The sequence below is a fragment of the Martes martes genome (assembly GCF_963455335.1).
Source record: "Martes martes genome assembly, chromosome: 9".
In the NCBI taxonomy this organism is placed as follows: Eukaryota; Metazoa; Chordata; class Mammalia; order Carnivora; family Mustelidae; genus Martes; species Martes martes.
Genome location: NC_137896.1, coordinates 26,591,821 through 26,650,007, shown reverse-complemented (window position 1 = coordinate 26,650,007; position 58,187 = coordinate 26,591,821). Strand labels below are relative to the sequence as shown.

At 50.0% G+C, this 58,187-nt stretch overlaps 1 protein-coding gene across 1 annotated transcript; it reads left to right on the top strand.

The window, feature by feature from the left end:
* The first annotated feature begins 20,803 nt into the window (after positions 1-20,803).
* On the top strand, positions 20,804-32,506 carry SLC52A3 (solute carrier family 52 member 3). The gene is made up of 5 exons (XM_080814402.1): positions 20,804-20,834; positions 26,523-27,274; positions 28,371-28,876; positions 30,535-30,658; positions 31,147-32,506. Exons 2-5 carry the CDS (start codon positions 26,708-26,710, stop codon positions 31,357-31,359), a joined length of 1,410 nt encoding a protein of 469 aa, XP_080670528.1. The 5' UTR covers positions 20,804-20,834; positions 26,523-26,707; the 3' UTR covers positions 31,360-32,506.
* The last annotated feature ends 25,681 nt before the right edge of the window (positions 32,507-58,187 follow it).

The window sequence follows — 58,187 nt, the reverse complement described above, 5'->3', positions numbered from 1 at the left end:
TTGCAGGCTCGCTGTGTGAGCTCGGGCTAGCCCTTTTCCCTCTCTGTTCTCCTAACTGCACAGTTGGAAATTGAAAAATGTGCATATCCAGCAATCCTGAACTTTACTAAGGGAAAGACTGAAGGTATGAGCAAAGATTAATATTCACCCTAGAAAAATAATGGAAATTACTCCAATGCTCAGCAAAAGAAGATTGGTTAGATCAATCCATCCTGAGGAAGATCTTAGTTTATTGAGCTTTTTACATGCCAGGTAGCTTCGCATGACATAACTCTTGTCAGTGCTCATGGCATAACCCTTTGAGATAGGTACCTTTAATTATCCCCACTTCCTGATGAGGAATGTTATGCAGTCATTAAAAATGATGTAGTTAAAGATATTTAAAGTATAAGGAAAATGCAAAGAAAGCTTTTTAAAAGTATGTTTCATAGCATACTATGTATTAAATACGTAATTGTAACATCACATGTATTTCTGTAAAACTATAATAGCAGTTCATTTCTTTTTTTGTGCTTTTGTGGATTTTCCAATTTCCAACACTTAAATATGTCAAGAGAAAAAAAAAAAACACAGTTTTAAAAAGGATTGGAATAAGTAAGTACCCTTCGAGATGAGGACATTTCTTAGCTGTGAGTCACTGCTTGGGTCTAGGGCAATGTTGAATTTGGAGCCAACCTCTGTTTTCTCATCCAGATGGTGACTTTCATTCTTTGATTGGATTGTCAACGATGGAGCACTTACTATATACATACTTTGGGCTGCTGGGGGAGAGGGACTAATAACATACCAGTAACTAACAAGGACTGCACCTTTTGGCATGGGCACTAATCAGATCAGAGTAGATACCGTCATAAACAGGGAGTCTGACTATATCCGTGAGAGGCAGCTAAATATCAGATGTGGTGCTAACTGTACTCTCCACTAGACCGGGCTGCTCAAAGCTTTACACGTATTTTCTCACTTGACTTCATTACTATGTGAGGGCGGGGATTCTATTATTATTCTCATTTTATAAATGAAAACACTAAGTTTTGTCTGGATCCAACAGGAGTCCAAGCTGTTCTGTTAGGTTGCCATATACAACACCAGTTGGCAGCAGCAGTCACAAAAGGCAAGGAGGATCCCGTGATCATAAAAGACAGAGAAAACTGAGCAGGGGCAGATCCAGACTGGGTACTTCCTGAGGCTTACCCAATTTAGGGAGATTTGTTTAAGAAAAGAACTACAAAATCACAAATATAAAATTAGGTTAAAAGGTGATTATTTGGTTAGATGGGCGCCTGGGTGGCTCAGTGGGTTAAGCCGCTGCCTTCGGCTCAGGTCATGATCTCAGGGTCCTGGGATCGAGTCCCTCATTGGGCTCTCTGCGCAGCAGGGAGCCTGCTTCCCTCTCTCTCTCCCTGCTTGCCTCTCTGTCTACTGTGATCTCTCTCTGTCAAATAAATAAATAAAATCTTAAAAAAAAAATCTTCTAAAAGGTGATTATTTGGTTAGAAAGATAAAAGAAACCTCAACAAATGGCAAATGCCACAAATGTTGCAAAACCCAGAAAAATAACATTATTTCTGTGAGTCACGTAATTGGCATGTCTCCATAATATTTTTCACAAACAAGCTTCTGCTGGCTCGATGTATACATTTCATACCTCTCCTCAACTACATACCGGTCATATTGGGCACCGTAAAACCATTCATATTTATATATTAAGATATGACCTCTGACCCTGCACTTTCATGTCAACAGTGATATGTCAGTGGTGACAGATGTCACAACACACGTCAGTGTGCTAGGTAGGTGTATTCCTGGAAATTATCCCCAGCTTGTAATAACTTTTCACAAAAGTGACTGGAAACAACATAAATAAAACCACTAAACCCACACATTCAATGTCAAGTTCCCCTTAGCCAAATCCCCAAAATGCTCACACTCACTCCAACATTATCTGAGACAAGGGGAAGTCAGAATGGAAGGAGATGATGGTTTTAACAGAGTGAGGTTTAAATACTTCACTTTGGCAAGTTTTACTAAAGCACATGACCCTGCAAGCACATTGCTAGGGAGCCTGCCAGACCTTGGCTTCCCTGTCATTAAAATGGGAATGACGACAATGGGGTCATGGTTGGATTCTTCTCTGAGATATACAACTTTAATCAGGGGTTGGGAGATCTCTGAGATGCTTGGATAAATGTCCTGCTGACCCTTGCATCTTCAAAACTTGCCTCTGCCCTACATGCCCTGGAGCTTAAAACAAATAGGATAACACAAAAGTCCTGAGCCTTATTCCCTTAGGCAGGCAGAGGCCAGACAGAGGGCAGAAGGAACTTCCTCTGGGCTCCAGATTAGGCCACATGAAGAGACATTATTTGGGCACACTCAGATTCTAGAACTCTTCACATCTTCACATGCTACCAACCTATTGGCCATGCTCCCTGTTTCCAAGGATTTGTTAAGCCCCGGGTACCAGCTCACAGTGATTAAAATCATCCCAGTCTTTCTCCTCTCCTGCCATGTGGGAGTGGGGAGGGAGAGCCCTCAAGAGTAAGCAGATGGGCAAACTGTCATTAGTGTGCCCAGATAAAAGGGAGCTAGACGATCCTTACGGTCCCGTCCTGACCCGGCAGGTGAGCAGCAATAGCATTGCGCCCTATCCACAGGCCGGCGGCTGCTTCAGCACCTCCTTCAACACCCTGACCTTGGCAGTGTTTTCTCTCCTCAACTCGAAACTGAGATGAAATCAGCCTCAGATACCAGCTCCCTATCTTCTGTGCCCCCTACCCTGTGGCTGTTTTTTGTTTTGGCAGCTGGAACGTGGCCCTCTGGAGGCCTTGAGGTCGTGTGAGGGGCAGGCACTGGGGTGAACAGGAGACCAAGGATCTTTTCTGGGTCTGAACTTTCTGGTCCCAGGGGAGGCAGCCTGTCAAGACTTCAGGAGAGGACTTGTGAGCGGTTTTGAGACAGAACTGTCAAGCCAAGCCCCTCCTCGGTTCTCTTCCAATGAAACCCTAAGAGAAATGAGAGGAAAATGATTATTGCTGTCTGAAGCCTCCGAGTTTTGTGATGATTTGTTACCCAGCAGTAGAGAATACCTAGGGACTTTTGCAAATCCCCATGTCCAGGTTGCAACTACATCTGAACCCCTGGGAGAGGGGCTTGGGCATCGGGTTTCCACACCAAGGTTGAAACTCCGTGGGGGAGCTCCCATGGCCCTCCCGTTGGGGAGGCGGCTCTCCTCTGGGCTCCCCTGGGCCAAACTGGCCAGCAGCACGTCCCCTGACCTCACCGTCTGCAGACCTCTTATCAGATAATTAGACGTGGTGATGGCACCCAGCTGACCTCCCGGACAATCCCACGGTGCAGCACCTGGGAAGGGGCCTGCGGAGCATAAACACAGGGCTCTCGAGGTGCGGCTATTATCACAGAGCTGCTGCTTGGGCTTGGCATGCCTCTGCTTCTCATTTTCTGAGCCTCAGCTTTCTGTCTGGACAATTAGGAGACAGCAGCTGCCACTTTGGTGAGAGGACTGGGCAAGTTGCACTCACCCCTGCAGACCTCCTCCCTTCACCTCCTCTCGGTTGGTTTCAGGATGTATTTACTCATTCAACAAATATTTTCTGAGTCCCTGCTCTGTGCTGATTACTAGGAAGAGAGATGGCAGCCCGGGAGTCACATTATGGTGAGGGAGACAGAACAATAGAGGAGGAACTGAACCAACAAATGAGACATGTTATAAATAAAAATAAAGCAGAGTTAGGGGGTGGCCGTGATGGAAAAGGGGCAGTTTTATGATCAGGGAGGCCACTCTGATGTGAGACCTATAGTGTAAAAAAGAGGCAGGGAGGCCTGGGTGGCTCAGTTGGTTAAGCAGCCGACTCCTGATTTCATTTTAGGTCGTGATCACAGGATGGTGAGATGTGTTGGATTCCTGCTGGGCATGGAGCCTGCTTAAGATTCTCTCTCTCCCTCTCTCTCCACCCCCCTTGAAGAGTGAAGGGGAAAACAAACAGACAGCCTTGTCCAAATCTAGAGACACACTGAGAAGGGAAACATGTGCAAGGGTCCTGGGGCAAGAATGAGTTCGTTATATATGAACTAAAATGCCAATGACTGAAATGGAGGGACAGGGAAAGACGGATGTGAAATTGATCTAGACCACAGGGAGGCATTTAGAATGTAAAGGTAATAACAGAAAACGTTTTAAAAGGTAACATTAACACAAATAATGCCCATAAATGTCATGTTTATTAAGTGAAAGCTAATTAAGATTCCACTTGTAGAAAAATTGGTTTCATTTTCTATTAACAACAAATTCTAAAGGTGTGTACAAGATCACCTTCAAGTTGGATGTTAGGATACATAATGCAAAATGGGAACTAATTTCCTTTGCTTCCAAGGAAGATGCTTTATGTGCTTTGCAGTAAACTATAATTTATAGTGAATAGTCAAACATCAAAAAATGTCAGTGAGCATTATTGGGCAATATTCAAATAATGTAATGTTTGATTCTCCTAGCAAGGGAGAGCATTATACAGAATCACGTGCCAAAACTGCCAATTAAAGGACTTATTTGGGGGGTGCCTGGGTGGCTCAGTGGGTTAAGCCTCTGCCTTCAGCTCAAGTCATGATCTTAGGGTCCTGGGAGAAGGCCCCCCGCATCGGCTCTCTGCTCAGCAGGGAGCCTGCTTCCCCCTCTCCCCCTCTCTGCCTCCTTGTGATCTCTCTCTAAATAAATAAAAATAAAAATAAAAAATAAAGAACTTATTTTGCTTCTTAGACTTTTTATTTCTTGGGACATCACTCCTAAGATTTGTCTAAAGTGTCTTATGCATATAAACTTGTAAATATTCCTTGTACTTGCAAGAATGACTCACCCTTAGCAGCAGCCAGAAACATGATCACACACTTGTGTCTGGCTACAGTCACAAGCAAGACTATCCAGTCAGATGGTAATCACTTCTCTCCTCCACACTCCTGACCTGGTTTCTGAAGGTAGTAACTGTAACCTTCAACTCCACTTGTCAGTATTTCTGCCTTCAACTTGACATGAATGGATTCCTTCCATCCAGCAATGCCTCCTTGTTGATCGCTGAGCTTTAATTCCTGCAAGATAGTCATATTTTCCCATTTTTCCCAATTTCTCAACTGATTTTCTCAAGACTCGGATTTGGAAAAGTATATAAATTTCCCAAGAAACGTTAAGAAAGGGTTCCCACATAGAAACCATACACTATAGAACATGGATTCAGGAAATATTCACCATATTTCTGACTGTGATTATAGCTAAGAAGCAGCCGAGTGATGAGTATAGGAGAAACAAAAGGAGATTAAATTGTAAAAAATAAGAATAATTATCATTATCATTATTATTTATTATGATTATTTTTTAATATTTTATAATAATATTAATATATTTAAAATATGTTATTATTATTATTATTTAAAGGTACAAAGCACCAGTTCAAGACCAAGATCAGGAATTCTGGGGTCGCCAGTCAGGGTTCCAATCCCCGTTCTACCACCCACCTGCTGCCAGATTGGAAAGTTCCTTAAATGCTGGACTTCCAGCCACTTTGTCTTTAATGGACGTAACTGCACCTGCGTTGGAAGGAGTTACCTTGAGTCCCCAAGATGATCCCCACAAAACCCTCAACACAGGAATGGGTCAAAGCACAGCCCAATGACTGTTCACCGTGCCACTGCTGATGACAGTATCAGAGATACAGCACAACCATGGGGGCTGTTGGTAAATCCCAAACCCTGGCAGAGACCATACATGCTCGAACCCTGAAGCCAGCTGAATGCAGGGCAGACAGAACAAATCGGAGCTTCCAGAAATCTTCGGGCAGCTGCAGGAAGCCGGGGAAGGAGCAGATAGGCTCAAGGATCCCGCTGGATTTGGCCCTGACTGAGCCCCCATCGGCTCTCCACTTCCAAACCCTCACACCCCGGGGAACACAGACAAATTTCAAATCTGAATAGTCCAGAATTTTCTTAATCCTAAGCGCTTCAGGGGCGCCTCGGTGGCTCAGTGGGGGCCTCTGCCTTCGGCTCAGGTCATGATCTCAGGGTCCTGGGATCGAGCCCCTCATCGGGCTCTCTGCTCAGCAGGGAGCCTGCTTCCCTCCCCCCTCTCTCTCTGCTTGCCTCTCTGCCTCCTTGTGATCTGTCAAATAAATAAAATCTTTAAAAAAAAAATCCTAAGGTCTTCAAATCCTTAGAGTCCCCTCAGTCTAAAACGCTAGATGCCCACTGCACACCACACTTAAACCCTGTAAGGGAACTGGTCTTCAGGTCGTCATCCAACGTGGCAAGAGGTGATGGCTTTCACAGAGTGAGGTTGGATCAAACCAAGCATTTCCCAAAGTAGGAGACATAGGCACGACCGTTGTAAATGATACACATCCCGTAAATCCTCCAGGGCGGCACGGTCTACCAAGACTCTCCGTGAAGGGGAAATGTTCCGTGTTTGTCTAGTACGGAAGCCACTAGCTGCTTGCAATGTGACTCATACCCTGAATTTTAAATTTTGTTGAGGTTGAATTAACTTAAACAGCTTTTTGCCACACAAGGCCGGTGGCCATTGTTAGTACAGCTCCCGTGTGAAAGTTGTGTTCCTCAATTAGTCAGCCTGTCCCAGGACGCACTAATTTTCACCACAAGAGGGGCCCAGACTCAAAGCCAAACTGGAATTTTTATTTGTTTCTTTATTAAACACTTGTCTCGTTAAAGGAAATTTAAAAACGACAAAATTCGCCAACTTCAAGTGTCCACTTCCCTGATTTTTGACAAATGTATACACTTGCGCTCCCAATAGTGGAGACGTTCCCAGGGTCTGGGACACCTCCCGCCCCTCACTCCCACCCCTCCCACAGCCACTCCTCTGCCTTCTCTCCTGAAGCTTTTGTCTTTTCTGCAATATCATATAAATTTGTCTTTTCTGCAATATCATATAAATAGGTCGGGCTTCCTTCATCTGAAGCAAGACTAGAATTTAATAACAAGGTTCTAGTTCCATTCTATTACTTTTTCTCCCCAGAAATTTTTCTAATGATGGCAGATGATACTGAATTTCCACTTTCCAGAAACAGTATGAAATGTCTTTATAAATTAAATCCATTTAAGCGAAGGAACACACGTTCCCCTTAAAAACTTGAAGTTACTGGGGCACCTGGGTGGCTCAGTGGGTTAAAACCTCTGCCTTCAGCTCCAGTCATGATCCCAGGGTCCTAGGATGGAGCCCCGCAATGGGCTCTCGGCTCAGCTGGGAGCCTGCTCCCCCCCCCACCCCCGTGTACTTGTGATCTCTGTCTGTCAAATAAATAAATAAAATCTTAAAAAAAAAAAACACTTGAAGGTACTAATAGAACAGGTGGATTATGGATATAGACACAATTACAAGAGTGAGACACCAGTCACTCCTCTTTTGAAAAACAACCCAATCCCACCACATGGGGAAACCAAGGCCCAGAGGGGGAGGGGGAGTCAACTGGCCCGGAACACATCAAGCAGGTGGCAGAAGCAGGAGGAGCTAGCGTTGCCCAGAACAGATGGCAGAGCCTGAGGGGAGAGGCTTGGGTCCCCCTTAGGGTTAGGGGACTGTCCCCTCCCCCACCCTTGGGCCTGGGCTAACAGACCTGTCCCAGGTCAGAGGCTCGGCCTGACAGATGGGATTCTATAAGGGAAAAGGGCTCAGAGAATGAGGGTCTTTGTCCTCCTAGTGTCCCAACCCCAGATGGCAGGGCCAGGCCAGAGGCAGGTGGAGAAAAAGGGCCCCTCCTGAACTGGAAGGTCATGGCCTGGAGATAGAATCTTTGTCTGTCTTAACACCCAGGACCCACCACTCAAGGGACTGGGGCAGGCCTTTCCAGCTTTCAACTTGACCCCTCCACTCCACAAGCAAATCAAATGCAAATGAGCCCTCAGCCACTACCCAAACCCCGCCTCCCTTTCCCTCTTGCTGGGGCCCATCCTTCAGGTCCAGACACCCACAGAAAAGGGAAGCCCCAGGCCCATCCTCGGCACATGCTCAGGCCCCTCACACCAGGGCTGGGCATGAGATGGGCTCAGCTGACCCACCTCTGCCTGGAGGCTGCATCAGACCCAAGACCACTCCTGCCTTCTCTCCCCCTATCTGTCCTTCCTCAGCTCAGGCAGGTCTTTTACAACATAAATCAGCATTACAAAACTATAGTACAAAAACAAGACCCCAGAAATAAACCCGTGCAAATATGGCTAAATGATATTTGACAAAGAATACTCAATGGGGAAACCCCATTGTCTCTCCAACAAATGGTGTTGGGAAAACTGGATATTCACATGCAAAAGCATGAAATTGAGCCACTATGTTACATCACTCACAAAAATTAACTCGAAATTGATTAAAGGCTTAAACCTGGGACTTGAAACCGTAAGACCCCTAGAAGAAAACATAGGGGGAAATCTCCTTGACATTGGTCTTGGCAATGATTTCTTTAGATACGACAACAAAGGCAAAAATCAACAAGTGGGACAGCACTGAACTAAAAAGCTCCTACAAAGTAAAGAGAAAATTAACAAAATGAAAAGGCAGTAGCCCAAGAGTCCATCAAAAGATGAATGGATAAAGAAGAAGTGGTGTATATATATTTATATTCTTCCACCATAAAAAAGAATATTCTTGCCTTATTCTTGCCTTTTTGGCAACAACATGGCTGGAGCTAGAGAATATAAGAGTATTATGGTAAGTGGACTAAGTTAGAGAAGACAAGAGCCGTATGTTTTCACCTGTATGTGGAATTTAAGAAACAAAACAAATGAGCAAAGAAAAAAAAGAGAGAGAGAGGTAAACCAAGAAACAGACTCTTAACTACAGAGAACAAACTGATGGTCACCAGTGGGGAGGTGGATGGGAGGGTGGGGGCAATAGATGACACGGATTAAGGAGGGAACTTTTGAAGAGTACCGAGTGATGCATGTGTTGAACCACACTATTGCACACCTGAAACTAATATTATACTGTATGGTAACTATACTGGACTTTAAAATAATAATGTAATAAATAATATATTCTATATTGTATAAAAATATATAATAAATAATATATTCTATAATAATATATAATAAATAATATAATAAAATGGAAAAGCAACCTTGGAATGAGAGAAAATATTTACAAACATGTATCTCTTAAGGGGTAAATACCCAAAATATATAAAGAACCCATACAACTCAACAAGAAATAAAAACTCCAATTAAAAATTAGATAGAGCGGCACCTGGGTGGCTCAGGGGGTTAAAGCTTCTGCCTTCGGCTTGGGTCATGGTCCCGGGGTCCTGGGATCAAGCCCCGTGTCGGGCTCTCTGCTCAGCAGAGAACCTGTTTCCTCCTCTCTCTCTGCCTGTCTCTCTGCCTACTTGTGATCTCTGTCTGTCAAGTAAATAAATAAAATCTTAAAAAAAAATAAGTAGAGTATTTGAACAGATATTTTTTCCAAAGAAGACAGACAGGTGGTCGGCAAGTGCGTGGAAAGGTGTGCAATATCACTCAGCATCAGGGAACCGCAAACCCAAGCCACAACCAGATGGCACCTCACTCCAGCTGGAATGGCTATTATCAAAAAGACAAGAGAGACCAAATGCTGGCATGGATGCAGAGAAAAGGGAAACTTTGCGTGCTGTTGGTGGAATTATAAACTGGTCACTATGGAAATCAGTATGGAGGTTCCTATTCTATTAAAAACCAAACTAGCGTAGCATCCAGCTCTCCCGCTTCTGGGTGTGTTTCTGAAGGAAATGAAACCAGCATCTCAAAGAAATATGCACCCTGATGTTCACGGCAGCATCATTTATAAGACCCAAGACAGAAAAACCTAAGTATCCAGCAACTAGTGAATAAGAAATGTGAGCTAGCTAGCTAGCTAGAATGGAATATTACTGAGCTACAGAAAAGGAGGAAACCCTGCCATTTGCAACAATGTGAATGGACCTGGAGGGGATTATGCTAACTAAAATAATTCAGACAGAGAAAGACCATGTGTGATCTCACTAATATGAGGAATTGTAAAAAGACTGAATTCACAGAAACAGAGTAGTTCCAAGCCAGGAATGCCTTTCCCCAGCTCTTCCCCAGCGCCTTCTCACCCACTCCTCTACTCAGATACATGTCACCTTCTCAGCAAGGCCCTTGAACGTTCTTCCACGGCTCCCATCTATCTGCCTTACACACCACGAATAATATCTGAGATTATTTCATATACTTGTTGTCTTGTTTTTGTTTGTCTGCCCCACTGACGGTCAGTTCCTCAAGGGTAGGCGCCTTGTCTACGGCTCCCAGGCCTAGAACACTGCCTGGCACAGAGTAGGGAACCAATAAATATTTGTGAGAGAAGGAAGGAAGAAGCGGAGGGAGGAAAAGAGGGAAGGAAGGACCAAATGCCCACGCTGAGAGCCCTGAAAAAGCAGACAGATTGGAGTGGAAAACGTAGTAATCATCATTTGTTCATTCAACAGATTTATTGAGCTCCTACTATGTGGCGAGGTACAGAGGAAGCGCCTGGGGACACAGTGGTAAGACAAAGGCTCTCAGCTTTCCCTGCCCACAGCTGCCAGGGGAGACAGGGATGCCCCAGGAGTTACAGTTCTGAGTCATCAGGGGCAACGGTGGGGTCCAGATGAAGGGCCCTGAACCCAGTCCAGGGGTCAGGGCAGGCTTCTAGAAGAAGGCGGCATCTGGGTTGAAACCCGAGAATGAGCAGGAGGGACCTAGCCAGCTGAGAACAGAAAGAGGTTTGAGGTGGGAAGTTGGGACACAGAGGCCATACACATCCTGAAGGGGCACTGTCAGGTGGTGGGGTGGCAGGAGTGACTCACTCCTAGCATTACCGCTTCCCCCAATTTATAGACAGAAATACAGCGACCTGAAGCAGAGCAAGGATAGGCCCACATCCTCGCAGGTCCCTGTCTGGGGCTCTTCCCACGGCATCACCGTGGGGATGCCAGTTTCTTCTCCAGAACCTTCCGCAGCCTTGGGAAGAGGCTACTGTCCTATCCTGCCCCCACCTCCCTACCCCTGCAGACCAGCCCCTCGTTACACGGCACCGATCCTGACATGGAGAAAGCAGTTCCCTTTCCGAGTTCAAGTCTTATTCAGTCAGTGAGAAAGTTTCTGGGCCGTTGCTCTGTCTTAACACCCCATGCCCCCTTGTCATCCTTCCAACAGAGGCCAGGCCCCATTGACAGCCTGGGTGCTAGGTCAGTCTGACACGCAAGAAATCCATTGTTGGGCCACCGGGGTGGCTCAGTCAGTTCAGCATTGGACTCTTGGTTTCTGCTCAGGTCATCATCTCAGAGTCCTGAGATCAAGCCCCTAGAGGGGCTCTGGCCTCAGGATGGAATCCCCTTGAGAGTCTCTCCCTCGCCCTCTGCCCCTCCCCCTGCTAGTGGGCCTGCTCATTCTCTCCTGCTCTCTCTCTCTCTCAAATAAAGAAAATCTTTTGAAAACAAGAAAGAAAATAAATTAAATAAATAAATAAATCCATTGGCAACTGTGAAACACATTTTGGGGACAATTGGGGAAGTCAGTTGCGAAGTAAATATTAGCTATCAGAGAAATATTAATATTTTGGAGTGAAACAAGGCTCCCGTGTTATGCGGGGAAATGGCCTTATTTTTTAGCGATGCAGCTAAAGTATTTAGGGTGAAAAATTCATGATATCTATAATCCACATGAAATTACCTCAAAAAGAAATAGAGGCACATTATGGGAAATGCTAACGTGCATCCAGATGTTGGGTATATGGTTCACAATGCTATTCTCTATTTTTCTGTGTGTCTAAAATTGTTCATTGTAAAAATACATATACACATACGTACATAAATATAAAAATATTCAATGTTATTCAAAGCAAGCCAGAAAAGAAAAACCTAAGAAGGAATCATGAAGGTGGGGCCTGGGTGTGGCCACAGTTGTGGCCGGTTGAAGGCTGAGCAAGACAGGAAGACCTTTCTGGGCCAGGCAAGCCCCACCTGTGTGCAGGCCCTGCGCAGCCCTGCCCTGTCTGAGGCCCCTTCCGCTGAGACACCCTGATTCTCAGCCCAAGTGCTGGCCTCTGCTGCTCTGATGGGCTCTAGGGGCCTTGCCGCTGGGTGCTCTGCTCTTCCCCAGGATACCTGATCTCGGGTTTAGGGCCCAGCAGGAGGCCAGCAGCTTAGCTTCCCCTGGGCCCCTGAATGGCCAGACTTCTCGGCTGGTGTCTGCAGTGGGGCCAGAAGGACACAGCCCCTTCCCATCAGCCCATCTCACCCTTAGGATCTGGGCCTAGGCATGTGCCCTCTTGTACTGTCTACCTCATTGGACAGGCAGGGAAACTGAGTCCCAGGCCTGACCCAGGTCTCTTGTTTCCAGGGCCTGGACTCTTCCTGAGGACACATAATCTCACAGAGGGAAGAGGGAAGAGAAGAAAGTCTAGTGCACCAAAAAGGTCAGAAGCTGATATCTGGCCTTCGGCAAGTCAGGGTCATAGGAAGAGGGGGCTCCTTCCACGGGCCAGGGACAAACGAGGCACCAGGACCTCCACTGAGAACAAAATAGATGCAGCCACCCTACTGCTGAGCAGACACTGTGGGAGATAGACGCTAAGGAAGTGAATCGGTGAGCACACAACACATCATTCAGGGCACACTTTTAGCAAAGCTAGGGAGGCATGAGGAGGTAGATAGGGGGCAGTGGCCAGACCACTTTAACTTAAGCTCACCTGTGAAGGGTGAGGGAGGGGCCAGGGGGCTACCTGAGGAAAGAGGGCAGGTGCAAAGGCCGTAAGGCAGAGAACGAGTTTGCCACCTGAGGGGATGGCAAGGAGGCCAGCGTGGCTGGAATGGAGAGCACCGGGCAGAAGGGAGGGCCCTGTGGTCAGGTGTAACAGGACAGGGTAGGGGAGGGCAGGGTACATTCTGGATCCGAGAACTGAGCAGGGATGAGAGGGTTCTGAGCCAGGCCGGGCAGGCTCTGACATGTTTCAAGTGTCCCTTTGGCTAAGAAAGGGAGTAAGAGGAGAAAGGGCAGAGCTGGAATTACCAGCGAAGAGACTACTGTGACAGCCAGGCAGGTCATGAAGCGGCTCGCCAGCAGTGGTGACAGTGGAGAGGGGGACAGAGAGGCCTAATTCTGGATCTGCTAAGAGAAGGGATGTGGAGTGTGGAAGGAAAGAAAGGAGTTAGGAGGGTTAGGAGTTAGCAGCTCCATTTTAGAGACCTTGCTCCTTACCATATCCCCAGTGCATGGAACAGAGCTGATCTCAATCAGTAGTTACAGGAAGGGAAAAAGCAAATACAGGAAGAATCCCAGCCTCGGCTTCCCCCTTCCGACCAGCCTGGCTTTTCTTTTCTCGGCCTATCAAAAGGCGACCTCTGGTGGCCAATTTTGGGAACTGTAAATCCTCAGCTTGAAAGCGATCTGGAATGGGAAGACCCTGGAGGATCCTCAGCTGAATAAAATCAGACACCACACCGACCCCTTGCCCATTTTACTGATGAAGATACTGAGGACCACCTAGGTTCAGGTCTGATCTTTATCTCAACAGTGACCCCTTCTGGTATCCAGCTGTTGTTTTCCAGAGCTGAAGGAGTCTTTGAGGGACGCCCACGTACCCGCCCATAGGATGCCAGGAGTCCCTTCTACGTTTTCCTAGTTCCTAGGAAGCGTCATGCTGCCTTGGTTTGCATATGTTCCGGGTCAAGGCACTTCCTAAATTCCCAAACCAGCCCATACCATCCCCACTTACCTGGACGGGAAATCTCTACCCCCTCTGGGCTAGAATTTCCACCATCCTTCATTCCTGGAATCCTGCCCCTGGGCACCTGGTGGAAATCTGCCCACAAAAATGCATTTGTCACACACACCCCTCCCAGCCCAGTTACTCCAGCTTGAGTAAAGGACATGATCACCCATCTGCATCCACTCAGATGACACCACAATTTCCCCCACTTTCAACTCTTGGGATACCCTTGAGCTGTCACTGTTCTTCACACAAGACAGAGCTGAGGAGAGGGAAGGAGGTCCCAGGTGTGTTCTGAGCAGAACAGGGGAGGCTGTCACCTCCACTGAGCTACATGTAAGACCTCTTGATGCAACACAAGATGGCATTTGCAGTCTCTTTTACTTCTTTTTTTCTTTTTACTTCTTTTTTTTTTAATTTATTTATTTATTTGACAGAGATCACAAGTAGGCAGAGAAGCAGGCAGAGAGAGAGAGGAAGGGAATCAGGCTACCTGCCGAGCAGAGAGCCCAACGTGGGGCTCGATCCCAGGACCCTGGGATCATGACCTGAGCCGAAGGCAGAGGCTTTAACCCACTGAGCCATCCAGGCGCCCCAAGTAATTTTTAATTTTAGGCTACACAGCTAACAGGGTTTAGACTTCTAGAAAATTAAAAAAGTATTTCAGTTAAGGCTAAAGTCCTCTTTTTTTTTTAAAGATTTTATTTATTTATCAGAGAGAGTGAGCACAGGCAGACAGAGAGGCAGGCAGAGGCAGAGGGAGAAGCAGGCTCCCTGCTGAGCAAGGAGCCCGATGTGGGACTCGATCCCAGGACGCTGGGATCTGACCTGAGCCGAAGGCAGCCGCTTAACCAACTGAGCCACCCAGGCGTCCCCTAAAGTCCTCTTTGATCACTCCCCATCACCCTTCCCAATTCCTGACCCCTTCCACATGCACAATTCCAAAGGTAACTGCTGCTGCCGCCGATCTGAAATTCCTCCTTCTAGATTTTTTCCTATGATTGTATACTCGGTAAACACCACACACACACACACACACACACACACACACGTCCTTAATGAATATGTACCATTTATTTGGGGGGATTATTTCTTTTTAAACAAATGGAATCATGCTGTACGTATTTATCCTGTGATTTTTTTCCTCCACTATGTTCTGGGCTCTTGAATTCAACTCACAGATATGAGGGGTTGCATCATGAGACTGGCCCTTACAAAAAGTAAACCGCTTTAGAAGCACTCCCAGAAGTTCCTCTTTCCAACCCTCTCTCGCCCTACTCTCCCTTTCCCCCGCTCTCCCGCTCTCCTTTCTTCCCCCTGCCCCCTTTTCCTCACAGGACCCCTTGAGAGAAGTTCCTAATTCCCCAACGCCCCGACAGGTTCATCTTCAGAGACGGAGACACCCTGCGCCCTCTGGTGGTTCCCATGATAACTGCAGCGGCGCCTCCAGCCCCGCCCCCGTTCACCCATCGACCCATCAGGAAGCCCTGCCCACCCGCCACCTAGGCGTGAACCTTCCCGCGCCCGCCCTAGGGGCCGGTTGCGGATTAGCTGATCTCCGTTCTGGAAACCCTCCTAGTGGAATGTGAGCGCCCTTGTGACCTGCCTGAAGAATGTACACATTTGAGAACTCCCGGAGGGCAGCTCTTGGTGGGAAACTCGTGGTCCCGGTTCAGAGCCTTTGGAAGGCAGCTGGATGATCTCTCTCTGAGTGTGTTGTAGTCCCCTGCTAGGAGTGGCTTCTCCAGGTATTCTGCACAGGGACAGACAGACGGATTGCCTGTGCTTGCTGCTGCTGTATTCTTGGTGGTAATCGATATGTGCCCAGCAGGGCGGGGGATGCCGAATACGTCCAGGTGCACTGGGATCATCGACTCACCTCTAATCCTACTTTACCCCAGCCCGGGACTCTGTCCCCACTCTGCAGCCTGCCCCAGCGAGCCACTCCGGGTCCCCCTCGCCCTGCTTTCTTTTTTCTTTTTTTCTTTTTTTTTTTTTTTAAGATTTTATTTATTTATTTGACAGAGATCCAAAGTAGGCAGAGAAGCAGGCAGAGAGAGAGGAGGAAGCAGGCACCCTGCTGAGCAGAGAGCCCGATGCCGGGCTCGATCCCAGGACCCTGGGATCATGACCTGAGCTGAAGGCAGAGGCTTTAACCCACTGAGCCACCCAGGTACCCCCCTGCTCTCCTTTTTTCTACCGACCACATCTACCGCACTACAGAAAGCCCTTACTTAGTACATTTATTGTCTCTGTCGCTCCACCCAAACGTCAGATCTCCAAAGACAAGGGCTTTGTGTCTTCGGTTCAATTTTAGGTCCCAAGCATCATCTCTCACGGGGCCTGACATCGTTGGTGTGACCGAATGAGGGAACGAGGGAGACCGTGGCAGCAAAGCTGTACGCTAAGACCGGGTTTGCAATAAGAAAGTTTACTTTGCAAGGCAGCAAAATGAGGACCGGGGACAGGAGGAGAAAATCTCAGATCTGCCCGCCTGGAGGAAGGGTCTTGAGTCTTTACTGGATTTGAGGGAGAGCGTGGACGGATGGGACTGGAAGCTACAGAGCATGAGCCAAGGGTGAGGCTGTGGTTGGTCTATTCGGGCGCACCCCCGAATCATGATCCTCTGGTCCGCAGTCCTGTCGGTTGGGGGAAAACAACTTACACAAACATCTTGTGAATTGCGCATCAGAGAGATTTCATCTGTAAGAAGCAGTTACAAGCCCTCCTGATAGAGGACCCAGGCTAAGTGCCATTTAGAAGCGGGGATTTAAAAAGTCTTTTGTGAAAAGAAACGGGCCTTGGGTTAGAGCTCCCTGACCTCCTGCTACCCTAAACACAAGGCAACAACAATTTCGCCTTGTGTGCGGTCGATTGAAAGTAGAGCTTTTATTGTAGAGCACCGGTTTCACTGGCACTTAATAAACGTCTTTCAGAGGCTGAAGCCAGTGAATGAGGGGCTGGGTGTGCAGGATATAGAAAGAGTTCTGAGCTAATCAGTGGAAAAGGCAAGTCTCCCGGGGTTGGTGGATGGGATGCCCCAGGCTGTGAAGAATGGGGGGAGGAGAGGGGAAATGTTCTCCTGTAAACCTAAAACTAATAATAACGGTCGTAATCGCACAACAGAGGCTGTCAGAGTATCTGCAGATGACAAGGAAGGGGAGAACATTCTGGTTAGTGTTCATTCATTGGGGCGTATGAGGACTTCAGCTGTCTCCATTTTGACCTCAAACTTTTTAGTTGGGTTCTTCTTTCCAGCACGCCTCTGGGCTCGGGTGGAAGACCCCGCGGGCAGAGAATCCCCTGCTGGAGGGGGAAACTGTCCGCCGTCCCCTCCAGTCACAAGAACTGCCCTGAGCCGGCAGGACCTGCCCATGCTTAACTCCAAGACCGTGAATGATTTGACCCTCACTGTCCACCTGCATGGGCCCACCCATCTGTCCCACAGCTTCCTTACAGAAACTGGGAAATATTTCCGGCATTTTGGAAATAGTCTTTGAGACATTAGTCCTTTGTCCTCCCGGGGCTGGCCTCCCTGAAGTAAATTCCTTGTTTCACCACCACTTGGTCTCTCTGCCTTTGGATTTGGTCAGCAGCCAGTGGCAGAACCCGATCTGCCTGGGAGCGGTGAAGCTAGGTGCTCTTGGCACCCTCCCACCCCAGCTATGTATGCTACATTTATTAAGCTCCCACTGTATACTGGTTCTATTAGAAACAGATACCTGGAAAGATTCCTTTGGTGGAGATAACGTTTAAGATTGGCTTTGAAATATGGATACGATTGTTCCAGAAAGAGATGGGGCAATGTATTTGCAATGACGTGGAGGGAACCAGAGGGTGTTATGCTGAGTGAAATAAGTCAAGCAGAGAAAGACAATTATCATCTGATCTCCCTGATAAGTGGAATTTGAGAAACAAGGCAGAAGGGAAGAGAGAAAATAAGACAAAATCAGAGAGGGAGACAAAGCGTAAGAGACTTTTAACTATAGGAAACAAACGGAGGGTTGCTGGAGGGGAGATGGGTGGGAGGATGGGGTAACTGGGCGACGGGCATTAAGGAGGGCAGATCTAATGAGCACCGGTAAGTGCTGGGTTATAAGACTGATGAATCACAGGCCTGTACCTCTGAAACCGGTCATACATTATATGTTAATTAATTGAATTTAAATTGTAAAATGTTTAAAAAAATATTAGAAACAGGAGTTTTAATAAAATTGAGGGGGGGGAAGAAGTTTCGTATTTTAAGGGTCCTTTACACTGGAAAGCTGCTGTTGAAAAACACTGTCAACAATTGAATAAACTATGCCTCGGAGGTTTAAGTAGCTAAAATAAAAACTTGGAATGCTTGTTCCATTACAAACAATTCCAACATAAATTTTTACAATTCTTACTTATTAATACATTTGAAGGTACCAAAGTTTAACACAATCCATATTGATAACATCTCGGCAATAGTATGAAATTGGTTCCAGCCCTGTGGATTCCTGAAGCCAGTTGTAAAGCAGTGTCAGATTGTTCCTGAATGTGGAAGAGCATAATGAAGAATGAAATTTGAAAATTACATTTATTTATCTTCATTTATAATATCTAGGTTTGCAAGGCCATGAAATATATTAAAATCTAGGAAAGTTTGCTTCAAAAAAACAAAAAGAGAGAGAGAGGGAGAAGATTAAATTCTTATAGAAATCAGTGATATGGGGCACCTGGGTGGCTCAGTGGGTTAAAGCCTCTGCCTTCGGCTCCGGTCATGATCCCAGGGTCCTGGGATCGAGTCCCGCATCAGGCTCTCTGCTCAGCAGGAAGCCTGCTTCCCCCCTCTGTCTCTGCCTGCCTCTCTGCCCACTTGTGATCTCTCTCTCTGCCAAATAGATAAATTAAATCTTTAAAAAAAAGAAAGAAAGAAAGAAATCAGTGATAATGTGCAGGGGTTATAACTCAGGAATGTTCTCTACAAGTTTACAGGGCAAACATATTTATGTATAACATTCCGTATCCGTTTATTAAGTGTCTGCTCAGAGCTTAGCACTGAACTAGGCTCCCAGAAATACACATACATAATGTAGACAGTGTAACTCTTTCCATGATTCCACTGCTTAGTTTGTATGTGTTTTTGTCTTTATCATGGGCCTATAAGCTCTTGGGAAAGCTATATAGTTTTCTACGTTCCCCAAAGTGCTTCTCACAAAGAATTCAATTAATAAATTTTTGGTTTTTTATTTGCCAATGGAGGGGAAAAAAAAAGAGTGATGGGGCTTCTTTTTTTTTTTTTTTTTTAAAGAGGGAAAGAGAATCCCAAGCAGGCTCCACATTCAGCAAGGAACCGGACTCAGAACCCGATCCCACAACCCTGAGATCATGACCCAAGCCCAAATTGAGTCTGATGCTTGACTGACAGAACCACCCAGGCTGCCCCAAAATGGGTATTCTAACAGAAGAATTCATGTGGAAATTTTGGTGGCTTGGGCCTATTATCAATACTTAGAGAACAGAAAGGATAGCGAGTCTCGGTGGCTCAGTGGGTTAAGCCTCTGCCTTCAGCTGAGGTCATGATCTCAGGGTTCTGGAATTGAGCCCCGCATCAGGCTCTCTGCTCAGCAGGGAGCCTGCTTCCCCCTCTCTCTCTGCCTGCCTCTCTGCCTACTTGTGATCTCTGTCTGTCAAATAAATAAATAAAATCTTTAAAAAAAAATACTTAGAGAATGGCAAGCAGTTCTGGCTGGAAGCAAGAAAAGTTACATGTAAGAAAGAGCGAAGTGATGTTGTCAAGGTTTATTGGTCCCAGCTGAGAGAGGATATAAATGGGAGGCTTAGGCATTTTATTTTTTAATTTGGTGAGCAACAGGGGAGTCCTTGGGGGTTGATAATAACAATATGTTTTTAAATTAAAAATAAAAATACCACAAGAGGCACCTGTGAGATGGCCAGAAGGGAGACGACATCAACAGGGATTCGGGTCCCACTGAAGGGACAGAAAGGAGCATCAGTGGGTGGGAGGGCTTTGGGCCAGGAGTCGCCTCTTGCTGCCCCAGTGCTGGTGGAGCCTCCCCTAGGGAGTGCATTCTTGTGTCCCCATGCCCCAAAGTGCTCCTGAGCTCCTGCTCAGAGAGGGGTCCGGTGTTCTCCTTCGGGGTCTGCTCACCTCTCACTCACCCCAAGCATCTGCCTGGAGAGCGATGGTTCATCAAGCAAATGAATATCTCAGAGAACAAGGCAAAAAGTGGGCAAGATTACTCGGGAGAAGTCAACATGCAATGAAATTTACCAGGCAGGTGTCAGACCCCGTGTGAGCGTCAGCTGGAGTCAGCTTCCAATCTGACCCTGCAATTCCCAGCTAGAGCACCTCGAGCCAGTCACCTAACCTCTGTAAGTCTCAGTTTCCCCATCTGTAAAGTGGTATCTGCCTACTGCCTAGGATTCCTGGAAGATTTAATCAGATTTGAACTATTACTATTGTCCAATGGCTATTTGTCAGTGGGCATCAGAGACCAGCCCTGCTGAGGCTCTTGACTTTCTCTGGGCCTCTCTTTCCTCATCTGTCAAATGGGATTGTCATAGCACCACCCCCCCAAAGGGTGTGGCGAAGAGTAAATGTATTCATGCATGTCAAGCTCAGCGTCTGGCACAGAGTCAACTTGGCACACACTGGCTGTTAGGATTTCTGCCCTACCAGGAGGATGCTATTAATACCCCCACTTTCCAAGTGACTTGTTTGAGCTCCAGTATTGGAACCAAGAGTTTCTGCTCCGGGGAGCCCTGTTCCTGAGCGAAGGGAATTATGGTGGCCCTGGGCTGAGGCCAGAGCCAGCCGGGGCATGTCTTCTGCCTTCTGGGAGTCAAACCTCATAAAATCTGGATGGCCGGAAGCACTCCCTGATAATGTGAGCCCTTTACTGTCACTGTTGTATCATCAGGATCCTGGGGATTGGGTGGCTGGGCCGACTGCAGACACACAGTAGGCTCTTGGTGCTGCAGACAGCCCCGCCCACCCTCCCCTGCCTCTCCCTCCCTGGGCTGGGCGGGGCAGGTTAATACTAACCGGCTGCCTCCTCCTCTCCCAGGCAGAGCCACTTGGGAACGGGACCTGCAGGTAAGCAGGCCTTGCTGGGCAGCTCAGGGCTGTGAGACACTGGGCACTTGGAGGGCGGGGGGCACTTGTCTGGGGACAGTGAGTGGTCTATGGTTTTTTCCCCTGGTTTCAGACTCCTGGGCTGGAGGCTGGAGGGACAGAGAGGAAGAAGGGCTTTCTCCTCTGTGGTCTGGTTGGAGCTGGCCTGGTGGACTTCAGCCCCCTCCTCCCTGGGTCAAAAGACTGGACCACCACTGACCTCTGCCCGGCTGCGTCTCCAGGCCACTGGGCAGTCTAGACGGCGGTTCCTGCCAGGTCGGGCCGGAGTCTCACCAGCCTGGCATGGGGGCTGGGGGTTCGGATGGGCACTGAGGGGAGGCTGCTTCGCCAAGGTCAGCCTCGTGGGAGGCCTGCAGCCATTCCAGGCCCTGGGAAGGAGGAGGAGGAGGAGGAAGGGAACTCGAAGTCCCTGCCAGCCAGCCTGGGCTCCCATTATCTCCTTGCTTCTCCCTTTAAGCCGAACCCAACAAGATAGGGGCATCCCCACACCCTTTCTTCAATGAAGAAACCAAGACCCAGAGAGGGCAAACAGCTGGCTTAAGGACACACAGCCAGTGAGCACAGGCCTGGATGACCACCCCTACCTGAGATGGGGGGCATAGTGTGGGCAAGCAGTGCCTCCTCTTTAGGCCTCAGTTTCCCCACATTTGTGAGATGGGAACATTGAGCAGGAGGCAGCCAGGGAACTCCAAGGTGAGGAGAGGCAAGAGAAGGCTGCCTGATCCGCAAGGATGCGAACGGTTAGGTGAGGGCTGGAGCTGAGCCAGGCCGGAGTTCCAGCACACTCAGTCACTCCTCTACCTCCATCTGCTCCCCTCCCGTCCCCTGCCTTTTCTGCCCCACCACCTCATTCATGCCTGTCTCTGTCCCTCTGTCACTGTTGCTTTGGTTCTCGCTCTCTCCCTGCTGTCTAGTCAAAGCCACCCTGCTTCCAACCCAGACAACCTCCCCACCACTCTCATGAGGACAGGCCAGATCCCACATCCCAGGCCCCAGGCGGAGGGCCTGCAGGATTCACCAAGGACGCTGGGACAACACTGACTCAGACCCTTGTCCAAGAGCGGGTATAGACAGGGCCCACCCTGCCCGCTGGCACTGCCTGGGCCACCCTGCCGGGCTCAAGCCACAAGGCTGAGGCAGGCTCAGTGGATGGCCCAGACCTTTGCAAACCAGATGGCCACCGGGCCCCTGGAAGAGAGGCGGGGCCCTGCTCCTGGGGAGGTGATGCCGCAGTGGGAGCGGTCAGCACACAAGCGATAAGACGCAGATAAAGCTCGGCAGGTGAACCCAGGCCACAGACTGGATCCCTCCGTTCGGGAACAAAGCGGAGAGAGCTGGGAGTGGAGGCTCCGATGCTCAAGGTAGGACGGGGCCCTTCTGCCCTCCTTGGGGCCTGGGACTCTCTGCTCGGGATACAAGAATTCAAAGGAAAGAGACACCTTTCCAGCCAGGGGCTGTCCTGGCTCTGTAGCTGGGTGCGGATGAAGTCTTCAGTGTCTCTGCCAGAGCCTAAGGTCTCTGGTCCCCCACTGTCACTGCTGGGGCCCAGGTGGCAGATGTGTCTTGGAGTCTCATTTCTCCCCTTCCCAGCCCACAGGGTGAGGAGGCCCCAGGGCGAATGGAAAGGGGCCCAGCTCAGCCCAGCCCCTGCCGCCTCTTCGTAACCCCCTCCCTCTGCTCGGGCTCACACTCAACTGTGCCTGGTTCCAGTCCCAGCTCCCAGGGGACCAGCTGGGTGACCCGGGGCAAATTACTTTTCTGAGCCGCATTAACTCCTTTTAAAATGGAGGTCATCATGCTGCCTACCTGGGGATTGTTGGGAAGATCTGATGGGTAATGTGGGTAAAGTGCTTGGCCAGTAAATGATGGCTGCTGTTAGTCTTATTGTTGTTGGCATTACCGTCTCTCCTACCTGGATTACCACACCGGCTTCCTAACGGAAACACAGGCTTCACTCCCATTTCTGCCCTGGCCCCACATGGCTCTCCTCACAACAGCCAGTGGGATTCTGCTAAAACGCAGTTAGAGCCGGTCCTCCCTCTGCCCAAGAATGGAGATTTGGGCTCAGAGAAGACACCTAAACTCTTGCCTACGGGGCCCTTTGTGACCTGCCCATCCCCCACCCTCACACAGCTGCAGCCACCCCAGGGCCTTTGCACTTGCTGTCCCCTCCCCTGAACTACTCTCCCCTGGCCAGGCTCACTCCCACACTTCCTTCACATTCCCTCTGACAACCCCATTTATGATTGCCAGCTCCTCCCAGCTTTGCCTCCCTCCCACAGCCCTTATCACCTCCGACTTGCTCTAGATTTCTTCTTTTTTTATTTTGCTTAGTTCTTCTCATGCTTTCCTGAGAGTAGAAATTACTGTCCAGCACACCCTGAGTGGCCAGTAAATACTGGTTAAATGTATGAACAAGAACTGCAAGGTCACTGTAGGAAAAAGAGAAAAGAGCTATGTACTTTTTAAAATATTCCCAACATACTCATTGGGAGCCCCTCCTGTAGTGCTCAGAAGCCACCAGGCCTCTGCACATGCGGTTCCCTCTGCCAAGGACATCCCCCGCGCTCCCCCCCCCCCCACCCTGCCATTGTCACTGATCAATGGGCTCATTGTATCTCCCAGATCCAGGAGCATGGGGCACTTGTGGCTGCCTGGAGGCAGGCCCGGGCAGGAGAGCCACATAGGACATGGGTCACACTGGGCCATAGCACCATCATGACTGTTTTCCAGCCAACGGAAGAGACTTGCAGGGCCAAATCACTTCCTTCAATCTACACAGCCATGTGGTGCCTGCATCAGAACCCAGACCGCTCAGCTCTGTGCAGTGTGGGGATTCAGTCTTTTCATGCATAGAACCTATTGCACATAAAGGAGGCTCAGGCTTCTTACCTGCCCATCTGTTCTCACCCCCCATCAAGCCCACTGCTCCAGCCACACTGGCCCAGGCTCATTCCTGCCCCAGGACATTTGCACAGGCGATTCCCTCTGCCTCTTTGTTCTTTGGGCATTTTTATTCCTTTTTTAATTAAAAAAATATTTAAACATTTGATCCACCTAGAATTCTTTTTTCAGGGGTGAGGGATAAAAGTAAGAAAGAGATCCAGCTTTCTTTCTTTTTTCCCAAATGATTTTTTCCCCTGGCAAGTCTTATTTTCTGACCGGTTCTGTGCCGGAGAACTACATATTTATAAATGTATATCTGGACATCTGGCGGAACTCTCATCATTTTAATGGCTTTTCAGATGATAAAAGTAACCATCTTTAGCAAATCTACCTCCTCCCTTTTGTTATTTACTTATTCCTGTTTATTAGAAATATCATTTATTGCCTCCTCTATATCCTTGTTTATTTTACACTACCTTCTGCCATCCAGGTGCAGAGGAGTGAGTCACCAGCCCACCACACACTGTCTGGGGCTGTGGGGGAATGTTATTCAGATCATAGATACCCACTACTGCTTTGACCCCACTAAGGACGGCAGTATCTATCTGTATGGAATGACTTGGGGTCTTAATTTATACTTTTGGCATCAAATCCCACATTGAGAGCTCTTTGTTTCTCTCTCTTCCTCACTACCCTCCCTCCCTCCCTCCTCCTCTCTCTTTTCCTCTCTCCCTCCCTCCCTCCCTCTCTTTGCCTTTCCCTGGAAGACCTTTGCCCCCAAGTTTACTCTTAACCTTTCTATGGCTCTTTAAGGTGTATTTCAACAACGAATCCTATTTGATTTTGGTTTTTGATCACATCCCGGTGGGGGCAGGACCTGAGTTTCTGAGTTGGGACATCTAGAGTAAAGAAAATAAATGTCCTCATGAGTTTTGGGCTACTATAATCAGTCTCTCTATATTCTTGAACGTCTATCTCTGGCCACAAAACACTGGGCCACTGTTTTGCTGTATATAAAATGAGTAATTTAAACAAGAGAGCAGCTTATTTACAATGTAAACAACACTGAGCAAACAAAATAGTTCAGTGGCGGGCAGAGCGGGGCGGTATGGCAACTCTGTGCCACCAAGCCTTACGGTCTAATCTCCCTCTAGTGCCCACAGCACCCTTCTTAGCACAAAACGACCACTGGGGTTCTGGCCATCACATCTGAGTCCCAGAGAGCAGGACAGAGGAAGGGCAGAAAGGCACGCTGACTCCCTCATCTTTAAGGAGACTTCTAGGAGGCTGGGAAATGTACTCCCTTAGCTTGGTGGCTGTTTGCCCAACCAAAAGTCTGGTCTCTGGGACACCTAAGGAAGAAGGGAAGAGTGAGTAATGGGCTCGCAGCCTCTGCCTTGGACCACTCAGCCTCTACCTTCTTGTGCTTCCCTATCATTTCACCCATCAGAGGCAGAACTCTGCCTGAGTGGGTGTGGGGCGGCGTTTTTTAGTGGGATTCTGCCTGTTGTATACCACGTTCTGGTCTCAGGTGCGAGCGAGCAGCCAGGAAGCTGCACGTGACTGACCTGGGAAAAAGGTCCTTCCCAGGCAACAACTGCCTGGAGCTTCCCTCCCTGGGCACCCCCCCTCGGTGGGGGCCAAGAACCAGGCCTGTCTGGCCTCACAGGTGGGAGCTTAAGCCACCTGCCTAAGTCCTCTAGACAGCCGGTGGTGGTGGTGGTGGTGGCGGCGGCCAGAAAGCAGGTCAGACTGCATTCTGCTCAGTGGAGGAAGAAGAGAGTTCATCTGGGGCTGAGAGTCAGTTCTGTGTGTGGAACCCGGAAAGGAGCCGCTGGGTGTGGGGATTTTCCCAGGTGAGGCCCAGTCACAGGGAGACTTCTGCGGCTTCTAGAAGAGAATGAAGTTCAACTGGTGTGGGGGGTGGGGTTGGGGTCAGGAGGCCAAGTGCTGCAAGGGACCCACTGCAGATCCCACCTCCCCAGACCCTACCCTGTTTCCCATATATAAAAGGAGGGAATTGGCCCCATCAACATTTCTCTCCAAAATGGTTCTTCATGAGAAGCTTTTTTTTTTTTTTTGCCTTTTTTTGAAATTATAATTGTCATGTATTAATTTTCATGTGACTTGAACAAAAATGACCATGTCACCAAACCTGGCATTTCACCATGAGGATGCTAGCTAGCCCTCAGTGAGTGCTTACTGTGCGCCAGGCCCTGTTTAAAAAACATTAGCTCATTAACATATTTGCATATCATTACAAACCATGGAATCAAGACTGTCATCCTCTCTTTACAGATGAGGAAGAGGCACAGAGAGGCAATGTGACTTGTCTGAGATCACCCTCCTAGCCAGGGGCAGAGCTGGGTCCAAGCCCAGATCTTTTTGTATGTTTGAGGCTTATTTGTACGTTTTCCTCTGAACTGTTCACATCCTTTGCTCACTCTTCTATTTAGTCTTTTTGTTCTTAATTTCTACAAACTCTTTACATAAGAGGAAGATGATTTGTCTATGATTTACACTGTATGTATTTTCCCCCAGGTGGTCATCTTTTGATCTTAACTGTTGGTATTTCTGCCTGTTTTTCTTTTTTTCGAAGAAGGTGCTTTGTTTGTTGTTGGATTACTTTTATCTGTTTTAATATTTATGCAGTTACATATGTCAGACTTTTCTTCGGTGGTCTCTGGAATTATGAGCCACAGTTAGGGAAGCTCATCCCTCTGGAAGGGTTAGCTATAAAAGAATGTGTCTGTGTTTTCCTAGCATAAAAAGCCAACTTGTTCATGAGAAGGGACAAAGATCAGGGGAAACCTGGGCTCCACCGCATCATGTTTTGACAGTCGGCAACCCTGACTTTGCTCCCCTGGCGTTCTTCTCCACTGGCTCCACTGGCGCCCCCTGCAGGCTGATCTGGGAGGTGGCGGCTTCAGCGAGGGGCAGACATCACCATGGCGCTCCTGATTCACCTGCTGGTCTGCACCTTCGGGATGGGCTCCTGGGTGGCCATCAACGGGCTGTGGGTGGAGCTGCCCCTGCTGGTGGCAGAGCTGCCTGAGGGGTGGTATCTTCCCTCCTACCTCACAGTGGTCATCCAACTGGCCAACGTCGGCCCCCTCCTGGTCACCCTGCTCCATCATTTCCAGCCCGGCTGCCTCTCGGAGGTGCCCATCATCTTCGCCGTGCTGGCTGTGGGCACCCTCGCCTGCACGCTCTTCGCCTTCCTCTGGAATGTCACCTCCTGGGTGCTGGATGGCCACCACAGTGTCGCCTTCATGGTCCTCACCTTCTTCCTGGCCCTGGTGGACTGCACCTCTTCGGTCACCTTCCTGCCTTTCATGAGCCGGCTGTCCGCCCGCTACCTCACCACCTTCTTTGTGGGCGAAGGACTCAGCGGCCTCCTGCCTGCCCTGGTGGCTCTTGCCCAGGGCTCGGGTCTTACCACCTGTGTCAATGTCTCTCAGCCGTCAGACACCACCCCAAGCACTGAGACCACCGGGAAGAAGGTCTTCCTACAGGTACCCGGCATGATCCATTATGGCTCCCCATGCTTGGTCATGGAGAAGACCATGCAGAGGGCTTGTGTTTCCCAGATGTTGGGTAGACTGCTGTTCTTGACCTGACTGTGCGTCAGGTCCCCTACCTGGGGGAGCTACTGAAACACAGCGGGGGGGCCCCACTCCATCCAAACCAATGGAATAAGACTCTCTTGGGGGTGGGGCTTCTCGGAGACCCTTGAGGTCCCAAGTGTGTTGGAATCTGGAGTTTCGGATTTTAGAACCCGCCTGTCCTGGTATATAATAGCACCTGTGACGTCACTGCCTACAGCCCGGGGTGGGGGGCGTTCCTGCCCAGGGGCCACATTAAGGCTATAAATAGACAACCTCCATTCAAGTGTGGCTGCCAACTGAGGCATGAAATAAATCCAAATTTTCAGGGCTTTTTTGCATTTTCAAGTTGCAAAACAGGGATGGTAAACTTGTATTTATTCAGAAGTCCTCAGGTGTTGCTAATGTACTGCTGGGGATAAGAACTGTAGACTTTTTTTTTTTCTTTAAGATTTTATTTATTTATTTATTTGAGAGCGAGATCAAGCATGCGCATGAGAGAGCACAAGCAGGGGGAACCGCGGGGGGTGGGGGGAGAAGCAGCCTCCCCACTAAGCAAGGAGCCCAACTCAGGGCTCAATGCCAGGATCCTGGGATCATGACCAGAGCCAAAGGCACACGCTTAACCATCTGAACCACACAGGCGCCCAGAACCGTAGACTTTACACATTGCTTCAGTGTCCTTAAGAAGCAAGTGGACTGGCTTTCCCACGTACTCCCCGTGAGCCTCAGGGAAGATGAACCATTCTGACACTCCCCAGTCCTCCAAAACGGGAGCTAATGGTGCCCACTGCACAGGGCCACGAGGAGGCATGCATGGGCTGACCTGTGCAAAGGGCTGGTGCCCAGTGAGCACCATCGATCATTACCTGAGGAGTCCTGTGTACATTATTCGGCCCTTACTAGTAATGTATGCTACTGATTGGATATGATTATTCATATTGTTATCACCCATGTCCTGACATCCCCCAGGGACCAGGCTGACCCTCGTTTTGTCTTTCCCCAGGGAGCTAATGTCACCTTGATGTCTGACCTGACCGGGACGACACAGTCCGCCGTCCATCTGGAAAGCCGCTACCTCCCAGCCAACTTCTCCCCCTTGGTCTTCTTCCTCCTGCTCTCCTTCATGATGGCCTGCTGCCTCACAGCTTTCTTTGTCCTCCAGCGTCAGCCCAGGCCCAGGGAATCTTCCATAGAAGACCTCCTCACCTCCCAGGTCACCCTCCACTCCATCCGGCCACGAGAAGGGGAGGACCTGGGCCCCCCAGACCCAGGGGCTTGCATCAAGGCCCAGGGGCATCCGGAGGAGAAAACGGACTCCAAGCACCCAGGCCAACTGGCCTTCGTCTACATCCTGGTGGCCTTCGTGAACGCACTCACCAACGGCGTGCTGCCCTCCGTGCAGACCTACTCCTGCCTCTCCTATGGGCCTGTGGCCTATCACCTGTCTGCCACCCTCAGCTCCATGGCCAACCCTCTTGTCTGCTTCCTCTCCATGTTTCTGCAGCTCAGGTCTGGCCCAGCTGGCCCTGGGTTGCTCAGAAGGCAGAATTCCAAACCCCAGCTGTCAGGCTCTGTGCATAGAACCTGGTTTCTAGGGCTGGACCGCCTGGGTTCTAATCCCAACTCTGCCACTACCTGGTTATGTGGTTCCGGACAAATCACTTCACCTCTTTGTGCCTCGGGGAAACTTATCTGGAAAATGGGGATAATAGGCATTCTACCTCCTAGGGTTGCTGGGAGCATAAAATGAGCTGATTTGGTAAAGATTTTAGAGCAGTATCTGTGCATATGGCAGTTCTAGTGTAGGTGCTGACCGGCCACTGGCCCTTAAGGAGGAAAGCACAGGCAGGAGCTGATATTCCCATTTACAAGGGGGAACCCCGAGGCTCACAGAAAGGGTCTAATCCAACAGTCTAGTTCCCAGGACTTCAGTCCTGTCCTCCTGTCTCCAGCTCATGTTGGCTCCCTTACGGCTGCAGATCTGGAAGAATGGCTGGGCAAATTGATAAAATGCGGATTGAGCCAGCCCAGATCGGGACCTGAGATTTCAAATGTTAGTAGGCAACCGAAGCGGTTCCGCTGCAGGGGTTCAGACCCTGGGAGGAGAATCACGGATTCTGGGGTCATGACACTGGAGGGCCCATAACCTCCCAGCCACCGCTCTGCCCTGCCTCCCCTCTCGGGCCTCTCTGACCTGCTCACACCCGCTCCCTTCCCCCAGCCCAGGAAGGAGAGAGAACAAGGAGAGGAGAGTCAGACAGAAAATGTCACATTGCCAGAGAGCTGGATTTTCTCCCTTAGGGCTTGAAACTTTGGAAGGAGGCTGGACATTTCTGGGGAAGCAGAAGCAGAGGCCACAGATGTGTGGAACAGGAGAAGCCCAAAATGTTGGACATACCCGTTCTGAGAGGCAGGGACTCCAAGGATCTTGGAGGAAAGAGTTCTTAGAGGCAGGGGCAGGCCCTCCGCCCCCACCCAGGACTGCAGGCCGGTCTTGGTGTTCTGAAGGATGTGCACAGGGAGGCCCCCAGGGGTGACGACCTCTAATGAAGGACAGGGTCCTCCGTTGTCACACCTAAAGTCAACATGGGAGGCCACCGGTAGAATGTATCCAAGCCAGCTATCAGGGGCCCTAGATCAGGTAGACCTCATGTCGTAGATGCCACCAGAGGGGAAGGGGTCGACTGAGGTGGCCCAGCTCAGTCTGCAGTGCCAGGCTCCAAGCCATCTTGTCAGCCCAGCCTCCTGGCAGAGCTTGGGAATGTTGCAGGAGGAAATGGAAGCAGACAGAACTCTGGGCGGGGCCCTGGGCAGGCCCCACACAGTCTCTTCCACAGGTCCCAGCAGCCATGCAAGGCTCCTTGTGCCAGTGAGAAAGCAGGCTCAGGCACCAGTCTCGCAGCTTCAGTGGGAAGTGGGATCTGAACCAGGTCCCCATAGCACCAGAGTCCATTCTGTTTCACCTGCCATGAATGCTCAGGGTGACTTAGACCAGTATTGCCCCTCAGAAACCTCGTGGACCCACTTAAGCCAGGTGGCCTGGAAGTTTCCATGTGGATCTGACCTCTAACCCTAGAGACGCTGACCATTCTACGCAATGCCCGGGGTATGGGAGGCTGAGGTCAGGCTGCTCATCTCCTCCATTCTCCTCCTCTACTCTTCCCCAGGTCTCTGCCATTCCTGGGGATCCTCACCGTGCTCGGGACTGGCTTCGGGGCCTACAACATGGCCATGGCCGTGATGAGCCCCTGCCCTCTTATGCAGGGCCACTGGGCTGGGGAAGTCCTCATTGTAAGTATCTGGCCCGTCCAACTGCCTCCTCCCCTACCCCTCACCTAGCCAAGGCGCTTTCTATTAGTCGAAGTCTCGCGTTTGCTCCCGAAGGAAGCCCCAGGTGGGGTTGGGCAGGGGAAGGGATGGTTCTCATTTGGGAATGGAAGCTTAGGAAAGTGAGGTGACTGGTCCAGGGAGACATTCCAGCCTCTCCGGTGAATGTACACTCTCCGCACAATATGTACCGCAGCCCTGGCCTTCTCCCAGATGCCCTGGATTTGATCATGGGGGCCACAAAGGCTAATGGGTTCTCCTTTGCCCTGGAGGTGTGTGTCAACTTGTGGGGCCCCCTTAGCCCTAGGGGGAAGCCCCCAGAGACTATTGAACTTAAAGTTATTCCATGGGGTTCCCTTAGCCCAGTTTGATCACCCTACAAGCATCCTTCTGCCCTAGGGCTCACCCCAAAGCCGCCTTCACTCTGCATCTCTGCCGCCCGGTATCCGCAGGTAGCCTCGTGGGTGCTGTTCATTGGCTGTTTGAGCTACGTCAAGGTGATGCTGGGCGTGATCCTACGCGACCGCAGCCGCAGCGCCCTCTTGTGGTGCGGGGCGGCGGTGCAGCTGGGCTCCCTCCTCGGAGCTCTGCTCATGTTCCCGCTGGTCAACGTGTTGAGGCTCTTCTCCTCGGCTGACTTCTGCAGCCTGCAGTGCTCCGCCTAGAACACCTGGCGAGGTCCAGGACAGGGTCCTGACCCGCTGCCATTACTAACACCTGGAGACTTGAGCAGGGCACGTGCCCAAGGCCACAGGGCAAGGGGCAGGGAGCTAGGAAGCAGAGGCTGGGTACACCCTCAGGAAGGGTGGAGAACGCCGCAAGACCTCCCACGGGACCTGGAACTGCAAAGCACAGCCCTACCCCGGTGCTGAGTCACAGTGCCCGCAATCCCATTGCAGAGCTCTTTTGGACTGTTCAGAGAGAGCTGGTTTGCAGCCCCAGCTGGAGGCAGGCTCAAGGGTGTCAGAAGGGAGACCGCTGAGAGCGTGAGCAAGCCCTCACAGGCTGTGTGACCTTGGGGAAGTCACTTATTTTTCTGTGCCTTCCTAAAATGGGGATTATGATAAATAGCACCTACCTCATAGGCTTAGCGCAGGGATAAAGGAGAGAAGCGCCCAGCACGTAGCAAGCCCTTTTGGGCCATTTCCTGATCTGATGCCCAACAGAAAAAACAAGGGACAATTTACACAACCTGGAAGTGGCCAGGGTGGTTGAGAGAGGACCCTGCCCCGTTTCCTTTTTCCCACCCTTCTCGCAGAGAAGCTTCTGGGACCCTGGTGGAACCATGGGAATCCTGACTCCTCAGTTCCCAATATGGATGGACGTTATACCCCACACACCCCTTCCTGTCACCCCTCCTGACCCACGAGGTCCTGCTCCTTGGAAAGTGAGTGACCTCCTGGGAGGCAGAGAGGTGGGGGGGGGGCTACACCAAACCTCAGGAAGTGAGTCCTGTCCCCTCTCCCACTCCCCAGGGCCAGAATTGGACCCTGAGGACCCTGGGAAGTCTGGGAAGGAATGCATTCACTACCCGACTGTTACTTTGTTCTCTTTTTTTCTTTTTCTTTTAGTTAGACATTCCCTGCTTTTACACTAAGATCAGCCCTCCCACAAAAAAGTCTAACATGAACCCCAAAGTCAATATCATCAGTCTTCAGTTAGTTCTAAGGTCAAGGCTAAGCTCGGAAACGAACAGGTATCAAGTGTTCAGAGAACGTTTGGTCCTGGGACTTCTTTTCTTCAGTGTTTGGTTTGCTTGCCACCAGCCCTCCTTTTAATTTATTTTGAAGAGATAGTGTAGTTGCATGTTTCAAAAATCAAAAAATAAAAAAAAATCAGAAAATATAAAATGATGTTCGGCAAAAAAAATTCCTTCTCTCCTGTCCTCCATCTGCCCAGTTCCTCTCAACACATACAGATACACATGCATGGACACGTACACATACACAAGGACTTTTATCAGTTTCTTGTTCACTCTTGGAGAGATTATGCAAGCACAAGCACAGGCTCTTTTTACCAAACTACCGTGTACCTTGCACTTTCGCTCAACAATGAAAGCGGAGAGAGGGTTCTGGGTCTTTGTCATGACCACATAGTATTCCGTGGTGGGGAGCTACCAAGTTTATGCAACCAGTCTCTGGCAGAAAGATAAGTGCAAGTATTGGAGACAAAATCTCCTGCCAACCAGGAAACCCCTCCACAACAGTAGAAGAGAAAGATAACCGTCTTATACCGAGTAGGCGTTAAAGTAGATTATAGGTCGCAGCAAAGACAATCCAATGATGAGCTTGCAAAGGCAGTAAGAAACCTCACCTTTCACATCATCCAGCAGATACAATCTACTACGTCCGTATTCCCAAATGGTAGTTGGTCCTCAAACGAGGGTCACATCATTCTTCCTGAATTCACCTGGTAATTGGGCTGGCTATCTGGGTTAGCCAAGTGTCTTTGCTGCAGGAAAAAGAAATTCATGTCTCTCTCTCTTTTTTTTAAGATTTTATTTATTTACTTGACAGAGAGACAGAGCAAGCCAGGGAACACAAGCAGAGTGAATGGCAGAGGGAGAGGGGGAAGCAGGCTTCCCACTGAACAGGGAGCCTGAAACGGGGCTCAATCCCAGGACCCTGGGATCATGACCTGAGCTGAAGGCAGATGCTTAACCAACTGAGCCACCCAGGTGCCCCAAAATTCATGTGTTTATGAGGAGGTTTTTTGCAACTAGAAGCCAAACACTGAAGTTAGGCTCCTGCCCTCCCTCAGAGGCTGGCTGATGGGGGCACTGACTTTCTTCACATTTACATTACAAAGAGATGGCTCCTTTGTCCTTGAGAAAAGTGATCCTGGGAGGTAAAACTGGCTAGAGGCTTATTCCGCTTTTTTAAAAGACTTGAATACACCTGAAAGGAGCAGGGAAAGAATGTACAAGTTGTCTAAAGTAGATGCTCTAAGAAAAGGGAGAGGGGATGTCTCCCTTTTTGGCACCAGGGAGTTTTATTTGTATTTGCCCTGACAAGGGCATTTGGGTTGTTTTCAATTGTTCCCTCCCAGACAGGATGTTGGAGTAGATAATAAGCAAGGAGACGATCTCTCTGTTCTGATGTGAGAAGATGTTCTGAGATTAATTACACGCGCAGAGGAAGGAGATGCAGAAGAGCGTGCGGAGTATGGCGTTCACCATGCTGATGTGTTCTGTCGAGGACTAGGGGAGAGGGTGGCAGGGTGGCAGGGAATCTGGAAAAAGCACTTCCGTGAGTGGTGATGTTGAACTTCTTTTCACGAACATGTCGGCCACAAGTATGTCTTCCTTTGAAAAATGTCTGTTCCGGTCTTTTGCCCATTTTTTTTTTTAAAGATTTTATTTATTTGAGAGAGAAAGCGAGTGAGAGAGAGAGCCCAAGCGGCGGGGAGGAACAGAGGAAGAGGGAGAGGCAGACTCCCCACTGAGAAGGGAACCTGATGAGGGGCTCGATCCCAGGACCCCATGAGAATGACCTGAGCCGGAGGCAGAGGCTTAACGGACTGCGTCCCCCAGGTGCCCTCTTTTGCCCATTTTTATTTGTGTTTGGACCTCTCTATGGTTTTGCTTTCACCCACCATCCGTGAGGCCTTTCTGACATGGACAGCCTTTGACCGAAGGTGCATGGGTCCGCTCTCCACAGTCTCCTCCCCGCAGCAGGGACAAGAAGAGCATCTCCCAACCAGGGTTGCCCTGAGGGTTGGTCAACCTTATTAATAAATGCAGCGAGCTTAGCACCACATCCGCAAACAGCAAGTGCTCAATAAATGTCACCAAAAGCTTCCACTTTCTGAGAACATCTACTATGGACCCTGGACAGCCCTTCTGCCTAAACCCGGTTGCTAGGGTGACCGAGTCACCTGCTATCTCTGCCCTCCAACCAAATTAGTTCCCTGAAGAATGAGTTCAGGACTTTGGATTCAGCCTGGGGTTGGCAGCAGGTGGGCGGGTTCCCCTAAGATGCCCCTGAACTGGTATCTCCAGGTGGTGGGAGGGAAGGGGGCAAAGCCAGAAGGAGGGTGCATTCCCGCCCATGGAAACTGTGCTTGCAAAAGCCATGGGGTGGTGGGCAACGGGCTTCATTCCAGTCCCCACCCAACCCCCGGGGAGGCCAGCCTGCTGAGCCCAGGTGCAGCCTGCGGAGGGAGGGACCTTAGAGGCCAAGTGGAAGGTTGTGTTGGCCTGTGTGGGGTCTGCAGGGGGCTGGTGAGTGACATTTCAGGGACCTCAGCAGGTGCAAACAGAATCAGAAGCTACTGCAGCTACTCTGGGCAAAAAAAAAAAAAAAGAAAAGAAAAGAAAAAAGAAAAAAAAAAGGCAACATACCACACGGACTGAAATACATGATCTGTCCTTTCTGCGGGTCTCCTTGGAATTTTTTTCTGGAGATGGATGACTGACTAAGGATAAAGTCTGTATAGAAAAAGGACAGAATGACCCTCCTTCCACCCTAGGGCAGTGGATGGGAGCTAAAGGGGTAGGAACATGGGGTGGGGTTGGGGTCCTAGCCTCTGCCCGGAGAACCAGAAGAGCAAGAGGGACTTCTCTGCTCAGAAGCCGGCCACCCAAACTTCTGAAGTGGGGGGAGGGGGTTCCCGGGAGACATTCCCTCCCATCATTTTTCCAGAGCAGTGTACTCTGAGAGACATTTACTGTGGGCCCCCCAGACCCCAGCATAGAGAGTGCCTCTCCCTGAGAAGGGCTCAGCAAATATTAGGGGTGAGTGGAAGGGCGCCTCCAAGGATGCATGCACCCCAATTCCTGAGACCTGTATATATGTTACACTGCATAGCAGAAGCGATTTTGCTGATGGAGTCAAGGTTACAGACCTTAAAACAGATTATTTTGGATTACCTGGGTGGGCCCAATCTAACGACATGAGACCTTAAAAGCAGAGAATTGGAAGAGAGTCAGCAAAAGGTGGGAAGAAAGAGACAGCATCATACAACTCAATATCAAAAAAAAAAAAAGAAAGAAAGAAAGAAAAAAGAAAAGAAAGAAAAAAATTAAAAATGGGCAAAAGACTCAAACAGCCATTTTTCCAAAGAAGTAATATTTATGGCCGACGGGTTCATGAAAAGAAGTTCAACATCACTCATCATTAGGGAACTGCAGATCAAAATCACAGTGATTCAGCACCTCACACCTGTTAGAATGGCTCATATCAAAACGAAAAGATGGGCACCTGGGTGGCTCAGTGGGTTAAGCCTCTGCCTTTGGCTCAGGTCATGATCTCAGGGTCCTAGGATCAAGCCCTGCATCGGGCTCTCTGCTCAGCACGAAGCCTGCTTCCCCCCTCTCTCCGCCTGCCTCTCTGCCTACTCATGATCTCTGTCAAATAAATAAATAAAATCTTTAAAAGCAATAACAACAACAACAACAACAAGAGATGACAAGCGTTGGCGAGGATGTGGAGAAGAAGTAACCCTCGTGCACTGTTGGAGGGAATGCAAACTGGTGCAGCCCCTGTGGAAGACAGTATGGGGGTTCCCCAAAAGGTTAAAAATCGAAATGCCATAAGATCCAGCCATCCCACTTCTTGATAGGTATCTTAAGGAAATAAAACACCTCTATCAAAGAGATCTCTTCACTCCATGTTCATCACAGTGTTATTCACAATAACCGAGACACGGAAACGATCCCACTGTCCATCCACAGATGAATGGACAAAGAAAAGGTATTATGTATATGCAAATATTATTCAACCTTTAACAAAAAGGAAGTGTTGCCATTCATGGCAACATGGATGGGCCTTGAAGGCATTCTGTTAAGTGAAATAAGTCAGAGAGAGAAAGACAACTACTGTATGATCTCACATGTGGGAGTTAAAAAAAAAAAATTGAAACTCCCAGAAACTGAGAGTTAATGGGTGGTTGCTGGGGGCTGCTGGGAGCAGGGGCAGTGGTGGGCAGGGGAATGAGGAGATGTTGATCAAAGGATACAAACTTACAGTTATAAGATGAATGCCTTCTGGGGATGTAATGTACAGCGGGGTGACTATAGTGAACAATACTGTATCGGATACTTGAAAGTCGCTAAGAGAATAGATCTTAAATATTCTTAACACACATGCACACGCACGCATGTGCACGCTCAAACTCCTCCCCCTCTGGAAGTGAAAAGAAGGGACAAGGAATGAGTGATTTGTAGCAGGATAGGATCTACCCATGGGCAGACAAATGGTATCATTTTAAGAATGATCAGCAGACAGAGCGAAACCTGCCAGAGAGGGTCTATGACACACATCATCATCCTACAGCTCTGATGTATGAATGGCCTCTCCTGATTCTCTTCTTGATGTCTCTGGGGAAAAGTCTGGAGGAAGTGCCTGGCAAATGTTGATGTTGCCAGAACTCTGCCTTTCATCTGGAAATGGCTTTCGGTTGAAAATTCCCTATGTGCCAAGGCAGCTGGCTTCCAACTGTGCCTTAACAAAGACAGTCTGCTGTATTATGACTGGCAATTTGGCCCAAGCCAGCATCCCCCTGCAGGGTTCAGTGGTTAGAATGTAAGATACAGAACTGTCTTGATGGAGGAAGCTGTTTTTATTGAAAGAATGAATTCCATGGTGTCCATTCTCCCATTCGCTCATGGTCCTAAAACCCATGACTTCCAGCTGGGTGCATGGCAGCCCAGAGTAAAGACCACAGTTCCCAGGCTTCCCTGTAGTGAGGGAGGGCCATGTGACTACATTCAGACAAATGGGATGTTACCAACAATGATGTGCCCAGCTTCTGATTGTGTACTTAAAAGGAAGAGGTGGGACCTCAATTTTCCATTTCCCCTTCCTGCCACTGGTAACGCAGATGTGATAGCTGGATCTGGAGTAGCCATCTTAGACCATGAGGAAGAAGACACGGGATGAGATAATATAGCAAGAATATAGAAGGAGGTTGAAAGCTTGACTATGGAGCCACCATTCTACCTAGAACCCAGATTTAATGTGGCAGAGAAATAAACTTCTATGTTGTTTAAGCTTCTACAACGTGTGGGACACTTAGAGCAGCGGAATTCTCATATTCATATGGATGTTTATATACATATGTATATGCTCACACACACTAACACACACACGGTCACACACAGAGAGGACTGGAAAGACATATACCAACATGTTAGCCTAGTTAATTCTGGAGAAAGGGATTTCTGGTGATTTTTTTTCTTCTTGACACATTGCTGTACTCGGAATTTTTTCTTTGAATATGTGTTATCTCAAAACTCAACAAAAATAAAAGTCTAAAGAAAGGGACTATAAATAGATCTATAGGATCTATAAATAGATCCTATTGTTTAAATCACCTTCATCTGCTTCATATGAGCCTGTATAAGTCTCTCTCTCTCTCACACACACACACTCTTAGATTTTATGGAATATTTGGCTTTGTTTCCTGTGGGTTATAGAACTTTTTCTTCAGGTGTTCTTTTTACAGAACAGAATGTCTTGAAGACAGTTCCATGTCCCTGTGTATACGGTGACCTCGTTTCTCATATCCAGCACAAAGCACTTCCTGACTTGGCATGCCAGGGTTTACGGAACAGCTGCTGTTGGTGGGGCATCAGCACCGTTTCCGATTTTAAACAACACAATGACGAAAGACCTTGGACCTGCCTCTCTAGGCACTGGTGTGAGGCTTTGAAGTCTAACAAACATGGGTTCTGATCTGTCTCCCCTACTTATTTGCTGTGTGACCTCAGGCAATTTACTGTGCATCTCTGAGTCTGTTTCTTTACTGTATAATAGGGAAAGAAGCTTGTCCCATAAAATTATTGTGAGGATAAGAACAACTGAAACTTATCACATGCTTATAACATGCCAAGTACTTTTCCAAGTGCTTCCCATGAGTTCACAAACTTAACGCTCATGAAAAGGTGATGTGAAATCATGCTTAGACAGACACCCTGTAAGTTTTCTAGAAACTTCCATCTTCTTTAACTTTTCTTCACCTTTTTTTTAATGATTGCTTTAGGCTTACCATGTACATCTTCACATGTCTGAATCTCCTTCAGATTTAAACTACTTTAATGCCAGGTACAGAAATGTTACTCCGATAGAGCCGTATTCCTTCTCCTTTTTGTACTCTTCTTGTTAAATACATGACATCTCATATGTCACCAACCACACAACATCCCTCTAGCAGTGCTCGCTGGCAAGAAGGATGGGGAGGGGAAGGCAGGGATAATCGTTGGTTAGATCACCTGTCTCTCCCCAAAACTGTCCAGACTCAAGAGCTAACAGCAACCCTCCCCCCGAAGAACTGAAGAAGGTCCTCGTCCCCCAGTCGCCATGCACACAGCCCGTACTGGCTCACAGACTCAAGTGCTCAAGACTCCGTCCATTAGGGCCTCAACCTGAGATTTCACATTGCCCTTGTCTGAAGTTCCCCTTTGACATTGCAAATCCCGTCTCCATCACCCCCTTTCCTCAGATGGGGAAACAAGCACCTTCCCCCACCTTCTAGGCTGATTTGGAATATTCATAAATAACATTCATTGAGAGAGCATTTATATGGATGCTTGCATTGAATCCCTAATGAAGAAGAGAACTGTCTTCTGGATGAACGAGGCTCAGAGAGGTTAAGTAACTGAACCAGATCACACAGTTGGTAAGTGATAGAGCTGGACTATGAACACAGGTGATTCCAGAGACAATAGGTGTGATCACTCCACCATGCTGCTCCCTGGAGGTGGTCCCTAGAGGACCACTGGCGGCAGTAAATGTTTAACGTCTCTAAAGGGAAATCGTCCTGGTTGTACCCTTGCCAATTTCCACAGTGCAAATACTCTCCTTGTTGCTGATTTCAATGACTATGGTGTTGCTGAATGCAGAGTTGGCAGATATGCACACAATCAGCTCTCCCAGATTGGTGCACCTCTCTACATGGGGCAGACTGAAAGCCTGAGGCAGAAATGAACAGGAAGTGGGTGGGGGAGAATGGAAGGTCTTTAAAGAGAGCTTGCCTGCTGACAGCTCGCTGGGGCCTCCAGCGATCCGACTGTCAGACTGAGCCCCAGTCTGACAGAGGAAGACGCTGGGGCTCAGTGAGCCATGGGCATTTGTCCAACAATTACTGAGCATACACCCTGAGTGGGTCCTGGTGGGAAGAGACCAGCCTTGGGGACATGTAGATGACACAGGACAGGTTCTAGTCTGCCTGATGGAGCTTGTGGGCTTACAGCAGACCCACAGACATATACACATGCCTGTCATGGGATTTCCATTCAAGTGAGTAACAGGACAGTTAAGAGTGTGGATTCTGGTCCTAGACTCCTTAGCTTCAAGTCCAGGCTCTACCAGTCAAAGGCTGTGTGACCTTGGGCTAGTTCCTTAACCTCTCAGTACCTCCTTTTCTCCATCTGTAACAACAGTACCTACCTCAAAGCATTTTAGAAGAATGATAGGAATGAAGGCAGGTAAAGGGCTCAGAACTTTACTTATTAGATGCATAATAAATGTTCCATAAATGTTAGCTCTTTTTATTATGTAACTTCAGAAATGCAACCGTGTGTGCCCAGATAGAGGGAGAGGAAGGGAGAACAATGTACATAGTGTGGGTGATTCTGCCTGGATATAAGCCCAGCAGTGAGCAAGGTGGGGGGGGGGGGTGGAGCGGGCAGAATCCCGCACATCTGAGTGAGAGCTGAATGGAAAATCAGAGTTTGCAAACCTCTACAGTCGCGGCCACACACTGTCCGTCTTTATGTCCAGGGTGCTTATTACTGCAAAGGACTCATTCAAAAAACTGTACTTTATGCATGATTTAAAGGATTTTTTGGAGTTTTAGAAAATTGCCTATTTTTATCATTTTCTCCACACATTAGAACATAATGCCCTTGTTAAATGCTCACCCTGCAGTGACTATATTCAAAATGATAAGGGCTAAAATAATGGGTAAGGATTTTCCAAAGGTTGCTCTGCTGGTGTTTGGTGGAGCCAGAGTGACAGGGGATTCCCTGTCTAGTGCTCTTCCTTCTTCAGTCTGGGTCCTGGGGGACAGCCCTAACATTCTCCCCAGGACCCCAACCTCAGCTCCTGGCTTCTCTCTAAGTAAAGGGGTAGGAAGGTCCAGAACTTAAACTTGTCCTAGGAGGGGGTCTGGAGTGGGGGGAGAGGGGATGTGAACCCCAGCTTCCCAGCTTCTCACCTGGTTCTGTGTGGCCTCCTTTGAGGCTCAGTCTCTACAGAGAAAGGCTGATACCTACGTCTGTGTCTTGTGTGTGTGTCTGTCTGTCTGTCTCTCTCTCTCTCTCTCTGCCTGTCTGTCTGATGAACACAGCCAGCGCGGAAGACTATCCCTTTCCCCTCAAGCAGGCAGACGGCTCTGGATGCAATGCATCTTTAGGCCAGCAGGTGGCGCTGCAGTCCAAGAAGCGGAAATAGGGGGCCAGAAAGGGGTGTGCCTGGAAGGGGGATCTTTTGGGGTCCTGCAGGAAGGGGCGCCGTTCAGAGTGGTGTAAGAGTCCAAGCTATAGGAGTGTCTGCCCATGGCCACATAGGCAGCCCCCCAGAGGCTCCCATACCTGCATAACTAAGGACCAACCTTGAACCTGAACCCATATGGCATCTCCTTGAATCCTCACAACGGCCCTATGGATAGTGCCAATATGATCCCATTTTACAGGTGAGGAAACTGAGACCAGAGAGACAAAGTCACCTGCACTCGGTCACACAACCTGTCCATGGCAGAGCACAGATTTTATCTTGGCCCATAATAATATTAGGAGACAGCCCTTATGTAATTCCTGCCGGGCTAATATTGTCCTAACCCTTCTGTGCATATTAAGTCATGAAATCCTCATCAGAGCCCTGTGAGGTGTGTATTAGTATTTTTAGTCTCCCGTTATAGAAGAGGAAATAGAGGTTAGACAAATTGCCCACAGGCGCAAAACAGGAACACAAGAGCTGTGCTCTAGATCATTACACACGCCCTATCCCGGCCCTGCAGGGAACGCACACGGGCACACCCTCTTCCCCGCACACGCTTAGCTAGGGGGGGCCCCAAACTGTACCAAGTCCGAGGTCCCTGAGTGCTATGAAGTGACCAGGACCACACCTGGCCTCGACACCACCCTCTCTGTCCTGCCACCTCGGGAGGCACTCCTCTGTGTGGGGGACAGGAGACCTCCCCTCAGAAGGTCTGTCATAAACCTCCTGTTTCCCCAAGGAGGCCTCCTCCTCAAAGCCTCTTGTAGCCCCCCAGGGGCCAGGGGGTCACCTCCCTTGGCTGTTCCACCCATGCAGTGATGGGCGGGAGGGAGGCAGGGAGACCAGCGGGAAGGCTTGGCAATGACCCAGGAGATACAGATGGTGGCTGCGGACCGGGTGGTGGCTTTGGAGGTGGGAGGAAGTAGTCGGATTCTGGATATGTGTTGAAGGGTGAGGTAACAGAATCTGATGAACCTGAAGTGTGGGTGTGAGAGAAGTTGTTATTATATGTAATAAAATGTATTATATACATTCCATAATGAGGTACTCATTGTCAGATGCTGTGAAACAAATTAACTCAAAATTTAATGACTTTCTCTGCAAATAAATACCCTGCGAGCCGAGACAAGTCCCCCAGTTCAGCTCTCCACTCTTTCACTTTCTCCTCCTTCTTCAGCTCATGCCAAGCCCTTCCCTAGGCTGGGGACGCTGTGGGGAGCAAAACCCAAAGGTGCTTGCCCCACAGGGCTCACCCCATGGGGGACCAGACACTAACATGATATCAGATGGTGACAGAGCAGCTTTCACACCAGGGGACATCGGCAGACAGCCCCAGGCCCCACCCAACCCTTACACCTGGCATGTTAACTCCTCGAAGCATTTTCTAAAAGTCTTCAAGAGTTTCCAGCCCTTTCAAAAAATGAGGAGACGGGGCACCTGGGTGGCTCAGTGGGTTAAGCCTCTGCCTTCGGCTCAGGTCAGGATCTCGGGGTCCTGGGATCGAGCCCCGCATCGGGCTCTCAGCTTGGCAGGGAGCCTGCTTCCCCACCCCCTCTCTGCCTGCCTCTGCCTACTTGTGATCTTTCTCTCTGTCAAATAAATAAATAGAATCTTAAAAAAAAAATGAGGAGACAACGTCAACATCTAGATTTATAGCTAGTTTTGAAAAATGGCAAGCTCTGACCACGTGGGCCTCCTTCCCGCTACCGCCCCCCAGCGGATGTCACTTGGATAAGGGCACCAGACTCCACATGCCTTCAGCGTCGGCTGCTGATGGTTGGTTCAGGTGAAGGGGCTGCTCTACCTAAGACTTCCCCTCCCCCAGGAGCAGCCACTCCAAAGCCGGTCAAGGCAGGGTGAAGAGGCCTGACCTCCCTGTCTCACAGTGTGACATCTCTGAAGGCTGTCCTAACTCCAGAGCAAATGCCCGACCCCGCTTTCCTCAGTCCCCTAAGATCCTAAGGGCACTCCCCGGAGAGCCACCTGCGCTCAAACCTCTACCTTGCTGTTTCCTGCAGATCCCGACCTTCAAGATGGGCACGTGCCTGCCAGCTCCCCAGCACCCCTGCCTCACCCACCTGGCCCACCTGGCCTTGGAGTTATGCAGCCCTGGTTCTGTCCTGGCCTCCCCGCAGGGATAACAGAAGAAAGAGCTGACATTTCCGAGGCAAGAGCACGCGCTATCGTTCGAGGCGTCCTTCTCTGCAATATACTCGTTCAGTCCTCGCGAGAACTCTGTGTTCATTACGTGCTTATGTAAATGACCAAGACGGTTTTTTTCATCTGACAATACTAGGCGCTGGTGGAAATGAGAACTGGTACAGTCCCGTTGAAAAAGTTAATCTGTTTCTAGTGGAATTATAAATATGCTTACACTATGACCCAGTAATTCCATGGTTGGATACCAACCCTAGAAAAGGGATAAGTTGTGTCCCCGCAAAGACCTGAGTGCACAGGCTCATAGAAGCATTACCTGTAATCGCCCCAAATTAGAAATGATCCAAATGCCTTTCAACTGGTGAATGATAAGCAAGTCGCTGTGTCTCCATACGTTGGAATACTACTGGGCAATGAAAAGGAACGGACTTCTGAGAGATGCAGCATGAATGACTCCCAAATGCATTATGCCGAGTGGAAGAAGCCGGATTCAAAAGGCTACAACCCGTAAGGTCGGGATTATCTAACATTCTTGCAAAGGCAAAACTACGTAGACAGAAAACAGGGCGTGGTTGCCAAATGTATTCAGTTTTTAGAGCTACTCTGACAGAGTCCCACAAACTGGATGGTTTCAAACAACATAAATTTACTCTCTTACAGTGAATTTCCAGGCTGAAAGTCTGAAATGAAGGTGTCTGCGAAGCTGTGCTCCCCCAGAAGGCTCACAGGGGAAGCTTTTCCTTACCTCTTCCAGCTTCTGATGGCTCCAGCCAGTCGTTGGCTTGTGGCCACATCCCTCACTCTCCAGCCTACATCCCTCACTCTCCAGCCTACATGGTCACCAGTCTCCCTCTCTGCAAGTCTGCCTCTCTGTCTCTCTCTTTCTTTCTTTCTTTCTTTTTTTTTTTTAATAAGCTCTATGCCCAGTGTGGGGCTTGAACTCATGCCCCCAAGATCAAGAGTCACATGCTCTACCAGCTGAGCCAGCCAGGCGCACCTGCTTCTCAGGTGATGGCACTGAAAGTCCACCTGGAAAATCCAGTCATCTCATCAACCCCAAGATCTTTCATTTAATATCATCTGCAAAATCCCTTTTCCAAATAAGGTAACATTTACAAAACTCAGGGACTAGAACTCCGTGTCTTTGGATTTGGGGTGGGGGGGGCAATATTCAACCAGGGATTAGGGAAAAGAGTATTGACCCCAGAGGCGATTGAGGGAACTTTCTAGGGTGAGGGGAATGTTCTATAGATCAGTTGTGGTGGTGGTTGCGTAAGTGAGACATTTGTCGTGACTCCCCCAACATGCCCCCGTTCTCAGGGGCAGGACTGGGAATGATGAATGATTTAGACTGGCACCCAGGATGCTCTCAGGATAATCGACACACTATTTATTATTGGCAGAGAAAATGAGGCAGGGGTGGGGGCTCTGGGTTCTGATGCTAGTAATTAAGCAAAAAAAGTTTGACAGCGACAGGAATATATGAACTCCCCCGCCCCGCGGTGACATTTCATGATTCTATAATTCTTTGACTTTCAGACTGTGCTTCAGAATTCCGTGAGGCTGAAGATGCTGCCCACTTTGGAGCCCAGAGGGCAGGTGTCTAGGATGCTCTAGCTGGGAGGGGATGGGAGAGGAGGGCAGGGGAGGGGAGGATGGGGACGGATGGAAATAACAGCAGGGGGGAGGGCTCTGACCCCTATCCCCACAGAGTACTCCCGGGGTCCCCAGGGACAAGGCCTCTGTCCCCTCCATTCACTCACCCCAGCTGATGCCACACACCCCCACCAGAGGCCCCCCCCACCTCCCCCTCATTGTGTGAAGGGCTCAGATGGAGGGGCAGCCCATTAACCCCTTCCTGGCCTCATTGCTTCACTCTGCAGCTGTCACATCCGCGGCCTCAGGCCTGAGCAGGGAAGAGGACCCAGTAGTTAATCACAATTACAGCGCCTGAGTGTCAGCTGGGAAGCTGGCCTCCTCCATCAGCTGCCAGCCGGCCCCAGCCGAGGGGTGACCCGAGTCAGACCCACAGCAGGTTCTGAGACCTAAGGAGGCAAAGACAGGACAGTCCCTTCCTGCTTCAGTCCTGGGGACTTCCCCCAAAGACCACTGACAAGGTGTCTGCCATTGTCAGGCCTGCATCTGGTAGCTTTAAAACATGCCAAGACTCCTTCCTGCCCCCAGCACCTCCGCCTGCTCCTCATCTTGTCTGTCTCCATTGAAACATCACCTCCTCCTACAGGCCTTCCCTGACCACCTCAACTAAGGTGAGACTATTCCCTATCACTCCCTGTCATGTGCCCTGTTTCCATGTTTTGTTTGATTTTTCCAAAGTGCTCCTCACTACCTATAATTGTCTGAGGTGTTGACTGGTTAGTTGTAAAGTTTCCTAGGAGTGCAGTCACACGTTACCACAAACTGGGTGGTTTAAGGCAACAGAAATGTATTCTCTCCTAGTTCTGAGGCAGGAAGTCAGACATCGGGCTGTCAGTAGAGCCTTGCTCTCTCTAAGACCTCCAGGGGAGGACACAGCCTAGCTCATTGCAAGGGATGCCCATGGTCCTTGTTGCACAGGGGCCTGTAGACCCGTCACTCCACTCTGCCTCCATCACCACACGGAGTCCTCCCTGGACGTCTGTGTCTGTGTCCAGATTTCCCTCTTCTAAAGATGCCAGCCCAGGGATTAGTGCCCACCCTCACCCAGCATGACCTTAGACTTTACATCCGCAAGGACTCCATTTCCAAAGGTCACATTCACAGGAACCAGGGGTTAAGACTTGGACATATCCCATAATCCCACAATGGTGTGTTTTTTCTACATGTTCCAAAAGGCCTCGTTGGTCTTGTCATGAAACGTACTCCCTGGGCAGCAAGCACTTAATTTTAAAACAACACATTTTATCAAGGTCTCTGCCCCGGCTACAGCTGGGCCTGGGGAGAGGAGACTCTGTTAGAATCTCTGGGCCAGGGACGCCTGGGTGGCTCAGTTGGTTGAGCGGCTGCCTTCGGCTCAGGTCATGATCCCAGCGTCCTGGGATCAAGTCCCACATCAGGCTTCTTGCTCCGCAGGGAGCCTGCTTCTCCCTCTGCCACTCTGTCTGCCTGTGCTCGCTTCCTCTCTCTCTCTCTCTCTCTCTCTGACAAATAAATAAATAAAATCTTTAGAATCTCTGGGCCAGAGAAGCCCTCTATCTGGCGGAGAACAGACATGGAAGCAGGTTTGTCCCTGCAGAGGGCTTCCATCTGTCTCCAGGGATCCTAGGGGCCCGCTCACAGCACCAATAAACACAGTAATCTGAATGGAGGGGGAAGGAGTGGGGCAAGTACAGCAGGACCTTGGGGGACAGGGGAACCCACTCAGACTGGGGAGAGCTTCTCCAGCAGCTAAGCCTTATGGGAGAGGAGCGGTTGAGGGCACAGCATGGTCACAAAGGACTGAGAAAGCCTGGCACTGAGCTGTCTGTGGGTAGTGGTAAGTAGCTGGAAAGGGTTACTGTCTGGGGGTGGGGTGGGGAGGGGGGTGAGATGGGGGTGGCTCAGGCCAGGTGAGGCAGGGAGAGCTCAGAGTCTGAACTTTGCCCGATGGCAAGGGGGAGCCATTGAAGGATTTAAAGCAGGGGCTTATCGATGTCAAATTTGCACATAACCCATATCTTCCTTTTCAGTTTCTATTTACATAGTACATTCACCTGTGTCTTTCAGGGTCAACAGTTGCAATGGGACATGGGGAAAAGTCTCCCTCTTTCCCGGCCCTAGCCACCAGTTCCCCTCCCATAGGCAACCACTGTTACCAGCCTGTCCCAGAGAGTCTAAGCAGATACAAGCAAATTTCTTTTCATTCATAATTTACTCGTTGCTCTGCACCTTGCTTTTTAAAACTATTGAGGTGTAATTTACATACAGAGAAACACATTTGTGTAATCAAGACCCAATGGTGATATGCAACATTTCCAGCTCCCCAAGTTTGTTTATTCCTCTTCCCAGGCAAGCCCCCCCTCCATTCCCAGAGGAAGCCACTGATCTTGTTTCTGGCACCATGACTTGACTCATTTCACCTGTTGTAGAATTTTACATAAATAGCATCATTGTAGCAAGTTGTTTTTTTGTGTCCAGCTTGTTTTTGCTCAGCATGCTTTGAGAATCTTCCTAGTTGTTACACGTGTCAGTAGTTCACTCATTTATCCTGCAGTGTAGTATCCCAAGATACGGATCCATCAGTTTGCTTATCCCTCCACTAGCTGATGGACACTGGGCTGTCTCCAGCTGTTGTCTATTACAAACAACTGTTACAAACATTTGCATTTAAGTCCTTGTGGGGACATATATTTTTATTTGGTGGTGGGAGCAAAAATCTAGAGATGAAGTTACTGGGTCATGCTTAAGTGTATGTTTAACTTTATAAGAAACTGACAAAGTATTTTCCAAAGTGGGATATGTGAAATACCATTTCATATTCGTGCATCGTGAGCTTGTTCATTTGTGTGCATGGCTGCATAGTGCTCCCTTGTACAGATGTCCCCAAATTTGTTTAACAAGTCCCCTATTGAAGTTGTTTCCAGGTTTTTTGCCGTCACCAACAATGCTGCAGTGAATAACCTTGTAGATATGTCCATGGCTGAGTGCACCTGTAAGACACACTCCTAGAAGTGGAACTCTTGAGTGTGACAGAGACAGATAGTTATCTCCAATATCCAGGCTCCATTTCTTCCTTTGAAAGAAAACTCCAATTTTTTCTGGACACAAGACGCCTGGAACCACACCGTATTTCTCAGCCTCTCTTATCGCTTACTGTGGCCATGTAATCAAGTTCTGACCAAGGCATATAAGTAAAAGGATCATATGTGACTTCCCTCCCTTCTTGACCCCTTTCTCCTTTCTGATGACCGGAAGGCTCTCCATCTGGGATGCAAATGTGTTGGCTGGTGTTTGAGCAGCCATACTGGGCCATGAAGTAGTGGTCATATACCGAGGATGGTGAAATAACAAGACAGAGCCCAGTTCCCCAAACTATGAAGCACCATGCCAGCCCTAGACTGCCTACCATCAGACTTTATGGACATGAAAGAGAAATGCCTCTACTTTTTTTAAACAATTATTCTTAAGGCTTTTGTGTCACAGCCACCCGGTTATAAATGTTGTACATTATGACTTTGAAAAGTAGTGCTACATAGTTTTGCTTTTAGAAAGGTCTTTTTGGAGAATAGAGTGCAGGCAGATTGAAGAGCAAATTGAAGGGAGTCATGGAGACAATGGGACAGTGATCACGGGAGGATCATGTAAGGTCTGAATCCATATGGGAACAATTTAGATGGGAGTGGGGGCAGCCAAATTCTCCCCAAACCTAAAGGAGAGAATGATAAACTGGAAATGATCTGATAGGTGTTCCGGGGCCACCTCAATAACAGCACAGACTTTCGTCTGACCCCAGCCCACTTACGCACCTCATTGCCCACCTCCACCCTCGCACAGTGAGTTCCAGAATCCTCCCCCAGCAAGCTGGTCTTCCCAGAGTGCACCTTACTGGCTCTTTTCGCAACGGTTCTGCACCTGCTGAATCCTTTTCCCGCAAGGCCTTAATCTCCTATGCCCCTCCACCCCCTCACTGGCTAATTTCCACTTGTCACTCAGGTCATATCTGAAACTGGGCCTCCTCCAGTAAGCCCTCCGGGATTCCCTCCTTTCCCAAAGGTTCTCCTCTGGAGCCCCCATCCCGCGATGCTGCCCTTGCTCTAACATTTGCCAGGCTGCCTTATAATTGTCTATTTATAAGTCTGTCTCCAGCACCAGGCTGGGAACCTTTCGCTGGTGAGAATGGAACCAAGAGGTGCCCAGATCAGGACACGGCATTTAAAAAAAAAAAAAAAAAGTGCTCCACTTGCCATAGGGCCCTGTTCTCAGCTTAAGAACTTAACGGTCTTACAATGCTCGGTAGAGCAACACAGCAATTGGGCGAGCGAGTGAACTAATGAATGAGCGAGGGAATGAATGAATGAGGTACCCACCAGGGGGCGATGGCGCTTTGCGACGCAGTCCCCGGCTGCTGAGACTGGGAAATGCCGCTTTCCCACCGCCCCCTCCCCTTCGGGTCTCGCCACTCCCCCCACCCCAGCCCACCCCCAACCCCACGAGGGAATCGCCGGGCCCCGCCCGCCCCCTTCCCGCCTCAGATAATTAACTCGAACCAATAAAACGCTGATTGCGGCGCCTTTGTACGCGCCGCCTTGGCATTGTCATGGAAAACGGGGTCCCCTCCCCATCCGGGCTGCCCGCCCCTCCCCGGCCCCCGCAGCTGGCCCGCGGTCCGCCCGAGCCACCTGGACGGGACCGGGGGACCCCCGAGCCGTCGGGCGCCCCGTCCATCTGCTCCCCGCCCCCACCCGCACCGTCAGCTGCGGACCCGGCCCAGCCCGGGGGGCCGGTTACAGCGCCCTGCGAAGTCAGCACCCCTTCCTCCCGCTCATCCCGCGGGACCCCAGGGGGGCCGGCGTCCGGAGTCCCCGCCTGAAAGCCTGGGCTCCGTCTCCGGAGACAGCGCGGCCGGAGGGGTGTTCATGGTCCGAAATAATAACGACGATGAGAAGCCGAAGAGTAGGGAGGAACCCGGTGGGAAAGCTCACCCCTCGTTCCTAGTCCCTGGGAAATCTACCATACACGTATCCGTACATATATGGATATATTTTAGAGGCATACAGGAGAAGACTAACAGGGAGACAGTCGGGGGGTCACCAATGTAAACAGTGCCGTGGGTTCCGCAGGACTCTCCCCCACTTCATCCTCACACCCCTACACTGTGACTGAGCTGAGGAGGGAGCGGTGTTTCTGCAGAGAGCTTTCTCTACATGCACACTTAAAATCAATGTATCTATGCTTGCACGTACAGACGCATTTATACTTCTAAACCTATGCACACCACGAATGCACATACCTACATACACAGACCTACATGGGATCACCGCCACTTCTCATCTACCAGCTGCTTTATTTTACTCGAGGAGTGATCTGCTGGAGATCTTTCCATGGCATGGTTATTTACACAACAACCAGGGCCATAGGCCCCTTCTGCTGGCCCCCGCCCCCACCCCACTTCAGCCCCAGTGGATCTGCTGTCTGGCCAGTGTTGTCCCAGACTCTCAGTTGTGGGCAAGGGCTCTGCCCTTCATCCCTCTGTGAAGGGGACAGTGGGGTCTGTGTGTCCCTTCTAAGGAAACTGCGAGCTCTGTGAGCTGCCTTTCTGCAGAGAGAAGTCAAATCATAATAGTAGTAAGAGTGGGGGTGATAACAGGTGTAAAGAAAAATATCCAAAACAGGGACATAAGACAAAAGGAAGCCAGTGTGCCCTTTCGAGGTCATTCTAAGACACTGATCAGCCTGACTGGGTCACCTGATTCTCTAGGAGAGGTAGCTTTGTTTGACTTTGCTGTTTGTTATTGATCAGACTTCCCACTCGGGGAAGTTACACTTTAACTTTTAAAAGATGCGCAGTTGCAAATGATTTTTGCCTTGAACTAAAAATAAAGCTAAAGCTTATGGTTTTGTCGCCCTGTAAGACCTTAACTGGTTTTGTATCTAATTTTGCCATCTTGCCCTCCATTGAACTGTCCTGCCGATTCAGTCATTCGTGAGTTAAATAAACCTTTGACACATGCTCAATATATTTACATAAGATTTGCGTTTTCAAACTTTCAGAAAGGAATGCTTTGACTATGTCCACCCTTCTGGAAGCCTCACTCTGTGCCAGGCGCCATCCTGACTTCACGTGGAAGAAGGGGCTGAAAAGGGCTCCTGGGTGAGACAGACCTGGGAGGGAATTCTTCCTTCCACCACTCACCTGCTGTGAGATTCATTTGAGCCTTTATTAACCACCAACTGTGTACCAGGTGCATTCACATTGTCATCTCGTATTCAACTCAAATTGCACAAGAACGCTGCAAGATAAGATTTGCCTGCGTTTCTCCAGTTTTGTGCAGGTCCCTCGCGCACATCTCTGTCCTCATTGAGCCTCGGAGTTTCTGGCTGTGCGATGGGTTGGTAACAGCGGTCTCCCAGACCTGTGTGAAAATGTAGTGTGAACTGCTTGAGAAGGCAGTTCCATCATAAATGTGTCTTGTTACATATGTTTCTGCTAACGGGATGCTCAGGAAGGGCAATTCATGAACCCAAAGTCACAAGGTCCCAAAGCCTGGGCTGTCCCTCCTGCTGCTTTAGTCACTTAAAATCCCAGAGCCTCCATTTCCACATCTGTGAAATGGGAATAATAAAACCAAGAGGAGCTGTGGCCAGAGGAAAGCAGATCTGCCTGGCAGTGGAATTGGCAAACTGTCCCCTTTGTGGTTGGGTGACACTCTCAAATGTGCTGGTGTCAATCAGGGTCATCTGCTGAGGTACCTTTTTGGTTCTTGCTCTTAGAACTGGCATCAGACAAATATTTTTCTGTCTTCCACCCCCATTAGGGCGAGCATTTGGGCCCCAAGCTCTGGGCTCTTGCTGGGACATCCTCGGCATCTTCTCTGTATGTCCAGGGTTTCTCTCCTGAGACGGACCCCACCTAAGTGCAGGCTCAAAGGTGGCAGATCCCAGACTCAGGCTTGGATGTTGCGTTTGTTTTCTGGGGCTGCTGGAACAACTTACCACAAACTGGCTTAAGACCACAGAAACGTATGAGCTCACAGTTCTGGAAGCTGGAGGTCTGAAATCGAGGTGTCAGTGGGGCCCTGCGGGGGTTGCCGACAATCCTTGGCACTCCGGCTTGTAGGCCCGTCACTCTGTTCTCTCTCAGTCGCCACATGGCATCCTCCCTGGATGCCTGTGTCTGTGTCCAGATTTCCCTGTTCTCCTAAGGACGCCAGTCATGGGACTAGGATCTACCCTCGTCCAGTATGACTTTACCTTCACTTGATTACATCTGCAAAGACACTATTTCTAAATAAGGTCACATTCTGAGGTTTCAGGTGGACATGGTGGGGGGGGGGGTGTTATTCAATCCCGCGGAGACTTTGAGCATCTCCCTGAGCTCCTGAAGAGAGCCAACCTGCCTCACATTTTCTGGATTGCAAAAATCCCAGGATCCCTGTGTTTCATCCCTCTGGATGAAGAATATCAGGTGCCTGGCCATCCTGTTCCCAAGGAGCTAGGAGCTGTGTTTCCTCTGATTGGACAAATAAAGCACCCACATGCTGTGGGGCATTGGCAAATGCCCACTGCCCTGACTGCTCAAAGCATGTGCAAAGGTACTGGGCTCTGAGATGCCAGTGGGCCAGCCTCCCCTCTCTGTTCTCTACATGACTCATCAGTCCCATGGACATGATGACGACAATTGCACTTACCTGAATTTTGAGAACAAGCAAACTTTATTACGATGACAAAAATCAGAACAGTGAACAGCAGGACCTAATGTAACATTGTGAGTCAACTGGGTGGCTCAGTGGGTTGGGCCTCTGCCTTCGGCTCAGGTCATGATCTCAGGGTCCTCGGATTGAGCCCCACATCGGGGTCTCTGCTCAGCACGGAGCCTGCGTCCCCCTCTCTCTCTGCCTGCCTCTCTGTCTACTTGTGCTCTCTCTCTCTGTGTCAAATAAAGAAATAAATAAATCTTTAAAAAAAAAAATCAGAAGAGTGGTTACCTGGGGGATGGGCAGGAGAGAGTGCGCTGGTGCCCGGGAATGTTCCTCGTCTTCATCTGGGTAGTAGTCACACAGCTGTGTACTCGCATAAAAATTCACTGAATTGCACACATTAGATGTTTGTGCTCCAGGTATTTTATTGTATTTTATATCTTACTTACAAGTCAGGTAGCCAGGCAGGTAGGAAGGAGGAAAGAGAAGCCAAGGGAAGGAAGAAAGATGAGTGCAGTGATCCCACGCAGGCCTGGCTTCCAGCACGAAGTGAAGGTGTCTGTGCTTAGGCCTTTCTGCAAATGGTGGGCAGAGGGGCACCAGGGTCAGGACTTGGCAGGAGAAACAGAACGGAGGAGTGGTGGCTGGCATGCCCCTGTCTTCGCCGCCCCCTGCCCCAGGCCTCCACGGTGGAAGACAGAAAAGTGGAACTTCAGAATCACATGTACTGTCCGTGTGACTTCAGGCACGGTCTTCGCCTTCCCTGGGCCTCGGGCTTCTCACCTGGAAAGTAAGGGCAAGCCTCTCAAAGAACTGTGAAGACGGAGACACTGGCAGGAGCCTGCTGCCCTTCCCAGCCTCGCCCCGCACGAGGACGGAGACCCCCGTGTTGGAGACCAGCCCGAAGGGGCTGCCAGCTGAGAGGGACTGGAGGATCCCCGGCCTCACATCGTGGACCCAGACTCATCTTGTTTCCTCCTCAGTAAAATGCCTTCCCTCCTGCAGGTGTCCTTTCCTCCCCCCAGCCCACCTCGAGTGAGTGATCTCCGCTTTTCTTTGACTTCGTTTGCTCATCTCTAAAATGGGCAATGGTACCGGTGCCTGCCCCATCCGGTGGCTGTCAAGATGCAAGGAATTTGCACTCACGGCAAGGACAGGAACAAAGCAAGGACTCGGGGGAGCCGATACAGCTATCCATGCCTACCCGCTGCCCGCACTCCCACCGTGTGGCACCCAGGGGCTCCGTGGGGCTGGGCACACCCTTCGTGCAGGCGAATGCCAAGGGCACCCCAGAGCACCCTGCCTCCCGAGGCCACTGCCTGCCAGGCTGAGCAGCTCAGCTGTACCGGGGCCAGATGCATGGTTCTGCCAACCGCGCCAAGAGAGGCTGTCACTTGGTGGCACAAAGGCAGCTCCTCGCACTCGTGGTGGGCGGGGCCCAGGGAAGCGCTCCAACCACCTGGCTGGGCAACTGCTCCTGGGGCAGCCTGGCCCCATGCCTGGGCCCCCCCTATCTGCACAGTGGAAGGATGGGGGGAGCGGGGAGGGCAGCAAGATGCCTAGTGGACAAGGAGTAAGCAAGGGCCACAGAATCTGGAGGGAGGGTGGGAGGAAGCCAGGGAGGTAGCACGGACAGTAGGAGAAGAAAAGGAGGGAGGGAAGAGCATTAAGGGGGAGCAGCAAACACCTAGTACCTGCAGGGGCCGGGCCCTGGCCTCACCTACTTCTCAGAGAAACTTCCAGGACAGATACTGTTAGGATCCCATTTTACAGCCCAGGAAACGAAAGCACAGAGAGATTAGGTAACTGGCCCGAGGTCACACAGCCAGTAGATGGCAGAGCTGACATTCGAACCCAAGGCAGGCAGAATCCAGGCTCTTAGTCATCTAGAAGGTGAAGAGGAGGAAAGGGAGGAGGGGAAGCAGGAAAAAGACTAGATCAAAAAAAAAAAAAAAAGTGTGAGAAGAGGAGAAAAAGGAGAGGAAGGAGAAAAAGAGAAACAGAAGGAAAGAAAGCAAAGATGGAAGAGAGACATGGGGGCGAGGATTAAGGAGGGAGAGAAGCAAGCAGCGGAGGGGGAAGAAGGCCTCCTTCCGCCCGCCCTCTCCCCTCCCCAGCCTCCCTCACACCCTCTCCTCAGCTGCAGGGGCTGTTTCCTGGGTCACACACGGGGCTGAGGACCACCCTGACCCCCACGGGAGGCCAGGTTGGTCCTCCGGAAACAGCGGCTTCCCTGAGGGGGGTCGGGTCCAGCTGCTGCCCCAAGGCTGTGTTCTCAGACTCACACCCTCCGGCTTCTGTGCACCTTCGTGAGGCCGGGCCCTCAGCTTCAGCAGCAGGCAGAGCCGGGACAGAGGAGTGGGCCTGCACACAACCGAAGGGCTTTCTCGCTCTTCCTCTTAAACCTGGCGGGGCCGCCAGAGGCCCACCAGCCTCTCACAGGGACAGCCTGCTGAGAACACGGAGGAGAGGAAGGGAGAGCCCAGGCCCAGGGCTCAGCCTCCACCAAGCCTTCTCTGCGGGCTACATTATCTAGAGAAGCGAACAGCAGAGCAGCTCCAAGCCTGGGGCAGTGTTGACTCCTCACTAGGACTACACATCCGTGAGGGCCCACCTGGGTCTTTGGAGTCTGGGGGCCTAAGGTCTGGTCTGGGATGGCCTGAGATCCCTCTGAGATTGTCGCCCAATTTAATTGTGTGTTTCTGAACTTCTCTGCAGGAGACACTTTGGTTTCCATTAGACTCCAAAGAAGTTAGATCTCCCAAAAAGTCATTCTGAGACATTCAGCTCGAACAGTCAAACAGTGACTTAATGAATTGAGAAAATCACAGAACAGAAAATCACAGAAAATCACTGAATCTTGGGACTCTGAGGGCGGGGGCCTGAAGTGTTGTCACCTGTTTATCTCTGTGGCTTGGCACATAGTAGGTGTCCAGTAAATGTTTGTGAATGAATGAATGAATGAATGAATGACAGAGAAGACAGAGAGGACAGAGCAACAGAAGCCAAGAAAGGATGGGGAGATGCCCTCTTGATTTGATACTGCAGAACAAATCACCCCCAAACTTAGTGACTCAGAACAAGAGTCATTTAGTAGGTCTCATGCTTTCCCTGGGTCAGGAATTTGGGACCCGTATGGCTGGTTGGTTTGGGGGCTACAATCATCTGAAGGTTTGACCGGGACTGCAGGATCTGCCTCCAAGGTGGCTCATTCATGGGACAGGCAAGTTGGCCCCAGCTGGAGGTGGGACTTCAGTTCCTTGCCATGCGGGCCTTTCCTCGGGCTGCTTGAACGACTCCATGTTGTGGCAGCTGGCTTCCCCAGAGTGATCGAACCTGAGACCAAGACAGAAGCTCCAATACATTTCATGACCCAGCCTTGGAAGTCTGACTCTGCCATTAGCACAAAACCTTGCTGATTACATGGGTTCACTTTATTAGAACTGAACAAGGGCTTGAAAATCAGAAGAGATCATGGGGCCCTGGCAGGGGCTGGAAGTCACAGAGGAGTCCAAGAAGCGAGAGGGAACCCTGAGGAAGTCAGATCCCTGCAGGAGACAGCTCTCCCGCAGACAGTGGCCCTGCCCTGCACAGAGCTGGGGTCAGGTTTCAAGTCCAGCACTTGAGCACACCGGCCAGGCCAGACTCCACTTTCTTTTTTTTTTTTTTTTTTTTTTAAGATTTTATTTATTTATTTGACAGAGATTACAAGTAGACAGAGAGGCAGGCAGAGAGAGGAAGGGAAGCAGGCTCCCTGCTGAGCAGAGAGCCTGATGTGGGGCTCGATCCCAGGACCCTGGGATCATGACCTGAGCCGAAGGCAGAGGCTTTAACCCACTGAGCCACCCAGGCACCCCTTTCCATGTCAGTCCTAGCCACACCTTCCCCTACAATCGCAGCATCCAGACCTGCTAATTCCCAACAACTCTCTAAAAGCAATATGAATTCTCTTACCTGCAAGACTGTTTCTGCTCCTTCCCCTGCCTTGAATGCCCTTCTCACTTTCTCTCCTCTCAGGCTACCTCCTCCAGGAAGTCTCCCCGAATGCATCTCTAAATGTCTCAGCCACCTGCCCCAATCCCCAGTGCCACCCCAATGTCTACGTAGACCCCCCATACCATGTCTGCCTCCCCCCTGCACCGTAAATGCCCTGGGTGGGAGGGTGGACCCACAGGTGCCCATCGCTGTGCGCTGAATGCATGAATGATGGCTGGATACATCCCACACACAACAGGGAGACCCATTGGGCCTCAGAGAGGCACGGAGGCATGGCTGGGCCTTGGTGTCCCCACCGGAGGATTGTTCGGGAGGCTCCTTCCAGGCCCAAGATTCTGCTATTATATCTCCCTGGAAACATTCAACACACGGCACCTTGGAATTAGAAGAGATGGGTCAGCGCAGGGTTCAAATCCCAGAGCCTCCACTTCACTTGCCTGATCCGGGAAATCATTGACCTCTCCATACCCGAGATTCCTCGGTTATAAAAGAGGCTAATGGTCTTCACCTTTCAGGGTAGTTGGAAGGGATGAACCCTAGGACATGAGAAGGGCTCAGATCCTGGCTCCACCATGGGACTGATCACCTAATCTTTCACTGTCTCAATTTTCCCATCTACTAAATGGGGCCAGCTATATTTGAGTTCTCAGGTTGGGTCAGAAATTGCATTCATCCAGGTAAATGCTCCGCCCAGAGCCTGGCACACAGCAGATGCCTGTGGCAGCCATGGATGGGGCACTCAGTCTCCCTTCCTGAAGAACGTGTCCTTCAGGTTCAGGGTCAGCAGTGGCAGCACCTTCAGGGTCCCCCTCTGCTTTTGAGTCAGGCCACACCCAGGCAATCCCAGCCAGTATCCGAGCCAGCACAGGAACCAGGGACTGGCCATCACTGCCCAAAGATATCAGGCTCCTATAGGGAATGAACTCCTCTCCGGAGCTCCCTGCTGGGTTCCCATCGGCAACTGAGGCTGTCCCCCTCTGTCCTCCTTCCGCAGGAGCCCTGGCCCAGCAAGCCTCTTATCGTGCCAGCTCCATCTCAGCGTCCGCACCTAGGGGCACCCAAGCGGACTGAGCATGCAATGCAGTGGTGGTTCTCAAAGTGTCCCTGGGAGGTGGCAGCAGCAGCATCTCCCGGGAACCGGCTCGACCTCGACACGCACAAGTGAGGACTCTGAGCATGGCTGTCGTGGAGGGGAGCTACTGTTAAGACATCACAATGGCAGGATGGCCAGAGCGGGGCTGTGTTTTGTGGAAAGGGGAGAATTCTCGATCACAGTCTCACCCCCAGGTCCCTCCCTCCCCCAAATCCAGAGGAGTGAACGAACAGGCCCCTCTCCCTACCCCACTCGGGGGAGGGGTCCAGTCCAGGCCTCCAGTTGGAGACTTCACAGGCTCTGGGTTTGTGAGGCTGCCTACAGCCCTGCCTTCTTCCCCCCCACTCCCTACCCCTCCCTCTCCCTTTCCTCCCCAGGGGCACCCCAGCCCTGTCCGCCTGCCTCCTCTTTGTCTGCCAATCTGTCTCCATCCCAAGATGAGCCCTGGGCCTCCGCCAGCCAGTCTGTGCTCCACC

Excerpts from the sequence above, each read along its gene's own strand:
- SLC52A3 (XM_080814402.1), top strand. The coding sequence starts at position 26,708 with ATGGCGCTCCTGATTCACCTGCTGGTCTGCACCTTCGGGATGGGCTCC. Across the intron at positions 27,275-28,370 it reads GGAAGAAGGTCTTCCTACAG|GGAGCTAATGTCACCTTGAT; the intron begins GTACCCGGCATG and ends GTCTTTCCCCAG. Across the intron at positions 28,877-30,534 it reads TCCATGTTTCTGCAGCTCAG|GTCTCTGCCATTCCTGGGGA; the intron begins GTCTGGCCCAGC and ends ACTCTTCCCCAG.